Below are 72,089 nucleotides of genomic sequence, written 5' to 3'. Positions count from 1 at the left end.
TATTCATACTTTTCTAGAAGCCGATCGGAAGCAGGAAGCTGATTACGGATGTGACGCACTTGCTCTCCAGTAATATGCTGTCGCCCTGGCTCATTTTGATCATGGGGCCATTTGCCAGAAACGGCCTCTCTCCTTTGTTCGTCACGACGGCGTACGGGCCCCGCCATGTTGATCTGGAATGAAAAATTCTGGCCCGTAGGAGTGAAGTCTGACAGCTCCACCACGTTGGTTTGCGGGAAGGGCTTCGTGTCAACCCTCATCGTGTGTTGAGCCAAAACTAATCGGCCTTGCTCGATAGCCGATTGAATCTGACGACGGAGCTCCTTGCATTCACCTGTGGCATGAGTGAACGAATGATGCCATTTACAGTATAGCCTCCCCTGCAGCTCTTGTGCGGTTGGCAGCTTGTGATTCTCTGGGAGCTTCAGCTATTTTTCTTTGAGCAGCAGATCAAATATCTGTTCTGCTTTTGTTATGTCGAAGTCGAAGCCCTTCACAAGCCCTTGCTGTTTGATCCATTTGCACGGGACAGGGTTTGCCCCCCGAGTCCACTCTGCCATGGCCACTTCTTGCTCCTCTCCAGAGTCATCAGATTCATCCGCCTGGGCCATGTTTACATGGCGCTTGAACTTGTCCTGGTACAGCTCAGGATGGTAAAGCTCATATGCCATAAGCTTCTGCACCATGTGTGCTAGAGAGGTGAATTCCAACTGAAAAGCCAGATCCTTGATCGGCTTAGCGAGTCCCAGAACAGCCAGATCGACTGCCTCCTTCTCTGTGATGCATGATGAGTAGCATCGGTTCTTGACCTCTCTGAAGCGTTGTATGTATTCCAACACGGTCTCTCCTCACTTCTGCCTGACTTGGGCGAGGTCGGCAATCCCAGCTTCAGCAGCCTCTGAGTGATACTGGGTATGGAACTGGTCTTCCAGCTGCCTCCAAGTTCGAATCGAATCTGGAGCCAATGACGCGTACCATCCAAAAGCTGGGCCCGTTAGAGATTGGCTGAAGAACCGGACCCTCAGCGGATCCGATACTGAGATCATCCCAAGCTGCGTTAAGTATCAGCTCACATGCTCGATGGAGCTGGCTCCTTCTGACCCGTTGAACTTGGTGAACTCAGGGAGCCGATACTTGAGTGGCAATGGGATCAAGTCGTAGTCACTTGGATACGGCTTGGAATAGCCGATCGCTTTTCTTTTGGGCAGGATGCCGAACTGGTCTCTTAGTATTGTACTGACCTGCTCCACACTAAGAACTCCTGGGGCCGATGGCTCAGCACTCGGCCCGGTAGCGTACTTTGCCAGCCACGCTTGTTTCTCCGCATCTGCTCCAGAGGCTCCTGGGTTTACCAACTACACCGAGCGTGTTGGATTGATGTTGTCAGGGATGTATGCGCATGTGTAGCCGTGCGGGATCTCCTTGGGTGGCTCGGTGAGGAACTGGCCTTCTCCAGGATCACCGCCGATCTTGTGGATGACGTAGATCGGCGAATTCTGTTGTATTGCTGCCGCGAGCGAGTAGGACACTGGTGGCTTGGTTTGCAATGCAGCTTCCCCCCTGTGACTCGCCAGAGTTGGTCCTGATGGGGAGTACTGGTTCTTGATTACCTCCTGGACAACGCGATGTGCCACGCGCTCAAGCTCGTTCACCAGGCTTTCTAAGTGCCGATGGAGCGTGTGAGCCACCATGTAGTTCATCTCCTGGCGTAGGGCCCTGGTGCATTCCTCTGAAGGCATGGACAGATCAACGTTGTCGAGAGCGCCTTCTGGTGAGAACCCCTTCCACTTGATGCCATGGTTGCGGGTCCTCTCAAAAGAGCCGATGAGATCGGCTTCGAACTTAGCTTTGATCTCATCATACTTTAGCTTGTGTTCTGGAGTCAGTTCTTCATACGTGATGGGCTTGGGAGCGGGTTCTTGATCTTGAGCTCCTGTCATCTCTGCGGTGGGCGTTGTTGTTGATGAAGGTCCCACCGGGCGTGCCAGAATGTGTTGTCGGTCGAAACCCACCGGCGAGTAGCGACAGGCAACACGAAGAGCTGGGAGGTTACCGGGGCGCTGGCAGGCACTGCTCCCTCGTCGACGGCCCGCAATTCCAGCACACGCTGCGGCTTATGAAGACGCAGGGCGTGCCACCTGACCTATACCCAATCAGGAAGGTGCGGACGTGCTTGCAATGACTTGCCTGCATACACAAACACGTGGAAACATAAGTCCGAGCCGTGGTCAGCTCGCCGGGACGACTCTTGCATCGGCTTTAAAGTGCCGATCGAGTCCCGGTGTCAGATTGGATCTGTTTGCATCCGGATATCGATGAATAAAGCAAATAACTGTAAAGCTGCTTCAATTAAATCTAATTAATCTAATCCACGACGGTAATAGCTTCATTGTTAGATCGGAACATCCTACACGTGACTGGGCCTAATGATCGTAACAGATAACTAAACCAAAACCCAAAACAGAGGCCTAAGAACTAGCAAGAGCCGATTCCCGGAACAATCCCTATTAAGGCTAAGATAAAGCATCTAAGACGCCACCGGATCATCCAACCCGTTTGCAAGGCCTAACCTAACAGATATTACGCCAACTCTTAAGAATAAGAGCAAACCATAACAAATTAGATCTACTAGACATAAAAGAAGCAGGGTGTTGTCCCTGTGCAACTAATTCTATGCGACAAGAACTAGCATAAGATTGAAACATGACTGCACAGAGACAACATGATATTCGTAGATGATAAGCTAGATCTACTAAAAGCCATGCTACGAACATCAGGATAACTAGCATTACTCGCCATCAAAAACGCTTCAGTACGAGTAATACCAAGGTAAAAGCAAGAACAACGCTGCCCTGATCGCGAGAAGCGATCAGGGCAGCATGGCGCTTACTTGGATGAAACACTAAGATTAGGGGTGGCGATGCGCCGAGATTGTTGATTGCGAGACGTGATGACGTTCCCCCTTTTCATGAATAACATAAGGTACATATTTATAGTCCGGAGACTTGGGAAACAATCTAAAGTAATCTTGTCCCGATCGGACTCTATCTCTAATCTTGAACTGAATCTAAGATACATGGCCCATGTGGCCCAGATGCTCACGCAGGAGCCGATTTACAAGCCTTCTTCAATCTTCTGCTTTAAGCCCATCTTGCTTTCGGCCCATAAATTAATCCTGTTAAATTACGGCGATAACACTAGGTCATTAGTCCAGTAGTAGCTAGCAGCACATGCATTCCGTATTTTTCATTTATTTATGATCCATATGTAGTTTGTTGGCTTTAGTATTTTTTCATTTACTGAACATTGATAATCTAAATCAAGTAGTTATTCTAGTAGTTCAGTAATTTGATATTTCCAGCACAATTATTCTCTTTTGTTGTTTATTAGTTTAGGTTCAACACTATGTTAATCAATGTCAGCAGTAGTATAATTTTTGAATCATTACTAAATATTTGATGCTTGATTTAGTAATTCAGAGTTTTCAGTTATCCAATAATACCTATGCATATGTAGATTTAGTAATACACCAAGTAGTACCTATGTATACATATGTATATTTTGGATTCAGCAATACAGAGATCTGGTATTCAATATTTTTTGCATGCATCTAGTTGATTTTCACATTTTTTCTTATCACCAAGCTTCGATGATCTGAACTGAGTAGTTCAGTAAAGCAGTAACACAGTAATTCAGTAGTACATCCAGCAATTTTCTATGTACGTCTTGAATTCAGTATTCTGGAGATTTGATATTCATTACCTATGTATATCTTGAATTCAGTAACTTTTAGGTTTGTATAAATAGACTAGTATTTTTTTACCAGTTAGTAACCACATTAGTGATCACAAAAATATCTTGAACTCATTTTTTGACCAGGTGTATTAATGGATGACCCACTGGAAGATGCGGAGGGTGCACAATCGTCCACCAGATGTAGGTGCACTCTGCGGAAGGCCCCTTCGAGGAATGCCTCCCAAGAAACAAATAGAAGCACTAATTCTGATTTTGTTGATGCTCGTTCAAAGACTCGAAAGGCAGCTGCTATCAAAAGTACCAAGCCTGTTGCTAGGACCGCTACCAAGCCTGTACCCACTGCTGCTGCCGAGGTTCACCCCCCCTCTCCCCCACATTTTTGTCTCATGATATTGAATTTGTCTCTGCATTTTTTTTAGTTTTTTCTGTGTGTCCTTTCAGTTACTTAATTTCATGTATTTAGTTCATTGTCTAGGCAAAAACTATTTAGTTTTTTTGTTATCCGGAATCTGTCATAAATTAAATTCAGTACTACCATTTGGTTACATGCATTTTTCTAGTATTTATTAGCTAGCAGCACATGTATTTTTTGTTCGTGTACTCCAGTAATCCCATTAATTCCAGTATTTTTTAGCTAGCAGCACATGTATTTTTCCAGTATTTTTTTCATAGGTTCCCTTTTTTTTGTAATGACATGAACAGAAGGGAAACTATGCTACCATACATTGTGCTCCCGGTTCCATTTTTGATATATTGAATGGCATGGACAATGCTATGAAGGATAAGTTGAAGGATTTGGGTTTTGAGGATTTTCTTGGGTTCTCATTAAATGCAATCGAAGACAGATCGTTGGTCATGTTCATCATGGACCACCTCAAGGTTGACTCTCTTCGTATTGCCGTTGAAGGGAGGGAGTTGCCAATCACCCCACACGTGGTGAAATCCGTGCTTGGCATTCCAAATGGCCCCAACACTCTCCCGGTTGTATCTACCATAGAAAGGAACAATCACCAGATTGAGCTTAGGTGTATATGCGATGAAAAAGGAATGGAGGAATTGCACGATGAGAGGCAATTACAGAAACCTAACACCAGGGGTTACAGTGATCTGAAGCCAAACGAGGTCCCTAGGTGGGTTATAGAATATTTTGCAAAATATGGAGATGGTGACGATTGGAGCAGCACCTGCTTCTTCATGGCATTGTTTGATGGATTGTTGTTCCCGACAACTAGCTTGCCGATAACTGGTGACACCTATTTTTATTGTAAGAATATAAATGATGTTTGCAAGTTTGATCTTTGCTCGGCTGTTTGTCGATGATCTGGCAAACAAGGTACCCAAATGGAAGAAATCGTCATCATCCAATTCACCTTCAGTTCAGGGCTGCGTCGCACTTTTATTGGTATGACCGCTCCTTTTTTTTGCCCTTTTAGTATTATTTTTTCTGTTTAAGTAGTTCAATAATTATACTATTGCATAGCGGTATACCTTTTTGTTTTAGTAATGCTAATAATGTTCAGTAGTTTCATCAGTACTTTAGGTTTTCAGTATTGTCAGTAGTTCTGTAGTTACAATAGTTTTAGCATTTTTCAGCAGTTTCAGTAATTTTTTTGTTAAGCAAGCCGTTCAGCATTTTTCAGCAGTAATTTCCAGCATTTTCAGCAATTTTCAGCTGTAATTTTCAGTACTCATTGAAGTTTTTCAGTAATATGAAATGCAACATTTTTCCTTTTTTTCTTTAACATGTTGCTTTTTCTTTTATTAGATATATTACTTGGACAACCTTTTTTGTCCTTCGCACATGCTCATAGATGCAAAAGAAACTCCACGTGCTGCATTGTTCAACAAGACAATTGTCGACAAGCTTGCAAAGGCTGACAGGAAACAATCCCAAGATGACGGGACCGTCACATATGGCAATCTCCCAGTAAGTGATAATCTTTTTTTTCTCCACTTGAATGTCTTTATTCTTGAACCTTTTTTCTAATCAGTTTTTCTACTTTCACTACTTTTTTTAGTTTCGCAACAAAGTAGGAACGTGCTATGAAGATGTGCATGGCGATGATGCTCCCAATCCCGAGGAGGTTGTGGCCCCTCCACCAAAGCGCAGTCGTGCAAAGACAAAGGAAGCTGCTGCTCCCATCGCACCCAGCGCCCCTAGAGTAAGCAAGCGCACACGATTAGTTGTGCCGTCCACGCGCACTGCGCACCCAACTAGAAATGCGCATGTGGGCACGTGTGATGTCACAGCTACCACGATGCGTCTCTTGCCCCATTTCGTTGACTTCATCTCTCAGATTGGCAATGTCAAGCAGCAAAATAATGCCTTGAAAGCTCTGCACAATTGTGATAGAAGAATTGATGCGGGGATGGAGAAATTTGAGTAGGGCAGCAGACTTGTAGCCGAAGGGAAACTTGAAATCAACGAAGCACACAAGCATGATGTTGATGAAATCAAGAAGATCTTTGGAGGCGTTGGAGCGGTCAGTTTCCTAACTATTTAACTTTTTTTAGCAGTCCCCCCTGTCCTTTTTTGTTCAGAATTTTTTCTGAAAGTTGTTTCTAGTAACTATAGGGTTACATTTTTTTCTTATTATTAGGGAATGTTTGGTCGCGGCGCTGATGTAATGCAAAAGGGTGCTGCGTCTAGTTCTACGGCACAACCAGCAGCAGCAGCACCACCCCCTCCCCCTCAAGTGTGCACTCACACATAAGTTTTTCTTTTTTTAGTATTTTTTTGAGTGGTCTGATTCGTTAGTAATTTGAGACAGTTCAGTAATTGTAATTCTTTCAGTAAGTCTATCTCTTCAGTAATTATTCTTTTTCAGTAATTCCAATCTTTTTAGTAGTAATTTTATTGTTGACTTTTTTCAGCAGTCCCCCTTTTTTTGTTCAGAATTTTTTCTGAAAGTTGTTTCTAGTAACTATAGGCTTACATTTTTTTCCATATGATTAGGGAATATTTGGTCGCGAAGCTGATGTAATGCAAAAGGGTGCTGCGCCTAGTTCTATGGCACAACCAGCTGCACCACCGTGGCACCACCACCACCACCACCACCCCCTCCGGTGTGCACTCACACACAAGCTTTTCCTTTAAGTATTTTTTTCTGAGTGGTCTGATTCGTCAGTAATTTCGAGACAGTTTAGTAATTGTATATTTTTTCATGCTACATTTTTTAACTTTTTTCTTTCCGCATGGGTGGGGGGTAGGGGGACATGAGGATGCCCGTGGATGATAGCGGAAGTGGTCAGGTTGACGTGGAAAAGGAACATGGATCAAGCTCTGGGACACCGCCACCACCGCTGCCTACTGTAGGGACTTCACTTTGATGTTTAGGACCTTTGTAATTCAGTCATAGTTCCGGATCAGCATTACTTACCTTTCAAATATGTTTAGTATTTTTTTATATTTCCAAGACATCTCCAGTATTTTAGTAAATTATAATACCCCAAGCATTCAGCATTTTTTTCACTTTTTGACCGATCCAGTAATCCAGCCAATTATTACTGTTTTATAATTCCTCCCATCTAATAATTTTTTATCAGATTGATAAATTGGTGCCGGCCTTTGATGCAACACCCTCATTTGAGCAGCAAAACAATCAATCCACACATGGTTCCGATAGTGTAGTTGAGCACTTGTTTGATCGGGAGACATGGAATGACAAGGCAAGTTTGCTCCGTGAAATCAGTGAAACCCCGCTTCCAACAAATGATGAAGGCAGAATGATGAAACTTGGTGCGTGCAAGGGACATGGATCCAGCTCTAGGACATCAGTTCCTCCTCCACCACCACCACTACCACCCCCTGCTGTATGGACTTTTTCACTCCATGTTTAGCAGTTTTTTTAATTCATACCGTGTCCAGTATTCTATTTGATTCTTTGCAAGTTATGTCCAGTATTTTAGTAAATTATGTTCATTATTTATCCAGTAATTCAGTAATCCAGTACTTCAGTATCCCTTTTTTTGCGTTTATCTTTTTTTTTGCTTTATATGTGATCTAGTATTTTATTTGATCCAGTAACCCAGTACTTCAGTATCCCTTTTTTTGCATTTGTTATTTTTTTTGCTTTATATGTGATCCAGTTTTTTATTTGATCCAGTAATGCATTTTTTTCACTATTTTTATACTAGTGTATTTATATTGTTTTCATTTTTCAAACCACCATTTATTACTTTGTAATTTTCCTTTTTTTCCATCAAATTTTTTTGTTTCCAGATTGATGAGCCGGTCCATTAGGAACGTGATGCACCCAGTCTGACAGCACCTTCAGCTCACCCACCAATGTTTGACAAATTGCCACATTCGCTCGATAAATCATATCCGGCCTTTGATGCAACACCCTCATTTGACCATCGAAATACTCAATCCACAAATGGTTCTTGTGGCGTCGGTAAGCATTTGTTTGATCGAGAGTCTTGGAATGATATGTCAAGTATCCTCCGCGAAATCAATGAAACTCAGAGATCAACAAATGATCAAAGTGGAATTTGTGAATCACTGACAAGGCCATGACATAAGATAACCGAGGTCATTTTCTGACACCCCCCTCTCCCCCCCCCTCAGCTTTATTTTTTTCACACATAGGAGAGTGCTTTGATGAGGTCTTTTTTTTTCCTCTTTTTGTAGGGTGACATGTCAAAAGAAACAATCTATGATTCAACCCCAGTGCACACCTATAAGAGGCGATATCCGAAAAAAAAGATGGACATACCAGAGGAGTATCGGCCCCCTGCCGAGTTAGGATGTGAATTGGTCACATTCCAACTGACTAACAAGGTTACAACTAGAAGCAGCAAGTTCGTGTCCCCTTTCAAAGCACCAATTTTATATTGCCAGCCACCTAATGTCGAAAAAGCAATGAAACTTCGGGACATGATCTTGGCATCACCTCCGAGCAAAGAGTTGTGCACGTAAGACTCTCCACTAATAATCCTGGGATATTTCCTTTTTTTCTTGCCCTTTTCTTTTTTGACATTTTTTATTGTTTTGTATATGATGCAGGCGTAGGTTTCTGAAAGCAAAAGAAGAGTACCACATCCACATAATTGATACCTATCTCGAGGATAGATCAAACGTTTGCGATTCTTTCGCGGACAATATGCCATGTAAATACTCATTCATCCAGTTCTTCGGGATGTGCTTGATGCTAGACGAGAAAGAACTAAACCCCAATTCTGCTGGATATAGGATCATCCTACCACCCTCACTTACGGTATGTCTGCAGTAATAAAGTACTAGTCTCATATTTCAGCAAAGCCCCATCCCCCCTAGCAATTGTAATTTATCCCAGCAACCTGTAATGCACATGTATTTTTCCAGTAACCCAGTAATTCTGTTATCAAGTATACTTTTCCTAGATACTGTGTGAACTTGGTACACGGACAAATTGATATTCTGGACCCATCCCCGTGGACGGTCAACAACAAAAGGACATCCATGGAGGCATAGCTCATCGGATACGCAAGTGGCTTAATGATATTTTCAAAGCTTTACCGGTGGCAGGTCCATAGATTTCAGCCATTGGGGTTTGCCATACGTTCCGGTCCCGAAGGTTGTGGTTAGCAATGATTGTAGATTCTTTACCATGCTTTTCCTAGAACATTATGATGGTGAGAATCGAAAGTTGAATATCAACATAGATCCGGTGAGATAGTCGTTCTTTCACACAGTTTTTTTCTCCATGCCATCCCCCTTTTTTTGCTGTTTTCACTCAACTGATTTTATATGTGTTGTTCAAATGCAGCTACTTGGAGCACAATACAGGGCCCAACTCCTCTACTATATTGTGTTCCACAAGCACAACGACATAACCCCTCTATCTGATGTGATTGAAGAACTAGCGCCATGGCATTTGCATCATGTTGAGATGCCACAGTAGGACTTGTTGCCTCATTCACATGACACCCAAGTTCACAAGGGAGACAGTTCCAAGTGAAGAGAATGGATGCTTTGAGTTTTCTGTAGACTTTTTCATTTTTTTAGAGTTTGCATGAGATGACCAGACTAACTATGTGTATATGCTCCCCCACAGATAACCAGTTATTTTCAGTACTGCCCAGCGGAGGTTCAGTAATTAGTAGTTTCAGCATGTTTTTCCTTTTTTTTACTGAAGTCTGGATTCAGTAATCAGTACTCCAGTAATCTCATGATTTCAGAAACCACGAGATTCAACTTTTTTTTGTGTACATATCTGGATTCAGGAATCAGGAGATTCAGTAACCAGTTATTTTTCCAGTACCGTGCATCTTGTACATGCGGAGGTTCAGTTCAGTATTTTTTTTTCTTTTTTTTAGACGTGGCTAGATTCAGTAATCAGTTGTTTTTAGTTGTAATGCGGAGCAAATGCATTTCAGCTTTTTTTCGTGTACATATCTAGATTCAGGAATCAGGAGATTCAGTATTTTTTTCCTTTTTTTTGCTTACATGTCTGCATTAAGGAGATCCGAAATTTCAAAACACAATTCAGAAATCCAGTAATAAACATTCACGCAATCCAGTATAATAGGCTTTAACATCTTAAAACAAAGATGCCTACTTTTGCTCTCATCATCTTTACCATCTTCTATTGCGCTATATCCAAAAATAGGTCACCACTAACTACATGTATTGGATTCAGTAATTCGAAGAAGCAGTAATAAATACTTTTAGCAATCTAGTAATACATTTGTTTCATTTCAAAAAATCTACTCGGTCTCGTCATCTTCCACTTCAGAAGCAAGGTCATCTTGTGTGTCATCGCTCTCATAGCTACCCTTCCTCTTTCTTGTTCCACTCCCCACGGGCCAGCCCCTAGGCCTTTTGGGAGGTGGGGCTTCTCTCCCACACGTAGTAATATTGTGTCCGCTCTTGTTGCATCTCTTACAGCAATGCTTACGGATTTTTCCTTGCGGTCTTTTGAAGTGTGGGGCCGGGAGATCAACACCCTCCACCCCCTTTGTACGGCTCCCTTTTGTGCTAGAGATTGGGGGGGCCGATGCTGATACAACATGATCCTGCCCAGCCGGCACCCCTAATGCAGCAGCTGGTGGATCCTAATCATGTGGCAGCCCTAATGCAGCATTTGGGGGACCAAATCATGTGGTATCTGGTCAACAACTTGAAGTGCCTGGCGAAGCAATTCTTTGCACTTGGCTACCCCCTGCTAGTAATCCAGTAATATATATATGAGATCATCAGCCCATTAATATAAGAGAGTGTCAACAGTGTACTTAGTAATTCAGTAATACAACACCAAACATCAAAAAAAAATTCTAACCTCACTGGACATGACAGACTTCTGTTACAGTGCACACCAATCAGGTAATAGCTCCAGCATGCGGCTTGCTTTAGTGTCTCCACTCGGTCCAACATATACTTTATCGTGTCTATCAAAGGGGGTAGCTTCCCTGGCATTCCTTGTATACCTTTTGGGGATATACCGGGATGGGATATGCGCCACTTGCAGGTTTGTAAGCACACACAAAAGATGTGGGCAAAACATACCTGCAAGTTCAGTAATTCAGTAAAGCGGATAAACATTTTTTTGCAATGAACGAGAAAACACAAGGAACATACCCGTGTGCTCAATTCTCATGCACTCGCAATTAAATTCTGATTCCTCAGGAATTTCCTCATTCACTACAGCTTTCACCCAAAATTCATGACATAACTAAGGGAAATCAGTTGGGGGCCTTGTGTGCTTCACCAGGTAGTAACCAGCCTTGTCTGGGTCTAGACGCACACGGAAAGCAGTGCTTGATTTGAGTCTACTCATGAACACCTTGTACACAGCTCTGGTGTACACTCTGCTAAGCTGATTGTCATAGCCATAAAATGTCGAGGCAATAACCGGAGCCTGCAACAGCAAAAATCATTTTGTTAACGCACAAATTACTGGAAGTTCACATTTTTTTCTATCCCTTTTTTTCTAAATTTCTTTGGACTTAGGTTTTCACCTACGAATTGAACTCCTCTTCTGCCTCTTTCTCCTTATTATGCGCCAAAAGTTCCAAGAATGACTTCGCAAACTCATGTATTGCCATTGAATTGTCACAATAACCATGCTTGACGGTAGAATTGACACTCTCACTTCTTTGTGTCGAAGTCATCGTCCCGCAGAATATCTCTTTGAAATAAGCACCCACCCACATGTTCCTTTCGTCGTACAACTTCATTAGCACTTTGGACTCATGAACTTCATATTTGTCAAGCATTGCAGCCCAGGCTTGCTCAAATTCAATCGGTCTGAGTGGATGATTGATAACAGAAGTTAAGGTTTTAGACAGGCCGGGATGTTGGGTATTAAGATGATTCAGCTCATTCCGAAACTTGTTCATGACATGCCAGCGGCAATATCTGTGGTACGTCTTTTCAAATACCAAATTTATTGCCTTCTCAATTGAAGAATCTTGATCTGCGTCAAACAATCAACATTAGCATTTGTATCAGTAATTTGGTAATTCAAATTTCATAGCAGTAATTCTACAAACAAATTCAGTAAACGATACACTTCAGTAATTCGGTAATTCAAATTTCATAGCAGTCATTCTACAAACAAATTCAGTAAATGATACACTTCAGTAATATTTTTCGAGTATCCCAGTAATCTTTTTTTATCCTCTGAAGTAATCAAAGCAAATCCATGTACGCAATATTGGTGGATTTCAAAATAAAGCAACAATCCATTCAGTCATCCTTATTTATTTTTTTAGTAATCCGAGCAAAACTCAAGCAAGCAATAAGCCAACAATCATGTTAAATTCAGTAATGGTTACCTACGAGGCACAAGTCATAGCATACATACCTGTGAAGATAACAATAGGATCCTTGCCCCCCATACAAGCTCTAAATTGCTTGAACAACCACTCAAAGGTATCTGCTCTTTCGTCCCTCAACAATGCCTGACCAAAAATGACATTTTGCAACTGGTTGTTGAATCCAACAAACATTGCTAAAGGCATGCTATATTGATTGGTGCGGTACGTCGTGTCAAAGGTCACCACGCTAGAGTAATCTGCATAAACACGGCAACCCCCCCCCCAAAGTCAGTAATCCAGTACGTGTGTAGTTTTTTTTTTTGCCCAGCCCCCAAACTGAGTATCCCAGTAAAACTTGATCAGTAATTCAGTACCTACATAGTCACCCTGTTGACTGGTGTGGCTCCAAAAGACATTCTTGACGACGTTCTTATCATCAAGTTGGAACTCATAAAATAATTGTGGATTATTTGCTTTGCACTCTCTAAAGAAGGCCAGGAGCTTCGGTATATCATCCATCCGTTCTTCCCGAACATGCGCAGCTCTCCTGCGAGGATTGGGTTGTGTACAACATCATCATTTATTTAGTGTCAAAATATTTTTCTACAGTGTGTAACATGCCAAAGAAAAGGATAGCCACAGGAAAGTCACCTATTCTGAACGTCTCTCTCAGTCAAATGTAGATTCTTAGCCCCACTCGCAACACTACGTAGGACACGCATAACGTTGGGGTGAGGGACTTGACTAGCGTGCATTGTGTCAACCAGGTTCATCACAGACGGATCTTCAACCTTGTGCGCCCTCATACGCTTCGTCATGCTTGGTGTTGGATTCAGCTTGTGGTTATGTTCGAAAACAATGCGTGTAAAAAAGACACGCCCTCCATCTCGCGCCTCTCTTGCGCACACCATTGCCTTGCAGCCATCACGTTTTGAAGTCTTTGACGTCTTACAGTCGCCATCCTGAACCTTTGTGTTATGCTTCCCTTCCAACGAGCAACAGAAATCCTTTCTAGTTGTCCCCCTTTTCCTATTCTTCTTTATTGGAAAGCCAACAAGCCCAGCATACTTTTTGTAGAACAAAAATGCATCTTCAAAAGACTCAAAGCTCATCTCAAAATTTGGAACAACTTCAGGATCCAAATCTTCGCCCTGCCATGAGAATATGTCAACAAACTACCAAGAGAAACACATCCAGTAATTCAGTAATATGAGCATTTTTTTCAAAGACACCAAATAAATGCAGCAGGGAATTTACACATGTTTTTTTAAAACACTCACATGTGTGTAAGTTTGGTTGACGTCAGGTGTAATCATCTCTGAAGGCGCAGCACACGGCGGTGGCGTTATAATAGCTGGATACCTCATATCATGTCTTAGACAGGGAGGGCTACATCTCAATGGTTGGGCATTCATCACCACTGGTGTCCTCAACAAATTGCCATTTGTAGCACCCCCCCCAGGGACTGAATCCGGGGAAGGATGCGGAGCTGTTCCCGATGGAGGCACAGATACTTGAGATGCCATCACATGCCTACTAGCAAGGCTGATTGCTAGGCTCAAGCGATTCATTGCAATATCATCACTCTCCATATCCGTAGCACTACTACAAAGTAAAAGAAAAAACAATGACACATCACTACATTTCATCACTACATTACTACTGAACACAATACTACTTCGGAACATCCTACAAACGCAAAATTATCCATGACCCACTAGATCAAAATACTAGGCACATTTGAATACTGAACATCTGGTTTTCAAATACTAGGCACTGAATACTGAAAACAAAAGGATGTAATACTAGGCACTGAATACTGAAAAGACAAGGATGTAATACTAGGCACTGAATACTGAACATGCGTAGTGCTGAGCAGTAAATAATGTGTTAAATAGACCAAAAATACTGAATCCTGAAATGCTACCCAATGGATCAAAATATTAGGCGGATCAAATATTGAAGACACTAAATAAATTCAGCAGTAGGCCAAATACTGAACAATGTGCAAGGCACGAATAGAAGATTTCATGGTCTTCAGTAATTTTCCAGATCCCAATGTAAGGTTTTTAGAAACTTGCAATCCACCAAAAATCCTCCACGAATCGACCAAAATGTCAACAAATTACTAGCACAGAGAGATTATGGTTGAGAAGAGAGCTCAATTACCTATCTCACTCCACCAATCCCAGCAGATCTAGGAGTTGATTGAAAACCACTGGCATGAGCCAACTCATTTACCATGTTTCAATCCCAAACTAGTATGTGTAGGATGAGTACTGCTTTTGCAATGGTTACAGTAGAAGTCGATGTTGGAAGTCAGCCAATATCGCGAGATCTTTTATGGAAGGCACTGGGTGGCTCCGTAACCTTCCTCTTTCGACATTTCTTAGACCTGATAGAAATCTTGTGACCAGAGAAATATGAATCTTGAGAAGCATCAGAACATGTTTGATTGGGCGAGTGCACGTCTGATCGGTTAAGGACTGGAAGTGCCATTGCTCATACCAAGGATTGAATGTATCACCCACATACTGTTTTACGGGAACAGGAAACCTATGTAACTCCATGGAGGGTTAAGGGATGAAGACCCGCATGCGCTCCGCTCTGTAGGTGGATTGGGTTGGCTGAGTAGCATGGCATGTGGGCTTGCAGGTGATCGGGTAGTGCCCGACTTTGAAGCATTGCCGGTGCTCCGGGCTTGAGTGATGCAGTGACAAAACTTAATCCGCGGTTGTGAAAGGTAGCTGCGGGCATGGATATGCCTAAGACGTGTGGATGGGTTTATCTGGCCAGATTAAAATCGATTTGAATCGCCGTACTCCCGGAATGGACAACCTTGGTCCCTGTCCATTACTGTGTAGCACACATGATATGGATGATGCGATAATGATAATGATGCACTGCTAGAAAAACAGCCATTTGTACCGGGCCGGAACCCTCGGTTTGTACCGGTTCCGCGCCCGGTACCGCCTGGCCAGTACTAAGTGCGCCTCTTCACAAACTAATATATGACCTCATCTAGCAGGAATCTACAGATTGATTTTTGAATTGCTTTGATTCTTTTCGGCTCGATGAGGGCCTCCGCTATAGAAGTAATCTGTCAAGTGCAAACACCAATATTTTTAATTAATACCTAGATGGAATTAAATGCAAGTAATGGTTAGTAATGTTGTTCTACGTACATTGAATTCATATTGTGTCATCGAGTTGCGAGTGCAAAAACCTTGCATGTGCTCACATACATAGTAGCCACATAGGTTATTTCCTTGCTTCTGTCTCAAACACTATATATATATATATATAGGTTATGAAAGATTCATGTTGTTTAAAGAAACGATAGTAGATGTGCGATATGTATTTGTACCGGAAAGTTAGTGTTGATTTCTAGCTCGCATGGTATTGACGCGATTCCTATATGTTTTTTGATGAAGCGAGCCCATGCCCTTTGCATGATGTTTATGAGGTCTTGGTAATATTCTATTGGCTTCCTCAAGGAGTCGTACACCCAAACTCGGCATTTATCGATCTCGATAATAAGAAGGATCCAGTGAAAGCTGTTTCATACACATATATGTAGGAGAAATGTTGGTTATATATACACATATATATAGGCAAGTGATGAGAAAAGGTAAAGAACTCACTTGAAGTTGTACGGAAATAGAATGTATTGACAAGTGTGCTACCTATGCAAGGCCTTGAATAAGTTGTTCTCGGTCCGATTAGGCCATGTCTTGACACTCTCCTCATGTATATTATTTGGGTCTATGAAGTCAACGTGGTAGATTCCTTTTTTCTGGCATTCTTGCACCATCATCCTACACGATAAAAAATGAAGGGAGAGGATGAAAAAACTCATAATTAGTAGAGCTAGCGTACTATAAAAATGATTGGAAACACTTATATAGAAAATACACTAAGGAGAGACTTGTCTAAGGCGTCTTGATGGTATAGATCATAAAGATTTGAAAATTCAATCCATACGTCATCAATCCCCGATGGAAATGCCTATCTTGAACTCGAGCACTGAACATTATATTCCCCTCTGCAGAGTATTTCAAGTACCATCGATGCAACTCACGCATCCTAGTTGGTAGCCGCAGAATCAACTCTTCCCACATAAGAGGTTCCCCCAACTTGAATGGTTTTCTGGTTGACCCTGGGTGAACCTTTATTTCTGCCCCTTCGAGCTGAGCTTTTATGATCCTGCTTTCAAGAACAAATTGAGCAGTAGCTTTATCCTTTTTGGAAAACACTTTCAGAGGGGGTATTGTTTGCTTGGATTGTTGTCCGAGCTGGGGAACTTGGTTGTACCGACGGTTACTTTTCTTCTCATAGGACTTTGTGATTTGGCAGTCGTAGTCCAAGAGGGGTTCGCTGTACTTTGGTTGGACTTAAAATTTGAAGTACTTCTTTTCGTCCTCTGAAAAATTTTGCTTCGGCGGAGGCTTCTTTGGCACGAGTTGCTCTTTGACATGTTTGCTCACACTTTCATTCAATTCCTCCTGAGTCATCTGGTATGCTAACTTCGGTGCTGGAGGTTTTTCTTTCTTCTTCGGGAGGTTCCTCTTCCTAGGAGGCGGCAGCGATGGGACCCAAGCCTTTGTGCTCTACTTCTTCGCCTTCGGAGGCGGTGACGGTGGGACCCGAGGCACTGAACTGGGACTTGAGTCCCTTGCATCATCGGGAGCCGGACTGGGACTCTTTTCCGCTGCCGGTGTTGATCTTGGAGCCAGACTTGGACTCCTTTCTGGTGCTGGTGGTGATCTCAGAGCCGGAGTCGGACTCCTTTCTGGTGCCGGTGATGATCTCGGAGCCGTGCTGGGACCTCTTTGACCTGTCGGTGAAATTACGGGCTCGGAGCTGGGAGTTGCTGCATCGACGAAATGTGTTCCAGGTCTGTCCGATTGCGCAAATCGTATGTAGCGCTTGTTCCAACAGATCCATATGTGTGGATAGCCTGTCCTAACTCCTGTTCTCCATCGCCTCCAGGGATCTCGAGATCGAGGTCTTCCCATCCTTGCTCGACTCGATCGACCATGACCCTAGCATATCCTTCCGGAATTGGCATGCCATGAATTGTCCCACCTTGGATAGGTACTTCAGCAATGCCGTGCGCGACCAATTTGATCTTTTTCCTCTGCTGATACAAAAGGTCGCAGGGGGTCCTCACGCTGATGTCATCCACCGGGTAATGTTCTGGATCATCCGCAACCACTGCAGGTTGACCTCTGGCTGGGTGCTCCGTGGAAGCAATGCTGCTCCAGCGTTGGGAGCCGGGGCTGCTCTCCAAATTGGTAGCTGATCTGGCTTCTTGTTGTTGTGGCTGGCTAGCTGCCATTGCACCTTCAATCGAAGCCATCCTTTCCTCCAGGACACGCATCTTATCTTCCTGTTTAGCCTTCTTTCTGGATCGGCTTCGATAGGTCTCAATGTCAGCACTAAAGCCATGCTTCCATGGAACTACACCCATACCTCGCACACGTCCTGTGTGTTCCGATGTCCCGAGAGCGTACGTCAGCTCATCTTTCTCTCTGTCCGGCTTGAAACTGCCTTCGGACACGGTCTTTAGTGCCTCATCCAGCCTATTGGCCGCTTCTCTTATGGCGTCGCTGGTGACAAACGAGCCATCTTCCAGGTTCAGGGAGCCTCCATGAGCGTAGAAGAAATACTTTGCTTGTTGCGGCTAGTTGAAAGTCGCCGGAACGATTCCCCTTGCAATGAGGTCGTCTTCCATTTTCTGCCATTTCGGAATCGCCGACGAATAACCTCTTTGCCCAAGATGATGAAAGTGCTTCTTTTTGCTCGCATTCTCTTTGGCTTGTGCTGTTCTTTTCTCGCTGTCCTCGGACAACTTGTACTGCACGAATGCATCCCAGTAAGGACGTTGCTTCTTGAAGTTCTTCTCAAAGTCTGGCACAAGGCTCTTATTTATGAAGTCTTTGTTCAAGCTCTTCATGAACATCTAGAAAGCAATAGCCATCTTCTTCATGATCCAATCCTTAAAGATTTCTTCTTTGTCCTCTGGGAAACTGAAGTGTCGTTTGACATCTGACCATAGCGTTTCTTTTTCTATGTCAGGGACGATCTCAGCATCATTATCAGTGCTTTTGTTTCTCTTCCATAGCTTGAAGCTAATGGGGCTGTTCTCCCTGACATAACATCCACACTGATTGACCACTGTCATCTTAACCCTCTTGGGAGACTTTGGTTCACCATCGGGGTGCAACGAGGTGATTGTGGTACGGCCCTCCATCTTTTTCTTCGAGCCTTGTTTACATTTCGAGCTCTTCGATCCGAAAGGCTATATATATATATATATATATATATATATATATATATATATATATATATATATATATATATATATATATATATATATATATATATTACACATTTGGCATACATAGGAAATTCATATCATGTTTAGACATATGATCGAATTCCATATACCTCGGCTCCAACATCTTCCACATGCCTTTCTTCCTGAGTTTCGGCATCGTCATCACCGGTATCATTGAGATACTAACTGCCATCATCCTCGTGTTCATCCTCTTGCAAACACCCTCCGGCATGGGTGCCTTCTTGGATCATTTCATGGAGGGCGTACTCGTCTTCGAAATCATGCCGATAGGGATCCATCTCGATCCCTATCAAACATATACAATACGCGGAATTATATGCGTGTCGTGATCTATGCCCTTGAGGTTGTACATATAACAAATTTGACAAATAATTTACATCACATGAATTACATAATATATGAAAAATTCTCATATAAATAATAAATACATATAATAAATTTGAGAAATTACATACATGAAGGTACATATATATATATAATATATACATACACACACACACAAAATATTTTCTACAATTTTTACAACAAAATTACATACATGAAGGTACATATATATATGCAAAATATATACAACAAAATTAATGAACTATATATATAATAAATATTTTCTACAAATTTTTTACATATGTACAAATCTTCCTACAATTTTCCATAATTCTCTACATGTATCAAAGATTTTTCACTGTTTTGTACAAGTTTCTACAATTTCTAAGATTTTCCAACTATTTTCTATGATTTTCAACAAATTCCTACAATTGTGTACAATAAATACATCAAATTGTAATGCACATGTACTCACTTCAATTTTTCACAATCTTTCAACTATTTCCTTCAATTTTCTACATATATGCAGGTAAATATCAATAAATTTAGAAGTTATATACATGAAATTGCACATCACATAATTCACATCATATATATAATCATAACAACAACAAAATTTCTACAAGTCTCTAATATTTTCCACTATTTTGTACAAATTTCTACAATTTTCTAAGATTTTCCAACTATTTTCTATGATTTTCTACAAATTCCTACATTTTTTGCATAAATTTCTGCAACTCTCTAAGATTTTCCACAATTTTCTACCATTTTTCTAACCATTTTCTAACTATGAATCAACATTATTTAATGGTTCGTGCTCTTTTCGTCTTGATCTCTTGTGTAAAATGTATATCCATTAATCTCGTATCCTTGATACTGCATGATTGTCATTGATGGGTCCCTTGCCAGCCATTGAAGTTGCTCTGCAATCGTGTCATCACCCATCAATTTTCCTCTAAGCCAAACAGCAAAGTTATCTATGTGATGCCGTGTAATCCAGGCCTCAGACTTTCCTAGGTTTTCAGACCTTACGATATTTATGTGCTCATCCATATATGGAGCCACGAGGGATGAATTTTGAAGAACGGTGAAGTTTGCTTTGCGGATTTCACTTTCTAGGATGTGCATATTAGATTTCTTCCCTAGTATGCCCTTTCCCTTCAGTCTCCCCATGTGGCGTGACATGGGGACCCCAATTGGATTAAGATCATCAATAAAGTCAACACAAAACTCAATGACCTCCTCTGTTCCATAACCCTTGGTGATACATCCTTCTGGTCGAGAACGATTGTGAACATATTTCTTTAGAACTGTCATGTATCTCTCAAAAGGGAACATGTTGTGTAGGAATGCAGGTCCCATAATATTTATTTCTTTGATAATATGAACCAAGAGATGTGTCATAATATTAAAGAACGAAGGTGGAAACACCATCTCAAAGCTAACAAGGCATTGGACAACATCATTCTGTAGTTGCATAAGCTTCTGCTGATCAATTGCCTTCTGTGAAATTTCATTGAGGAAACCACATAACTTCACGACTGCCAATCTAACATTCTCTGGTAGAATACCCCTCAATGCAACTGGAAGCAATTGTGTCATCAGGACATGACAGTCATGAGACTTCAAATTTGTGAACTTTTTCTCTTTCATGTTTATTCTTCCTTGTATATTCGACGAATACCCGGACGGTGCCTTTATACTGTTCAAGCAATCAAACATGCTTTGCTTCTCCTCTTTACTGAGAGTGTAGCTAGCAGGACATAAGTAGTGTTGTCCACTCTCTCTCTTCTCAGGTCGAAGATCTTCTTGTTATTTCATTTCTTTCAGGTCACGTCTTGCTTCCAGTGTATCTTTTCCCAACCCATAAGTACCCAGAAAACCTAGTAGCTTCACACAAAGATTCTTTATCAGGTGCATTATGTCAATTGCATTGCGGACCTCCAAGACTTCCCAATAAGATAGCTCCCACAATATAGACTTCTTCTAACACATCGGTACACGTCTGTTTTCATCATTCGGAACTTGTTGGCTGCCGCGCCCCTTTCCAAACACTACATGAACATCCTTTATCATGGAGAAAACATGCTTTCCATCATGGAACATAGGCTTAGCATGAGTTTCCAGTTCCCCTTTGAAATGTTTCCCTTTCCTTCTCAAGGGGTGCTTGAGGGGAAGAAATCGACGATGGCCCATATACACGACCTTCCGACAATTTTTCAGATACAAGTTGTCAGTTTCATCTAGACAATGGGTACATGCCTAATATCCCTTATTCGATTTCCCGGACAGGTTGCTAAGTGCAGGCCCATTGTTGATGGTTACGAAAAGCAATACTCGGAGGTCGAAATTCTCCTGTTTGTACTCGTCCCACACACGTACATCTTCTCTCTTCCACAACAATAAAAGTTCATCAACCAACGGTCTTAGGTACACATCAATATCATTGCCAGGTTGTTTCAGGCCTTGGATAAGCACCGGCATCAATATAAACTTCCTCTTCATGCATAGCCAAGAAGGAAGGTTGAACATACAAAGGGTCACAGGCCATGTACTATGACTGCTCCCCCACCCGCCGAATGGATTCATTCCATCTGTACTTAAACCAAACCTTATGTTCCTTGGGTCACTGTCAAAATCTAGGAATTGTCTATCCACGTTTCTCCACTGAGACCCATCTGCAGGATGTCTCATCATCTGATCTTGCTTATGCTCTTCTTTGTGCCACCGCATCAACTTAGCGTTTGTTTTGTTTCTGAACAAGCGCTCCAAGCGTGGTATTATCGGGAAATACCATATCACCTTAGCGGGATCTTTTTTCTTTGCGGGCTCCCTGTCAACATCACCAGAATTATTTTGCCTGATCTTATATCGCTTTGCGTCACAGACAGGACATGCATCCAGTTCCTCGTATTCACCTCGATAGAGAATACAATCGTTAGGACATGCGTGAATCTTCTGTACGTCCAACCCAAGAGGACAAACAATCTTTTTTGCTTCGTACGTTGTAGGGGGCAGTTCATTCCCCTCTGGAAGCATGTTTTTTACAATTCCTAGTAGCTCCTCAAATTCCTTATTGGTGACACCATTGGCCGCCTTCCACTGCAGCATTTCTAGTGTGGTACCCAACTTTTTAAGCCCCTGCTTGCAATCTGGATACAACATTTTACAGTGATCCTCCAACATCTTCTCTAACTTCTTTGACTCCTTCAAAGTTTCAGAGTCTCTATGTGCATTGACTAAAACCTGACCTAGTTTGTCAGGTGGTTGATCTTCTGCTGCATTTTCTTCAGCCTCGTCCATTGGTTCATCTTCAAAGTCACCCGCTTCATATAAGTGAGCCAAGTCTGCAATGTTGTTGTTATCATCATCATCTCCTTCACCATCTTGCATCAGAACTCCAGGTTCACCATGCTTGGTCCAAAGAGTATAGTTATCCATGAAACCCTTTTCATAAATGTGGACGTGTAGAGTGTTTCTGTGAGAGTATTCCTTTTTATTTCGGCAAAGGCGGCATGGACAGCACATGAAACCTTTCGATGACTTGTGGGCCTCCGCCGCATCGAGAAAAGACTTTAGACCATTGATCCACGCCACGGTGCACCGGTCGCCGTATATCCATTGTCGGTCCATCTACAATAATATTTTCTCATTGGATGAGCAATTCATTTCAATGGAACTATAATTAAAGATGCACATCTTCCTTAATATGATGAAACGACAATATTATTACATCCAACACAATTTATTCAACAACACATAAGTCTTCAACCATCTAGCATGATTTAGTCAACACCACATATATAGATTGCATTCGAAAACGAACACAAACATCCCAACAACCAACATGCAACTTAAAAATTCACACAACAACACATAGGTTTTCAACCGTCCTTACATGGGAACGCAGAATGCTCTGACGGATTTTTTGCTGACGCAGAAGAAGATGGCAGAGCTGGAACCTTCGGGTTTGGTGATGACGAACCGTAACGCCGCAACAAATCCTCAAGATCAAAGGGAGGTTCCTCGCCCCTTGCCACACATTCTCTATATTCTTTTTTCAAATAACGGAGCGCTGCCCTCTCAAAAGCGCCAGGTTTCTTGGACCGAGGACCTACTGGAGATTTGCCCTTCTCTCCAAAAGGACAATGATCACCCCCACCGGCGCCACTCCCTCCAGCTGTAGAAGGCACATTTACTAGAAAACACTTTTATTTTTCACAACATTATAAATTTTTAGAATTACAATAAAAATATACTCATACTCACTGGACATATTCAAATTAAATCTATGATCTACAATGCAAAATCACATTAACTCTCATTCAGAAAAACCTGAATAAATTAATTGAAATAAATCACATTAACTTTCAAATTAATTGAAATAAATCTCTTTATCTCCTAATTATTTTGACACTCTTCAGTTAACCATGGTTCACACACTTTTCAATATCCAAAAACCATCTAGAAGAAAAAAACTTTATTTCGGAAAATGTATATGTCGTTAACCTCGACCCTGCGGTGATGACACTGCCTTTCGGAGGAACACAGTGTGGTACAAGGATGTGACCAATCGGCCAGTCGCAGCACCAACATTTACGGTTGATAGGAACGCTGCACTTGGCACAGGCAGCGTGCTCGTTGATATGCTCTCAGTGCAACAACGGCCATGCTGACTGTGCCAAATGCTGTGTTCGTATCAATCAGAAGTGCTGGTGCTGCAACCAGCCGATTGGCAACGTTCTTATAGCGCAACATGTATCCCCGAAAGGTAGTGCCATCACCGTTGATGGAGATTAACGACGTGTACTTGTTTCGAAATAATTTTTTTAACTTCTAGATGGTTTTAATGTGAGGCTGAATAAATACATGACTAGAGTGTCAAAATAATCCATTCATAATACATAAAATTCTACTATACTCATATGGTCATATATATAAGTAAATCACATGAACTATCTAAATCCATTCTAAAAATTTCCACTGACTGCATACTCATCTCATTCTAAAAATAAAAAATATACTACGGTCATTTCTAATATATAGAAAATGATTGAAAAAAATATCTATAAATTATTCACATTCAACCTAGCCAATAAACCTACTCTCACATTCAAGTCATCGGTTCTATATATCTCAAATCATTGCATAAATCAAAGAAATGCTCATCCTCACTATTTCTAAAAATCTCAAATTTCTCTAACTATGGAGCATAAAACGAAGCATAAAGACCATCAAAGAAGAGATGATGAAGTTGCAAACGTTTGACGCACTTGGATGAGTGCAAATCACACAAAAAAAGAATCAAATGGCGGCACCACTCTAATATAAGAGAAGAACCGAGCTCGAGCTAGCTCTCTGGTGAAATGGCGCTGGCTCGGCTTGGGGAGGAAGAAGGGCCCGATATATAGTGGGAGCATTAGTACCGGCTGGTGGCCCTAGCCGGTACTAAATCTCCCCATTTGGTACCAGCTGGTGGGTCCAGCCGGTACTAAATGGTTGTGCGCCGGTGTCGGTGGTTCACTTTAGTGCCGGCTAGTGCCTCTAGCCGGTACTAAAAGGCTCCCAGGGGCACTGTTGCTTCGGACCGGTTCTAAATGTGGGAGTTTGTACCGGCCGAATCAATGCTCAGTACTAAGGGCCTAGGACGAATGTGCAGTTTTCCAGCAGTGATGATGATGATGATGATGATACCTAGAATAACACTTTTGCTTGAACTTGTTTGCATATTTAGTTCAGGTGCATAAGTTATAGTTACAGGTTAACTACTAATTTACGGTTAATACTTGAATTAAGGACTTACTAATAGTAAGCAGTAGGCTGTAGGTCAGCTTCCACCAAATATTCATCCAGCATTCCCTTGAGAGTCGGACCATTCTATAATATGTCCTAGTCCGGTAAGTTTTGCTGGGTATTCCTATACTCAGGCTGTAACATCCCAGGCCCAAAACAGGACCGAAAACGCAGTGTTATCGCAAGAGCGACCTATTGCACATCACTTGTCACATTATATTACACCAAACTTAAAGAGAACATAAGTTTTAGAGATGCGAATAGATTTTGAATTGAACAGCGGACGATGAGAACCTACAGATACATGTCGTGCCCACCGACATGCGTCTAGCGTCAGTACAGCTCACCTGAAAAATGACAAAGCAACAAAGCCTGAGCAACTAATACTCAGCAAGACTTACCCGTCAACGTGGCACTTCACTACATGCCGACTTTTAGTATGCAAAGGCTTTTGTAGTGGGTAGGCTAAGCAACTAGTAAGCAGCTCTAAAGTGAGACCTTAGCTGTAAGTTTGATTCTTCGGATTAAAACAAACCTATCAAGCTAGTAATTCACTCTATCCTTCTACTTGACACATGTGTAAGACAAGCAATATAAATGTATGTAATAGTGTATAATTAGATTCATCCACTACTAGAAAACGGGCCATCGGCCCTGGCCAAAGGTACCGGCTGCAATAGCAGCGGGTACCTTTGGCCATCGACCGACCTAGTGGAGGACAATTGGCACCAGGTGGTGGTTCCAACCGGTTCCAATGCGTCACCATAGGAACCGGTCTGAACCACCACCCGGTACCAAATGAAGGCGGCGCTAAAGGCACCGGTTTATAGGAATAACTGGTTCCTATGGTAATGAAACGTGGTAGCTGCCAGGAGCTTGGGCCTAAGGCACCGGTTGGTGCCTTGACCCGGTGCTATTGAATTAATTTTAGCACCGGGTCATTGAAATCAACCGGTGCCTTTGGCCCGAGCCTATAAATACGCCAGCCCCTCCCCCTCTCAAGCTGCCGTGAACTCACTGTTCATGGCAGCTGAGTGGGGTGAGGGGAGGTGAATTTTTGCTTTTTTTGAAAAAAGGTTAGTTATTTTTCTTTATAACTTAGCAATTAATTTTTAGAAACAGTTATTACTTGATTTAGTTTATATATGTGATAATTATTTTTATTTGTAGCATCTTATTGTAGTTATATACGTTATCAATTTATTTGATATTTGAATACTATCAAATTATTGTATTTATATGTTTTTTCAATTTATTTGATAAGTGAATAGTATCTATTTATTATAGTTATATGCATTATCAATTATATAAATATATTGTTATAAATTGGTAGTATGAATGAACTATTTGTACAGTACATTGATGTATATAAATGTATTGTGGACCCAGATGAGTCGGCAATGGATGTACATGGCCGACCGGCGTTCAAAGGAGTTAATGGATGGCGTGCATGAATTCATAGAAGCGGCCGAGAAACACAAGTATGGCATTTTCGTTCATTGTCCATGCAAATTCTGTAAGAATGAGAACGATTACTCATCATCAAGAACCATCCATAGTCACTTGTTCAATAGTGGTTTCATACCGAACTACTATGTTTGGACCAAGCATGGCGAAAGAGGAATTGTGCTGGATAATAATGTAGAAGAAGAGGACAGGATTCTTGACTTTGCAGCCAATTATAATTCCTTTTTCAATGACACTGCAATGGGTGAGCCTGAAGAAGATACTGAAGGATACGTTGTAGAAGATGATCTTGGTTAGATGCTGCGCGAAGCTGAGGAAGGTTGTGAAACAGAAAAGGAATCGAGAGATCTGAAGCGTATGTTGGAGGACTACAGAACATTATTGTACCCTGATTGCAAACAAGACCAAAAGAAGTTGGGTACCACATTGGAATTATTGCAATAGAAGGCATCAAATGGTTTGTCTGATAAGGGATTCGAGGAGTTGCTGAAACTTATAAAAAACTTACTCCCTGAGGGTAACACCTTGCCGGAGATAACATACGAGGCAAAAAAAGTTGTTTGTCCTTTAGGATTAGAGGCACAGAAGATACATGCTTGTCCTAATGACTGCATCCTATATCGAGGTGAGTATGAAAATTTGGATTCATGCCCTGTATGCAATGCATGCCGGTATAAGATCCCTCGAGATGATCTAGGCGACGTTGAGGGGATGCGTGTCAAGAAGAGGGTGCCTGCCAAGGTGATGTGGTATTTTCCTCTAATACCACGTCTGAAACATTTGTTCATGAACAAAATGAATGCTAAATTGATGCGATGGCACAAAGAAGAACGTAAGCAAGACAATATGTTGAGACACCCCGCTGATGGGTCGCAGTGGAGAAAAGTGGACAGAACATTCCCAATATTTGCAAATGATGCAAGGAATATAAGGTTCAGCTTAAGTACGGATGACTTGAATCCTTTCGGTGAGCAGAGCAGTGGCCATAGTACCTGGCCTGTGACACTTTGTATATACAACCTTCCTCCCTGGTTGTGTATGAAGCAGAAATTCATTATGATGCCGGTGCTTATCCCCGGCCCGAAGCAACCCGGTAACGATATAGATGTGTATCTGAAACCACTAATTGAGGATCTTCTATTATTGTGGAAAGATGAGGGTGTTCGTATGTGGGATGCGCACGCAGAGGATCATTTTTACCTGCGTGCATTGCTTTTCGTAACCACCAATGATTGGCCAGCACTAAGTAACCTCTCCGGACAATCCAATAAGGGTTATAGGGCAAGCACCCATTGTTTAGAAGAAACCGACAGCATGTACCTCAAGCACTGTAGGAAGATCGTGTATATGGGTCATCATCGATTTCTTCCGATCAAGCACCCATTATGGAGGAGGCATGCTCACTACGATGGAAAGGCAGATCATCGTACCAAGCCTAGGCACCGTTGTGGGAAAATGGTGTTTGAAATGGTCAAAGATATAAAAGTAGTATTCGGAAAAGGACCCAACAGCAGATCAGTGCAGAGTGTTGACAGACGCGCACCTATGTGGAAGAAGAAGAGTATTTTTTGGGACCCAACAGCAGATCACTACGGAGGTTTGTCGACGTTATCATCTGCAAGGATCCGCCTGGGCATGTGCACCACGCGTGGTGCGCTGTTGCTCGAGTGCAATGCACAGCTCATGAGCTTGGCTTAAAGCTCCTTGAGCTGTGCCAGCTGTGCTTTCCGCGCCGCTGAGCTCGACGAAGAACAGGGAGCCGCAGGCGGCACCACCAGTAGGTTCGCCTGCGTGTCTGCCCCACCGTTCCCGTCATCACCCGGAGCGTCGTCGTCTTGCCCGTCCGCAAGCTGGACCATGAAGCACTCCCGGGCGGGGTCGTAATCCCCCTCGCTGGAGTCCTCGGAGCAGGTGAGGCAGTAAGCCGTCGCCAGCTGGAATGAGCGGAAAGCGCCGGGGTCGCGAACCCCGGAGTAGTCCTCGGCCTCCTCGGCCGTGAAGTTGTCCATGAAGAAGTTGATGTCATCGGTGATTGAGCTCGCCGTATCGGGGAAAGAGTCGTTAGGAGATGATGCGATGAGGCTGCTGAGAGGCAGTGGAGGCCTGCTCCTTGGTGTGATGAGTGATTGCCAACACATGGAGTGGACTAACTGTGTGTAGTCGCGACTCTGTGGAGATTGCGCCAGTTCTTGGTCTGTGGTGTGCAGGTACACGGATGGCGCGGTGGCAGCGAGATGGTTTGGACAAGAGCGAGGCACGTGCCGATGCACCATGCGGCGGCGTTGCAGTGACAGGGAGCTCGACGACCATGCGGAGGCGGGAGACCTTGCGGTGGCGTTGGAGGCCCGACCGGATGACCGTGCGGTGGAGAAGGGCAGCCCAAATGCTTGGGCCACTGTTGGGCCGCATTGCGATCCACTCCTGGTGCCAAGGCGGGACGGCGTGGAGTTTGTTGGTAGCTCGCGAAAAACCAACGGCGGGGATGCGTCGACATCAGCCAAGTCGGACAGAGACGGCGATGGTGTCAGGGATGACGAAGGCGCTAGGGATCTGGCGAGAGGTCGGACACGTGGCGACATCGGGCTTGGCGGGTGTGCCCGGAAACATCGTGTGGGAAGGTTTCGCGGTTCCTCCAAAACCGCACCCGAACTCGGTTTCGGCAGTTTTCCCAAAACTGCCCCCGTGAAGATTCCAGAAGGATGTGTGGCAACATCAGAGGGTTTGCGTCGGGTCGAAGCAATCTACTCCAAGTCGTCGCAGCCGTCGGATGGTCTTCAATGTATCATTTCCGGTTTTGCCCCTAAGGGCCTTGTAGTTTATTTCTAGCACTTAGGGGTAATCTAGTCTTTAGAGGAAGACTTGGAGGGAAAGGAATGGGAGTGGGTGGCATTGCCTCTAGCACAACAAAAAGGCTAGCGTCCCTCCTCTCTCATTGGCTCTCTAGCTGGCAGTCCAATAGAAGATAGAGGCAACAGCCAGGGTGCCCGCTCTTCTCTCCCTCTCCATGTTCTTCCTCCCTCCTCTCTTCTAGGTAGGATTTTACCCATGGATTTGTGAGACTCATGTACTTAATTCACGTGGGAAAGGAGGCCCATCCCTCCTTGTGCCCTCGTGGCTTTCGATTTCAATCACTTCGGTATGTCTCTCATCTTCCTTGTGATGGATTGTCAAGTCCGTGGTTGATTCTTTGTGTGCATGAGATCGTGGTGATTCTTAGAGCTCTTGTGGTGAATTCATGCCTTCTTGCCTAGTGCAAAACCCCTAGAATTCACGAGCTCCTTAAGATCGTTGTTCTTGAGCTTTACACGTTTTGAGAAAACCCCGTTCTTGCTCGGTTTTTCGTCGATTCCTCTTAAGCCATGGAGTGAATCGTCGATTCCTCTGGTAGGTAGGTTCACAAGGTCTTTGTGATCGTACCTGCAATTTTTGGTGAGCTTTCGACCTATTTTGGACCTTCAATCATCGAGATTTCCAAAGGTTGCGGGCTGTAAAACGCTCTGGACTCTGTTTCTGGACTGCATCGGTTGAACCGGCGCTTGGGTTCAAGGTCGTCGGATCAACCGATGCATACAAGGTTCGGTTGCTAGGGTTTTTGGCGGTTCTGTTGAATGCACCGGTGTTGCTTGTGTGTGTGCTGTTCTGGCCCGTTTAACCGGCGTATTGTCTTTTCTTAGCGCCGGTTGATCCGGTGCTCTGCAATCGGCTTTGACAGTTGTTGCACGTCGGTTAAACCGATGAAGTGCCCTCAGTGCACATCGGTTTAACCGGTGCTCATTGCACGGTTTTGGTGCGTTTTGTTGCCCCTCTGGACAACTGCACCGACGTTAGTCTTTGATTTTGTCAGTTATACCGGCGTCGCTCACCGGTTGAACCGATGCTATTCAAACCAGGGCATCGGATCAACCGGTGCTTGCTGTTTGCTGCTGCCGGCTCTCTATCACCGGTTAGACCGACGTATTCAAGCTGTATACGTCGGTTCAACCAGTGATAGTATACCGTGCTGTTATCGAGCTGATTTCGTGTGTTTGCTTCCGCGCTCAATTTCACCTGTTCCTAAGGTTTTTAGTGTTCGTGTAGCTCTTCTGTAGCTACTCTGCACTACGCCTAGGACTCTAGGGTTGGGGTGCGCTTTTGGATCTTGAGCCCAAGTTTTCGATTGCGATAATTTTCGAAGGCTCCCATTCACCCCCCCCCCCTCTAGTCGCATTTCTCGGTCCTACAATTGGTATCAGAGCCGGGACGGTTTCTCTATAGCCTTCTCCGGTTTGAAACCGTTGTGCGACCATGGGTTCACCGGGCAAACCCCCAATCTTCGATGGATCCGATTACGACTATTGGAAGGTGCGCATGTGTGCCTATCTTTTGAGTCTAGGTTCCGAGGTCTGGGAGATTTGCGTGGACCCTGATTATGTGAACCTTGCGGTCCGCACGACCGAGCTTCAGGTTAGGAGACATGAGGTCAATAGCAAGGCGTACAACGCTCTCATAGCCTGTCTCTCTCGTCCTGAGTTCGATCGTGTCAGCGACCTTCTCACAGCCCGGGAGATCTGGAGACGGTTGGCAAATTTCCATGAAGGAACCAACCATGTCAAGTCGAGGCTGTATGAGACTCACCGGCGGGACTACGAGAACTTTTCTCAGTTCCCGGGTGAGAGCATCGACACCATGTTCAGTCGTTTTCAGTCGATTGTGAACAAGGTGCGTGCGAACCAGCCACAGGGCACCCAGACCAACTCTGATCATGAGAAGGCTATGAAGCTTCTCTATGCTCTTGATCGCAAGGTCTGGGAGGTGAAGGTCCAGACTATCATAGAGTCTGCTAGCTATGAGACCCTCACCGTGGATGAGCTGTTCAGCAAGCTCAAGGCTTCGGAGGTGGAGAAGCTCTCTCGAGCTAAGATGGAAGGCAATCATGCTGATGCCTCCGCCTCCAAGTCGATGGCCCTGCTAGGCAACTCTGGAGCTAACTCTAACCCTTCTCTTGGAGGTTTTTGCTTGTCTTCTCTTGTGTCTATGACAGATGAGCAGCGGGAGGTGCTGGGAAACAAGGAGCTTGCACTGATCATCCACAAGTTCCAGCGCGCCTTCAACAACAGACAAGCACGAGCGAAGACCTGCTTCAACTGCGGCAAAACCGGCCACTTCGCAGCTGAGTGCCCCAAGAAGAAGAGTTCCAGGGATGAGGACGACCCCTCCAGGCACGAGGAGTACCGCGAGCACCGCCACAAGCACCAGAGTGGGCACTCCCACAAGAAGAATGGCGGACGCTCCAAGCGGCACCACGAGCGGAAGAAGAAGAACGTCGGCAAGTACAAGAACAAGCAGGCGTTTGTCGCCCAAAGCGAGGATTACTCATCCACCAGCCAGAGTTCTACGTCTTCATCTTCATCCAGCTCCAGTGACTCCGACTCACACCACCGTGGCGAGAAGAAGCGGAGCTCCAAGAAGAAGGCCACGGAGGGCTTCACCGGCCTTTGCCTCCATACTGGGAAGGCGGCTGGTTTCTGCTCCATGGCCATCGACTCCGACGCCGACGGAACTCCTTCCACCACTGCAGAGCCTGCACCTCAGCCAGAGCCAAGCTCTGAGGTACGTCCTGAGCACCCCACTCCTGAGGAGTTGGAGGATCTTTACACTGCTCTAGATAATCAGGATTTGATCATTAAGGATGCTAAGAGGCAGTTTAGAGCTTTGAGACAGGAGCTGAAGGAAGTTAAACTAGCTTTAGAGATTGCTCAGTCTGCCCCTATTGTGGAGGATTGTGTTGAGGAGGATGAGTGCAGTCAGTGCATCGGCTTGATGTCTGACCTTTCCGAGCTCAGGAGCAAGTATGATGAGAACTTGCTCAAGCTCGAGGAGGGCAAGAAGGCCTTGGACGAGCTCAAGTCCCGGCCTACCCTCTTGGGTGCTTGTAAGGAGTGCCCAGCGCTTAGAGAAGAGCTTAAGGAGAAGAATGCTGCCTTGAGGAAGTTGGAGAAATCCGCAATCCCTAGCTCTTGCTCTGCTGATTGTACTGTGTGCCCAAGTCTGATCTCTGAGCTTGAGGAGGCACGGAAGGACAAGACCCGGATGGAGGAGGAGAACTCCCACCTTCGGGAGATTCTTAGTCGGGTGTCCGCCCGCGAGCCTCAGTTGGGCATGATGGTTCAGCAGTTTAAGCGTCCTGATGGTGTTGGGGTTGGTTTTGCTTTTACTCCTGCTGACTTTGTCCAACCCTATGGTAAGATTGGTGAGATACTTGAGCCGAGTGTGAATGCACTTTCTTCTTCCACAGCTCCACCAGTTCCTAAGCCAGCACCAGTTAAGGATGAAATCCTCACTGAGCCACCCAAAGCTCCACCTAAGAATCCAGTGTGGGTTCCCAAGCCTAACCATCTCAAGAACCGACTGGATACACTCCCTCCTAGTGGTAAGCCAATTCCTAAGCCCAAGGTGAGGACTCAGCCCCCCAGAGTACCTCAGAGAGCCCCAGCACCTACACCACAGCCTACACACAAGAGAGAGCCTTACCAGTGTGAGTGGTGTGAAAGGGAGGGTCACTTGGCAGAATTTTGCTTCCAGAGGTTGAGGCTTGAGCGCAGGCAGTCTGAGAGGCGTGCTCCGAAGGTGTTCCACTAGCCTACAGGTGGACACGCTCCAGCTCGACGTGGGCAGAGGCGGGATGCCAGGTCACGTCGTGTAGGTGGAGGAGGGGGAGGCGGCGGTGATTACCGCGCTCCTGTTGGTGGTTTCGCCGGCCCTGTTCCACACCGTGCTTTCGGTGGTGGTCAGCGTGGCCGAAGCTTTGGTGGCGGAGGCGCACCACGTTTTCCTCAGCGTGGTGGTCGCCAGCCACAGTTTTCGTTTGAGGATACTTACCCTACTTTCGAGCAGATGGCACGACACTGGTTTGCTTCTTTCTGTGCTAACCCCAGTGTCGGGCCATTTGCCCGCTCTTTCTCTGTCTAATGAGCAGGACACTCGAGGCCTGGAGGACATATGGCTCATGGACTCTGGTTGTTCACGCCACATGACCGGAAGTCACAGATGGTTCTCCAGCCTCACCCCGATGAAGGACAAAGAGTACATCACCTTCGGGGATAACAGCAGAGGAAAGGTACGTGGAGTTGGCGCTATTCGGGTTTCTGACGACTTCACCCTGAGAGAGGTTGCTCTTGTTGATAAACTTGGTTTTAATCTGCTTTCTGTTTCGCAACTTCTTGATGATGGGTATGAGGTGAGTTTCAAGAGAGGCTGCTCGCGTGTTCTTGATTCCAGAGGTGATTTTGTTTGCGGCATTGTTCCTTTTGGTCGTGTGTTACGCATTGACTTTTTTGGATCTTCTTCTAGCACCTCTCACTGTCTGGTGACTGGTCAGTCCTCTGAGCTCTGGAAGTGGCACAGGAGACTTGGTCATTTGAGCTTTGATCTACTAGTTAGGCTCAGCTCACTTGATCTGATCCGAGGATTGCCCAAGCTCAAGTTGGATAAGGACCTTGTTGGTCACCCATGTCATCACGGGAAGATGGTTTCCCTTCCACACCCACCTATGAATCAGGTGATGACATCGCACCCTGGCGAGCTTCTTCACATGGACACCGTTGGTCCCGCTCGTGTGCGCTCTGTCGGTGGGAAGTGGTACATTCTTGTGATCGTTGACGATTTTTCTCGGTACTCTTGGGTTTACTTCTTGGAGACTAAGGATGAGGCTTTTCAGTACTTTCGAGACCTTGCCTTGAGGTTACAGAACGAGCTTCCACATGCCATGAGGGCTATCCGCAGTGATAATGGTACTGAATTTAAGAATGCTCGTTTTGATGACTTCTGTCGTAGCTTTGGTCTCGATCACCAGTACTCCTCTCCTTATGTTCCTCCACAGAATGGCGTGGTTGAACGTAAGAACCGGACCCTAGTGGAGATGGCCAGGACGATGCTCGATGAGCATAGGACTCCTAGGCGTTTTTGGGCTGAGGCGATCAACACCGCATGCTATGTTGCCAACCGCATCTTTCTTCGCTCTTTCTTGAAAAAGACTTCTTATGAGTTGCAGTTTGGTCGACAGCCCAGTGTGTCTCACCTGCGTGCTTTTGGTTGCAGATGCTTTGTTTTGAAGGAGGGTAATCTTGATAAGTTCGAGTCTAGGAGCTCTGATGGCATTCTTCTTGGCTATGCTCTTCAATCTAGAGGCCATCGTGTTCTTATTCTTGAGACTAACCGGATCGTCGAAACTTGTAATGTAACCTTAGACGAGTCCACTCCTTCTTTGTCTGCTTCTTTGGAATGTGCAGGTGATGATGAGTTTGGCCAGGACATCTTCGAGGATGAGGATGAGCCTGAAGCCTTTGAGGGTGATGGTGGTGTCCCTGCGCCGGCTGTAGGCCCATTTCCTGGAGATTCGAGTTCTGACGACGATGGCGGCCTGCTCCCCACAGCTTCGACTATGACCGATCCACGTCCAGCTCAAGGTTCTTCTTCCAGGACCCATGCTGAGGGCGGTGGCGAGGTGACTTCACCTCAGCGAGTACACCACCGAGCCCTGCGGGATCATCCTCCAGAGAGGATACTTGGGGACCTTCACCATGGAGTTCAGACGCGGTCGAAGGTTACCTCTATCGCTTTCTGTGCTCATTCTGCTTTCGTAGCCACCTTTGAGCCCAAAGATGTTGGACATGCTTTATCTAATTCTAACTGGGTCAATGCCATGCATGAGGAGCTAGAAAACTTTGAGCGAAACCAAGTCTGGGTCCTTGTAGAGCCTCCACCAGATTGCCACCCTATAGGTACCAAATGGGTTTTCAAGAACAAACAGGGTGATGATGGGATGGTTGTGAGGAACAAGGCTAGGTTAGTAGCTCAGGGTTACAGCCAGCAGGAGGGGATAGATTATGAGGAGACCTTTGCACCTGTAGCTCGTTTAGAGGCCATCAGGATCTTTTTAGCCTTTGTAGCTTCGAAGGGGTTCAAGCTGTATCAGATGGATGTTAAGAGTGCCTTTTTGAACGGGTTTATAGAGGAGGAGGTCTATGTGAAGTAGCCTCCTGGCTTTGAGAGTCCCAAGTTTCCAGACCGAGTCTTCAAGCTTCATAAGGCTTTGTATGGTCTAAAGCAAGCCCCTAGAGCCTGGTATGCGAGGTTGAGAGCCTTTTTGCTTAAACAGGGGTTTGTCATGGGATCGGTAGATAAGACACTGTTTCTCCTCAAGCATGGTACTGATTTTCTGTTGGTTCAGATTTACGTGGATGATATCATCTTTGGTGGCTCCTCTCACTCTCTTGTTTCTAGCTTTTCTGATGATATGAGCAGGGAGTTTGAGATGTCGATGATGGGTGAGCTTCAGTTCTTCCTCGGGTTGCACATCAAGCAAACCCGAGATGGCACCTTCGTCCACCAGGCCAAGTACACCAAGGACATGCTCAAGAAGTTCGACTTCGGGGACCTCAGTCCCATGCCGACTCCTATGAGCACTTCTACGGCGCTGGATGAGGACACTGAAGGTGTTGCTGTGGACCAGAAGGAGTACAGGAGCATGATCGGCTCGCTCCTGTACCTGACGGCCACCAGACCTGACATCCAGTTCGCGGTCTATCTCTGCGCGAGGTTCCAGGCTTCTCCGCGCACGTCTCACAGGAACGCTGTGAAGAGGATCTTCAGGTACCTTCGATACACTGCAGAGTTTGGCTTATGGTACTCTGCTTCCTCTTCTCATGCGTTGGTTGGCTTTTCTGATGCTGATCATGGTGGGTGTCGGATTGATCGCAAGTCGACTTCAGGCACTTGCCAGTTTCTTGGAACTTCTCTTGTGTCTTGGTCTGCCCGCAAGCAAACTAGTGTAGCCCTTTCCACCACAGAAGCCGAATACATTGCTGCTGCTAGTTGTTGCTCCCAGATCCTTTGGATGAGACACACTCTCAGCAATTATGGCCTAACCTATGGCAGAGTTCCCATTTTCATTGATAGCACCTCAGCCATAAGCCTAGCCAAGAACCCCGTCCTACACTCTCGCTCCAAGCATATAGACGTGAGGTTCCACTTCCTGAGAGATCACTATGAGAAGGGTGATGTTGAGCTGACCCATGTGTCCACTGATAATCAAGTAGCCGACATCTTGACCAAGCCCCTAGAACAAGCCACCTATGCTCGCTTGCGGGGAGAGCTTGGCGTGTGCTACCCATTTTGAGTTGGGTAGTTGTTTTTGTAGTTTAGGATTTGGTTTTACCTTCTTTTTGCTATTTCTTGCATTTTTGTGTACATACCACTTTGCATAACATTTGCTCATATGCATTACACTTGCACTGAGCTTCTCATGTATGATATCTGCATTTGCTTGTGCTTTGTGCTATGCTATGAGTTGTATATATGCTTTGACCATGAGTAGCTAGCTCCTTTGAATATGTTGTATATTGGCTCTGAGCTTAGCTATTTTATTCTTTGAAAATCATAAAACATGGTCACCTTTTGGATCTGCTACTAGCATGTGTAGGCTCGTATGCTTTTGCTATCTTGTTTCATGTTTAGTGGCTAGGTCCTTTGCTATCACATGCAACAAGATGCCCTCTTTTGCTTCGTGTTGGAATGTACTAATTGGACTCTAATTTCAAAAATCCAACTCTTGCTTTGCTCTGAGTGAAAAGATCCAGGTGGGATTGCTTGCACCACTGTTCTTGATCCGAGACTGCTCCTCTGGAGAACTTGGACAAGGCTGTGGATGACTGAGAGTGGTGTCTTAAGCTTTTGATGGTCTTTGACCTAGGCTTGGCACATTCGCTAAGTTAAGCACTTGCAAGTTTTCAACCCCTGGCACCAATTCCTTGTGTTTGAGAATTTTTCAATTGGTTTCAAGGATACTTGAGTGGCAGTTGCTGTGATATGCTTTGGGTAGCTCACCTGTATGTTCTTGCTAGCACTAGCATGCTTGCTTAACTTCTAGTATGCTAAGTCCTTTATGGTGATGCTTTTCTTTTACAAATGACAAATGCTTGCTCATGATCTGTATAGATATATTCTTATGAGCTTCTCCATGCATTGTCTTTGTATATGCACCCTCATATGCTGTGCTGTTTCGACCTTGCAAATGCTTTTGTTCTGTACCTGGAAGCTTTTAGGCACGCATGCACTGCACTTCATGGCATATTTCCAGGGGGAGCATCTAGGCAGGGTGAGTTTCCTTGACGTGTGCCTTGTCAACAAGGGGGAGAGATTGTTGTTTGGTGTCTCACCATAGGTTGTTGGTTGGTGTCTCACCTTAGGGGTTAGGGGGATAATTTCTTGATCCTTGTCCTAAGGGGGAGAGTTTGTTTGTTTGGTCTCAGCGAGAGATTCAGTCTTGGGTTAGGGGGAGAATTTCTTGATCCTTGTCCTAAGGGGGAGAGTTTGTTTGTTTGGTCTCAGGGAGAGATTCAGACTTTGAGTGTGCACACATCGGGGGAGAGTTGCATAGTGAGGGGGAGCTGCATTTCAGGGGGAGTTTTTGAGTTTTTTCATGCTCTTTGCTGGTCGTGTTGAGCCTTGCCTCTTTCTGGAGGGACCAGCTTTGCACATGCTTGGCTGTGTTGAGCCTTGCCTCTTTCTTGAGGGGTCAAGCATGTTTTGGAGTCAGTGCGTCGAGCCGTTGCCCTTGTCTTGGGGGCTGACTCTTTTGGCTTTGCTATATTCAAGTAATCTTTTCTGGCTTTCATTTGCTTTTGATCACTTGAGGTAGCTCTCTTTGTTTTCTATTTCTTTTTGGTTATCCTTTTTCTTTCACTAGTGCCCGTGTGGGGTGTGGTGTTGACAATGCACTCATCAAGGGGGAGATTGAGAGGCAGTGGAGGCCTGCTCCTTGGTGTGATGAGTGATTGCCAACACGTGGAGTGGACTAACTGTGTGAAGTCACGACTCTATGGAGATTGCGCCAGTTCTTGGTCTGTGGTGTGCAGGTACACGGATGGCGCGGTGGCAGCGAGATGGTTTGGACAAGAGCGAGGCACGTGCCGATGCACTATGCGGCGGCATTGCGGTGACAGGGAGCTCGACGACCATGTGGAGGCCGGAGACCTTGCGGTGGCGTTAGAGGCCCGACCGGATGACCGTGCGGTGGAGAAGGGCGGCCCAGATGCTTGGGCTACTGCTGGGCCGCATTGCGATCCACTCCTGGTGCCAAGGCGGGACGGCGTGGAGTTTGTTGGTAGCTCGCGAAAAACCAACGGTGGGGATGCGTCGACGTCGGCCAAGTCGGACAGAGATGGCGATGGCGTCAGAGATGACGAAGGCGCTAGGGTTCCGGCAGGAGGTTGGACACGTGGCGACATCGGGCTTGGCGGGTGTGCCCGGAAACATCGCGCGGGAAGGTTTCGCGGTTCCTCCAAAACCGCACCCGAACTCGGTTTCGGCAGTTTTCCCAAAACTGCCCCCGTGAAGATTCCAGAAGGATGCGTGGCGACATCAGAGGGTTTGCGTCGGGTCGAAGCAATCTACTCCAAGTCGTCGCAGCCGTCGGATGGTCTTCAATGTATCGTTTCCGGTTTTGCCCCTAAGGGCCTTGTAGTTTATTTCTAGCACTTAGGGGTAATCTAGTCTTTAGAGGAAGACTTGGAGGGAAAGGAATGGGAGTGGGTGGTGTTGCCTCTAGCACAACAAAAAGGCTAGCGTCCCTCCTCTCTCATTGGCTCTCTGGCTGGCGGTACAATAGAAGATAGAGGCAACAGCCAGGGTGCCCGCTCTTCTCTCCCTCTCCATGTTCTTCCTCCCTCCTCTCTTCTAGGTAGGATTTTAGCCATGGATTTGTGAGACTCATGTACTGAATTCATGTGGGAAAGGAGGCCCTTCCCTCCTTGTGCCCTCGTGGCTTTTGATTTCAATCACTTCGGTATGTCTCTCATCTTCCTTGTGATGGATTGTCAAGTCCGTGGTTGATTCTTTGTGTGCATGAGATCGTGGTGATTCTTAGAGCTCTTGTGGTGAATTCATGCCTTCTTGCCTAGTGCAAAACCCCTAGAATTCACGAGCTCCTTAGGATCGTTGTTCTTGAGCTTTACACGGTTTGAGAAAACCCCATTCTTGCTCGGTTTTTCATCGATTCCTCTTAAGCCATGGAGTGAATCGTCGATTCCTCTAGTAGGTAGGTTCACAAGGTCTTTGTGATCGTACCTGCAATTTTTGGTGAGCTTTCAATCTGTTTTGGACCTTCGATCGTCGAGATTTCCAAAGGTTGCGGGCTGTAAAACGCTCTGGACTCTGTTTCTGGACTGCATCGGTTGAACCGACGCTTGGGTTCAAGGTCGTCGGATCAACCGGCGCATACAAGGTTCGGTTGCTAGGGTTTTTGGCGGTTCTGTTGAATGCACCGGTGTTGCTTGTGTGTGTGCTGTTCTGGCCCGTTTAACCGGCGTATTGTCTTTTCTTAGCGCCGGTTGATCCGGTGCTCTGCAATCGGCTTTGACAGTTGTTGCACGTCGGTTAAACCGATGAAGTGCCCTCAGTGCACATCGGTTTAACCGGTGCTCATTGCACGGTTTTGGTGCATTTTGTTGCCCCTCTGGACAACTGCACCGACGTCAGTCTTTGATTTTGTCGGTTATACCGGCGTCGCTCACCGGTTGAACCGACGCTATTCAAACTAGGGCGTCGGATCAACCGGTGCTTGCTGTTTGCTGCTGCCGGCTCTGTATCACCGGTTAGACCGACGTATTCAAGCTGTATATGTCGGTTCAACCGGTGATAGTATACTGTGCTGTTATCGAGCTAATTTCGTGTGTTTGCTTCCGCGCTCGATTTCACTTGTTCCTAAGGTTTTTAGTGTTCGTGTAGCTCTTCTATAGCTACTCTGCACTACGCCTAGGACTCTAGGGTTGGGGTGCGCTTTTGGATCTTGAGCCGAAGTTTTTGATTGCGATAATTTTTTAAGGCTCCCATTCACCCCCCCCTCTGGTCGCATTTCTCAGTCCTACAGCTGCGGATCGACAAGAGGTGATGACCCGGCAGATCCTCATACTCGGCGAAGTTGGTACTGGACGAAGAAGCGTAGGACGCAGCGTTGCGCATCCTGATGGGGAAGGGTGACGCCGCGGTCGCGCTCCCCCTGGGAGGCACTAGAGCTGCAGTCGGTGATGGTGCTGGCGTAGCCGATGCCGAAGCACGTGATGACGAAGCGACGGTACCGTCGGTCGCGACGCTGAGCCACGACATGGCAACCTCAACCCATGTAGGGGAGGTGAGGTGTGCCACCCGGCGTCGCTCCACGCGTGCTTGTCGCGAATGCTGGCCCGAGCACCTGTTGCGCCGGGCTGGTGAAGCCGGAATATCCGGGTTGCGTCTGGGCGAGAGGAGCTCCATGAGGTAACCGTTGCCAGTTGCTCTGAACTCGAGACTCTCGAACCAGATCACGTATCCTGCTGGGAGCGGATCCGAAATGCCCATGAGGTACGGGTTGGATCTGCTCGCCATCCCTGGAGATCAAATGGGAACAAAAGAGACAATGTCACGCAGCGAGCCCCTACCTGGCGCGCCAACTGTCGGTGTCCTGACCCGAGGGTCCGGATCCCAACTAGTAAATGATGTGTGTTTCCTCGTCCCAGATGTTGATGCAAGAGGCAACATAGTAACGCACTGGTTTATCCTGGTTCAAGCCATGGGGCCGTACATCCAGCAAAGGGGTGTGCGAGGGCACTGTATTATCTTGCGCCGGAGGTGCCTGTAGTAGGGGGATACAGGCGTGGTGAGAGAGGGAGGGAAGCTCCCAGGTCTTTGCTAGAGGAGAAGTCGATTGAGGCGAGTGCCAATATCGAGTGCTGAGCGTTGTGCTCGTGTGAGAATGACTGCCAATGTCGTAGATGACCCTCCCCCTTAAAGGAAGCCCGCCTCCTCCTTTTATAGTCACAAGGAGGAGCGGTGTACATGAGTAGGGGATCGTGGAAGTCGTCATTTTCCCCCGAATCGCGGGGGTGCAGTGGTCGAACACTGTGGGAAGTACACCGTGGGGCATGGCGTCGGGCGTGGCAGTCGTCCTGGATATCGTCCTTGGTCTTGCTGAGATTGCGCCGGCGTCCTACCAGCCCCAGCAGGTGGCGTGGTCGTCGCTGTAGGGTGTACAGTCCTCCAGATGTGGCGTGGTGGCGTTCCGTGGGCCCTGCAGGTCAGGGTCTTGCATATGCATGTGCGCCAGCGGTGATGGGGCGCGTGGCGGTCCCGGACCCCCTGGACGGAGTGTTAGCGTGTGCACTAAGGAGGTCCGGGAGTCACGTGGAGGTCCCGGACCCCTCGAGGGGGACGTCCGGGCCTCCGGCTGCTAGTGCCGAGCGTCCCTCCTTGAGGGGCACGTGGCAACACCAGGCCCCTTCCTGAGCAGGAGGTGGGCCCGGGGCCATACGTGTGGTGAGGTGGTGTCCGGACAGCCGGAGTAGGCAGAATAGTAACGGGAACTATGCCGAGCGCGTCTCGTCCCGCGTCGCAGGTCCCACAGTGCTGCCACAGCGTCCGGGATGGCGGAGCAGTGACCGGAGTTGGCGGACGGGACTCCGGTCACAGCCACTGTGGGGAATGGCGGCCTGACGTCGTCTGTCCTGGGCGCTGTGGAGGAGTGGTTGGCACTTAATGCCCCCGTACGTCGGGCGGGTGAGCGGCAGGGCCGTTTGTCCTTTATGCCGAGGGGTGGTCTCGAGCGAGGCGGAGTTGAGTTGCCTGCTCGAGGGTAGGTTCGCTATCCTCGAGCGAGGCGGAGATGTTTTGCCCGCTTGAGGGTAGATTCGCTACCCTCGAGCGAGGCGGAGATGTGGGACGTAGTCGAGGGTCTCGATGGGAGCTCTCGAGCGAGGCGGAGATCGTCCCGCGGGTCCGAGAGGGGATGTGAATGGGCCGCATGCTGGGCTTCTTTGAGTCCTTTCCTTTCTTCCGAATTGGAAGGAGGCCGTGGGCCTTCGTGGGCTCAGCCGCCTAACATGTGTTTGCATTTTTTAGGGTGATCTTAGTACCCCGATTAGGGTGCCCCTAATCGTGGTACCCAACAGCTGGTAGCAGTCAACAAGTTCACCAAATGGATCGAGTACAAGCCCATTGTCAAGATCTCATCCGATAGAGCAGTGGATTTCATATCTGACATTATCCACCGATTTGGCTTTCCTCACACCATTATTACAGATCTCGGCTCCAACTTCACGTCACAATCTTTTTGGGATTTCTGTGACAACTCATGCATTGAGGTCAAATATGCCTCAGTAGCTCATCCTCGGGCAAACGGTCAAGTTGAGCGCATCAGTGGTTTAGTACTCGACGGCTTGAAGAAAAGACTCTATGACACCAATACCAAGAAAGGTGGCAAGTGGATTCAAGAAATACCTCACGTAGTCTGGGGGCTGCGAACCCAGCCTAGCAAAGCAACTGGACAATCTCCTTTCTTCCTCACTTACAGGTCAGAAGCTATACTACCCGCTGATATTATGTGGAAGTCTCCAAGAGTAGAAGCCTATCAAGAAGAGGAAGCAGATGAAGCTCGACAACTTGAGTTATACTCAGTCGAAGAGGCCAGAATCAATGCCTTAACTCAATCGGCTAGATATCTCAAAGATCCTTCAACGTGGGAGATCTAGTACTACGCAGGATTCAGGATGAGACAGGACTGCACAAGTTAAATTCCAGATGGGAGGGTCCATTCATCGTAACCAAGGTTACAAGACCAGGATCATACAGAATCACTGATGCAGATGGCAATGAGGTAACCGAATTCCTGGAACATCGAGCACTTGCGCAAGTTTTTTCCTTGATCCAAGCAATCTAGTGTTGTCAGTTGATTTCTTTAATGAAGCAAGGGTCCTTAACGGTATATCGACTACATTAAAGGCAATCTCTCCGTCTGACAGCATCACCAGTTCAGGATAGCTTATACAGTTCTCCATCAGGATAACTACACAAGCCGCATCCTTGCCCGTAATGTAAGGGCGCAACCTACTCGCCTAGATCGGGAAGGTGTTTGGAGACCTTTACTAGTTGTCCATCTTGGGTAACTCGACGGAGTTCATCTTAACAGGTCAACTATGAGGAACTCCAGCCTTGTTGTAAAGGCAAATCTACTCGCTCGTTCGAGTACGTTATGGATACTACTACATTTTGTCCATCTTGGGCAGCCCGACGGGGTTCGCCCTAACACGTCAATCTTAGTAGTTACTCTAGTCTACAAGTTAGACACCTTACTCGCCTCGCTTGAGTAGGTTTCAGATATCTTTCTGGCATTCACATCTTGGATAACCCGATGGGGTTCATACCTAACAGTTTTGCCTTAAGGATTACTCCAGTCCTTGGTCAAAGGACACCTTACTCGCCTTGCTCGAGTAAGCCTTGGATATCCCTATGACATTTACGTCTTGGGCAACCCGACGAGGTTCGTACCTAACAGTTTTATCTTACGAATTACTCCAGTTCTTGGTAAGGAAACACTATTCGCTTGCTCGAGTAGTTTATGGATACCTTTACAAGTTTATCAAATCGGGTAGTCTGACGGGTCTCACCCTAAATGATTAACTTTAAGGATTACTCCATTCATTCTACTCGATTAGTTCATATTTATCCTACGATATCAGATCATGCTTCTGAAGACACACCAACAGGATACGAATTATGAACAACGACAAGAATCCAATGAAGATTATAAGAGTTGTTACAAGCAGTCTACTCTGCCATGTTCTTCAAAATTTCCTCCGCAATCACTTCTGATTCCTTACAATACTCTCAGAATTTCTCATCAGAGCAACTGGGAGCTATTCCTTTAGCTATCGGAGCTAAATTAAACTAAGGCAAGTATGACTTGACAACTCCTATCATGTGAGTTAGATAATTCTTGGAAGTAGCCGTCATAACATCAAAAATTTTCTGGGGAGCTTCTTCCAAACGCTCCACCAAGGACTTGCTACTTGACGACTCTTCTTCAGTATCAACCATATCCACAAGAGCTTGAGCTGCTGCTATTAGTCGAGTATTGTCTTCTAGAGAACCTGATGGGAAGATATCTCAGAAATTGATATGACAAAGTAAAATCAAGACAAAAGATCGAGTGCTTACATATGAAATACATACCTCATGAAGTCCGTGTACCATGAAAGGTAACCTTGTGTAGCTTTCTACACACTTATCAAACCATGTAGGTTGCTCATAGGTTAGAGTCATGGCACAAGCAACCCACCATATATAACACTAGGAGATGCAAAACAAGCAAACATCCTAGCAAAAGTAATGGAGCTACATGATGCTTGAATTGAAAACTAGCTACCATTACCTTATGGGGGACTTGGGCAACAAATGTCCAAGTTGTGAGCTTAGCTTGTTTTGGCTTGAACCTTCACTTTAACTTGTAAGCTAAGCATCCAAATCCCCCGATGCACTTGTTTGGTGCCTAAGTCTTAGGAACCCAAACCTTTTGACAGCCATCCATGGTATGAATAATATCCTTGGGCACCCAAATAGGTTGGTTCCATCCATATGTTCTCCACCCCATGACATGAGCTACCACCTTGCTGTTTTTCTTCTTCTTAAGTATGTAGTGGTTGCTCTTTTGTTTGTTCTTGTGGGTGGGCTTGGTGTATATGTATGAAGCCTTCAAGTATGGAGATGTGTTTTTCTTGATCTCCTTAGCCTTCTTGTTCAAGTTCATTGGCTTGCTATTTTCTTTGCCATTTGCTTTGCCCTCTTTCTCCTTGCATTGGTAGGACTTGTGGCCTTCTTTGTGACACTTGAAGCAAGTCACGGTTTCCCCCTTTTCAAGCTTCTTCACGCCCGCGGAGGTGTTATCTTGAGAAGGTTGGACTTGCTCTTGAGTGTACTTTCCCTTGATCCGCCTCAAGTCCGCCGTTAGCCTTTCTACCTCTTGTTTAAGCTCATCATTTTCTTTAGCAATGAGATTGTCACATGTTTCTACAATCACTTTCTCATTGCAAGGGGTTAGATCACAAGAGGTAGATGCATCTACCTTGTCAATAGAGATAGCACAAGGAATATTGCAAGGAAATGATTTATCCGATGATGATTCACTTTTAGACTCAAGACTCTCATATTTCATTTTAAGTTCTTTATGCTCATTGTCTAACAAATTGAATTTGTTTAACAAGTTCTCATATCTTGAGACAAATGAAGCATGAAGTTTTTCTTTAGCTTTGAGAGTTTTGATTTCTTTATTTTGTTTAGTGAGATATTCTTGTTGATTATGGAGGAGTGTCATCATCTCACAAATTTGATTGGTTTCAACATCGGATTCATCATTGGAGGAGGAGTCATCACTTACATTGTTATTACCTAGTGCCATAAGACACATGGGAGGTGGTGACAATCTCCGAGGGCGATGAGTGGTGGAGCTCTTGGAATTTTTCTTGCGACTTGAGCTTTCACCACTTTTCTTGGGCTTGTAGATGGCGGAGAGAGCTTGGGGTCTTGACTTGTTCTTTTTCTTCGCCATCTTCTCCATCCCAACCGCACTCCCTCTAATGAGTGTTTTGTACCCAAGCTCATAGATGTACATGCTAGGCAATCTTGCGGTGGTGGTATAGCACGGCCCTTGGATATTCTTCATCGCTTGAACTTGATTCATCATCACTTTCATCCTCCTCTTCTTCTTCACTTGAGCTTGATGAGTCTTGTCACCTTGGTTGATGCTTGCATGAATGCTTGGCGGCGAGACTCTTTTTGCTTAAAGAAGAGGTAGGCTCTTGCTCTTTCTTCTTTGTCATCCCCATACTATATTTATGGGCAATGATTTAATTGATGACTTGGTTGGGTGTAAGCTTGACCAAGTCTTCCTTTTGCAAGAGTGTGTTGATGATGTCATAATCGGGCTTGCGAAGGCTTCGGAGGATCTTGCAGTTAATGTCCTCATCTTTAACTTGATTGAGACTTAAGGCATTGATTTCATTGACAAGAGTGTTTAATCGTGAGTACATGTCATGAGCATTTTCATTTGGAAGTTGCTTAAAGCTACTAAGCTCCTCGCCGAGAATATGATATTTTTGATTTGCAACATCCTTTGTGCCCTCATGATTCTCGACAATTTGCTTCCATAGCTTATGAGCATTTTCATTTGCAAAAATATGATTAAACACACTATCACATAGAGAAGACAATATAATTGATTTTGCAATGGCATCATATTGTCTCTCGGCCTTATTCTCATTTTTCTTGCCCTCTTCGGTGACACGCCAAACATCAAGCCCCCGGGCTTGAAGATGTGCTTGCATAAGCACTTTCCACTGTGGAAATCCCGTGCCATCGAAAAACGGAGCCCTATCGGTACTCATCCCTTCCCCGGACATGATAATCACTCGACGGTTAAGTCGACGGGTCTCCTACGAGCTTTCTCACAAATTTACCAATAGAATTGGCTAATCCTCATAAGAGGTGTGAGACCAAGCTCTGATACAAATTGTAAGGATCACCGGGGTGACCGACCCTAGAGGGGGAGGGGGTGAATAGGGTCGTTAATCGCTTTTTAACCTAGGGCTTAATCTAATTGCATAAGATAAACCTAACACGTCCTACATATGCTAGTTATGACTAAGGTTTATCTATGCTACCCTCTACTTAGCCCAAAAGACTTGCAACCTATAGCCAATCCTAATCAAACTAACTAGGAAAGTAAAGGTAAGCAAGAAAGAGTAAATGCGGAAACGTAATGCGGTAAGTAAAGCGGTAAGGGAGAGGATATGCAAACTCCCGTGAAGACACCAAGACACACGATTTAACGTGGTTCGGTTAGGACACCAAAGTCCCTCCCTACGTCCACGACCACTTGTCCAACACGAACAAGTGTGATGCCGAGTCTCTTCGCTTGATCACCGTCTTGCGTCGGTCACCAAGGCACCGGCAAGCAAAGGCTAAGTGCCACCAAGTCACCAAGACAAGGTCACCGCCACCGTCTATCTCGAAGCGTCACCACGCCACCGTCTTCACTATTGGAGCTTCTCACCAAGAGGGGTCTCCTTCCCCGCACAAAGTGTCGTTGCCTCTCCACACCAAGTAGGAGGGTCACACGACGAGTACAAGTGTTTGCTTGCCGCAGCAAGACTTCTCTCAAGGGAGCTCTCGCAAGAACTAATCCCTAATCAAGCACTAAGCACTCTAACAAGTGTGCTTAAGCCTATATGATGTACAATGAAGCTCTATGGTGGTTGGAGATGACCTTTGGCTCTTGTATACTTCCTTGGTCTCCAGCACTCTCAAATGAGCCGTGGGGTGGCATATATATAGCCCACACACCCCAAACTAGCCGTTGAGAAAAGCCTGACGAAAAACCCTTAACGCCGGTTAAACCGACGCTCAGTTCTTGTCATCACCGGTTTAACCGGTGAGTGTATTTTCCCAGCAACTAGCCGTTACAAACTTCCAACGGCTATTTGATCAATCGACTGACGCTCTCAAAACTAACGTCGGTTTAACCGGTGAGTGCAAAGTTCAGAACCCCCGAAAAAATGGAGTCTCTGGACAACTACACCGACGCTCACTTTTTCTTTATCGTCGGTTTAACCGGTGTCTCTGAGTCTGTCTTCACTTCAAGTCATTGCACCGACGAGTTGTCTCCAGGCATCGTCGGTTCATCCGGCGCAAAACCCTAATCTCAGCTTTCTGGGTCCATTGCACCGATGAGTACAATTTGCCTAACGTCGGTTTAACCGGTGCATAACATCGGTTCAACCGGTGATAGCAAATTGTCTCTGTCTTGTTCGTTTTGACTTGAATTTCTTCACGGTCTCTTCAATTCTTGTTCCTTGGACCGTAGGGGCGGCCCTTCGGGTCTAGCTGCGCCTATTTTCTCTTTGTCATCACTTGAACCTAAAAAGCTGGGAATGTTTATCTTAACAATCATATTAGTCCAAGTGTTGTGTGTGTCATCATTCGCCAAAACATTATATTGAAATATGGCATGAGAGGCCATTTTCGCTACAGAGAGGTAGAGGGCGCGAGCCGGGCCAAACTGGGCCACGGCTGGGCCGAAGTGTGCTGGAACGGGCCGGTGGAAAGGATCCAAGTGCACAGTGATATCTCGGATTTTTGTGAATTTGTGATTTCAAAACGGCTTTAAACATTTTTGTGACAAAGCAAACGTGCTCCAAAAATTATGAAAAAGTCACAAAATAGAGCTAACTTAGGGGAGTTTTCTGGTAAAATTTGAGCAAATTTTACTTAGCACATTTTTCTAGGAAATTCTTTTAGTGCACAAACTCATGAAATGCAATTCAAACGAAATTCAAAATTTAAATTTGATGCATGTTTGATGATTTATGCATACTCATGTATTTATAGTGACACAGGGGTGTCACACAGGCTTGTTTGATTAACTCTCTTTTAGGATACTTAGTCGAAGAAGGCCTCGCTGCTTCTACTGCGACGAAGTCGTTGGGTGCTGAAGCCGCATAACCCGTCAGCGTGAAGTGCTACTGGTATGATTGTTGCATGTCTCTGTTGGCCCAAGACTGTAACTTGTCTTTGTCATCTTCTTCCGCTGCGTTGTTTAAAATTCTATGTAATCTATTTTCTTTCTGCTGCTACATTCAAAATTCTGTCTGTATCCCCTGTAACTCCTGTTTTTCGTTAAAGTTGGGTTGTAATATAATGTGACAAGTGATGTGCAACAGGTCGGCTTTGGCAATAAAATTGTGTCCGCCATGTTTGGACTGGGATACCACAACTGGTATCAGAACCAAATATAGTATCCACATCACCTGTCGTCTTATATTACACCTTAGAACGTGCGTATAAAGCCCTACTAGATAATAGGTATATATATGTTAAGGTGGCTATATAATATACTAACCTAGTATAGAGTTTACTTTCTGTTAATTACATTCTGGTGCGTCGTTATAGAGAAGACACCTACGCCAGGTAAACAAGATAAGTACATGTCTGCCACGTGACTTGATCGTGGACACCCACCTTCATGACGGGAATCAAGGCGCTTAACTCAAGAAGCGGCCAGCTTGAGGACGGTTCATATGGCAACATGCCTACCTCCTAAAGCACGGATTAATCTTTCCTACAGCCACCAAACAAAAATGCCCCCCCCAGATAGGCAGCACATTCTGTGCTAGAAAATTGTACACAGAAAGATCACACTATTAAAATCGATGACTGCGATTATCCTCAAATGCTTTAGGCCCTGTTTGGGACCGTGTTAGCGTCGCTTATGAGCCGAATACGCAGAATAATCCTGCCGAACGGCCTGCGACAAACGTGCGTGCGCCAGCCGCCGGCAACGCAAAACGCCGAGAAATGAACTACATGTGCGAGAATCGCAGAAGCGGCCTCGAAACTGTGTTGGGCTTATACGCATCGTGGTTTTTAAGCCCGCGGTCCCAAACAGACCCTTAACTCACATCAAGCGTCAGAAACTCTCGGATCTCCCCGACTCAACGCATCCCCCCACCCCCGCCCGGCCGCCCCGCTCCCCCGCGTCCTCACGCACGCCTTCCGCTGCGACGGGCCAGGTTCGAATCGTGGGGGCGACGTTTCAAAAAAAAAATCGTGGGGGCAACTTCTTTCCCCGTAGCTTATTTTTTTCCTCCCCGCCGCGGCCGCTCGCCTGTGCGCCCGCGCGCGAGCCGCTGCTCGCCTGCGCCGGTCGTCGCGATTGCCCTCGCCCCCGACCTCGCGCGCGGCGCCAGGGCGAAGCGCCGCCCGAGCTCCCGCGCGCCCTCTCCTCCCGCTCGCTCCTTTCTCCCCAAACCCTCGAGCGCACCTCCGAGCTCGTCGGCCCCTCACGCCCCAACCGCGAGCGTGGGCGCCTCCAAGCTCGACAGCGCGGGCAGCTGCCTCTAAGCTCCCCGGCTTTTTCGCCTCCCACGTGCCCCGCGGCTCTTTGTGCGAGTTCCACGGCCCACCGCGCCGCTCACTGCCGACGAAGTTCCGTGCCGAGATTCCATCTTCCCCTTGTTCTCCGGCCTCCGAGCGGACCGGCCGGCGGGCCCCTCCGGCCTCCCCAGCGCTCCACGGCTCCCCGACGCGAGGCCCACGGCGCCTGCCGGCTCCGAGCAGTCGGCGCCTCCAAGCTCCTCCACCCCCACCCCCGACTCGGTGAGTAATCAAGCTAGCGTTCTGTTGGTTCAATTGTTCCTTTTACTGTTTGTCTTCCTCCTGGGGCAAGCACGGGATCCTGGTTTTTAGTCCTGCTGTTCCGTTCCAGCACCTGAAACACCCATTCAATTTGATTTGTTCTGATTCGATTTGCGAGGATGGGAACTTGTGGGAAACATCTGATTAGCTCTTTAGATTTGAAGTCAGCTTGGTAAACAATGTGCAGGGATTGGAACAACGGTTTGCAATGGGATCAAACATAACTTTGAAGATACAAAAAAATTGCAAAATTGCAAGCTAACATGACCAGAGATGAATATGTTCACCCGTGACACATCTATTGGTTCAGGCCCTCATTACAATTTTAGTTCATCTTTATATTCCAAGTACTAGATGATAGTACTGTTGCATATCATCATTGAAGTTTGGTGACCGTCCAGCTTTCTTTACTTGACTACAAAGAAAGAAAAGGAAAAGAAAAAAGAAAAAGAAAAGCCATAACTTGGTAAAAGGCATAAGGCTGATTAACTTTGCCTTTTGGGCTTGTCGTTATGAATTTATCATGCTTGCTGATGTATGCTCAACTTTGCCTGCTACTAATTTTCCACATGAGTTTTCAAGTATCATGCTTGCGGATGTTTTGGGCTTGTCTTTAGACATGATTATTTGCAGTCACTCTTGTAGATATATTTGATCACCAACTATCCTTGTTCCTCTGCAGTTCACAAGATTGTAGGGCTCAATTGAGGCTGACGCCCCAAGGACCATGGTACACGCCACAGGCAGGTAACATGGCATTCCAAATCAATGATGACGTATAAACATTTAGTTTTCTGCACCTTGCCCATATATTGTTTATGTTGGAAAAATAGAGATGGACCTTGCCCATAAATTTAGTTGTCCGCACCTTGCCCATATACATGTACAATTTACTTGGACATGTGTGTTATCACTCAAATAGAGATGGAGATTGGAGAGTCTACAGCGATGGAAGCTGCATGAGGAAATATATTTGCTGACAAGATGACAAGATGATCGGGATTTTGATTAAAGACATCGAGCGTCGTCGTTTCTATGGGTATTTATGGGGGTGCTTTTTATGCTACTCTTTTTCCCTTATGTTTCGGTTTGCATTGTGGCACTTGTAAAGGCTCGAGTTCCCTATATTTTTTAACCAATTAAGTGGAAGTATAGTTCTTGAATCAGTTCTTTGATTCTTTCTTACAGTGGTTATAACAGATGACATTTCATTGGTTATTTAAAGCTATTCAGTGCTTAACTACTTATGCTATAAAAAACACTTTCACAGCATTATCTCAATGTATCTGTATCCTTCAAGATTGGACTGTGTCTAAGCCCAAGCAGTACGATAACAAGTTGCAGGTGCTACTGTAAGTCATATTGCATCAGTTTTGTTTTTTTAGCCACTTGACGCTGTGTCTAGCTCTCTATACTCTCATTACTTCGTTTGCAGGTTTTGCATTATATTGTTGTAGCTGTTCTAGAGCCTCCTCTTTTCCTGCTATGTACATTTCTTTCTACAGTGACAATGCTTGATCTCTTGCCTTGTGTACAATTGAATTTTTAAGTTTTTGGTATCTGCCTAAGCAAAAGTTGAAATGAATATAATATGGTTTAGGCTTCTCTTTTCCTGTCGACTTGCAGTAGTGTAAGAGAGTATGATGGCAAGCTCTGGTTTTAGACGGCCTCGAGTTGTGGACTGATCACCTTTCCGGGGAAGGGGTAACATAGACGGCCTCGAGTTGGAAAACGTTAGGATCGCCTAATAAATGGGCTAGAAGCAATGTTGGGGTTCTAGATCAATCCTTTATTTTTCTTATTTCACCTACCCTACGCTCAAGGCCAGATCTTGATATTGCGACTTCAGGCATTACTCAATAGAGGTGTCGAGTGCCCCGCCCGGTTCATAGGGCTATTGGTCTACCAAGCTAGCCCCGCCCGGTTCACAAGGCTGTTGGCCTACCAAGCAAGCACTTGCCCACAGCTGCTGCCGCCTGCCAAGCGGACTCTGCGTGGGATTTTTTTTGATAGTATCTACCCAATGAGGAATTTTCAGTAATAGAGAATGGCGTGGTAAGACCGATGACCTCTGATTCGGATAACGGAGAAGGATCATGATAAGAAAGAAAAGGGCAATGCCGTGGTCGGTGATGGTTGGAAATTTGGAACCCGTGTTTTTTATACAAGTTTTTATTTTATCCGTGGCGTTAGCACGGACACTTTACTAGTGAATCGTAAAACATCCTCCATGTGATGGTAAACGTGGACATCTGCCACCGATGGTTAAGTGTGGACATCTGTCGTGTGATGAGAACTACGAACGCTTCCCTCAAGAAGTGACCTACTTGAGGAACGGGTCGTATGGGGACATACGAGTCGTAATCTGCCATGCGATGGAGGTCATGGCCACGTGCTACAGGACATGTGTTGGCATTTCTTAATGTCGCTACTAGGAGGGGTTAGTCCCCGGCAGCGGCGCCAGAAATGCTTGTTAGCATTTCTTAACGTCGCTACTAGGAGGGGTTAGTTCTCGGCAACGGCGCTAGAAATGCCGGTGGACATTCCGTAGCATAATCACTATGAACGGGTTAGGTTCATAGTAACGACGCCATGAAACGCCGTGCAGTATGTCTTAACGATTACAGAAGGATCCGTAAGCGCATGGATATACCATTGTAGCATTTCACCCGGAAGTATTCAGAGTATCGTTATTTATATTTTCTCAAGGGATGGCGTGGTGTGTAAAGATGTTTTACTAGATACATAACCATAACATTATGAGATAAGGTGCAGACTGCTGATTATACAAGGGTAAGTGATAATAAAGGATAATAATGGGTAATGTGACACACACAGATCAACCAACTCTCATGAATAAAGAAATAAACGAATACACCTAAGATTAGTGGGAGCATAGGCAACAAGATTCTAGTACACTATTCATATTAGCAGAGAAGTTATGTTAGCCACATGCTTAGAGAATGACCCGCACTGGAGAACATCCAGTCCCATTTCATCTTTGCATGAACTCCTACATGATACCAAAACGTCGGGGAGTATGCTATCCGAGAAGCAGCTTTGCGACGGACCGACAGGGCTGTCACCACCTGCGGTCTACCCCAGTCAAAACGTGAAGCACCGTCATATCAGAGGGATCCCGCATACCCGGGCACCATGCCCGCATATGAGGTCACTACCCTAGTGCTCCTGGTCCCCCACCCTTCGGATGGGCAGGTAAGACGCTAAGGCAAGCCCGAAAGCACAACGAATTGATATCCTTACCCAGATCATCTGGTCTAAGCAAGCAAACTAATACAATTTGATGAAGAACATATCATGGCAAAGCAAGCTAAGAACATAGCAAGATAACCATGAACGAACTCTGTATGAATAACATAACGATAGTCGGAATATCAAGCCATACCGGAGGCTGAGGATTGCTCACCGACCCCAAGACGACTGGATTCGCTAAGGAAATGAAGTACTAGCCTAGCTCTACTACCCTAAGGAGTACAAGTCACAAGAGAGTGTGGGAGAGAGGCTTCCAAGTGGTGTGTGTTGAGTGGGAGAGGAGAGGCCCCTTTTATAGCTTGGAGAGGTCGGTTCCCGCCATCTCCTTACATGGAAACGTGCCAAACCGACTTCAGGAGGATAAGATCAACCTTCCCGCCAAAATGCATTTGGACGGGAGGCAGGGAAGGTTCGGCCGGCCCCACCTTGGCGCCCCTGGCCACCGCCTTTCTCTGGGTGACTGCTTGGTGGGCCCTTGTGTCAGGTTGTCAGTGCCAGGGTCTGGTTGGTCGGTTTGCACTACCGGAAAACGGCAATTTGCCGTGTGCCTAAATGTTTGCCGTGTTTTTTTTATCGGGCACACGACAAAGAACGGATTTGCCGTGTGCCTCGAAAAAACGCACGGCAAACAAAGAACACTCGGCAAAGTGTTTTGTTTGCCGTGTGCGAAGCCCAGGCACACGGCAAACGACCATTTTCGCCGTGTGCCTCGACCAAGGCACACGGTGAAGTTGGAACACGTGCCGTGCGCGTGCTCCTACCGTCAGACGCCATTAGGGGGGCTGACAGGCGGCAGTGTTTGCCGTGTGCCTACACGAGGCACACGGCAAAGCCCTTACTTCGCCGTGTGCCAGGCCACAGGCACACGGCGAAGCTGCTGCCGCCATCAGGCCCAGAGACGGCGCCTGACGGACGTCAGGGTTTGCCGTGTGCCCAGGGAGATACACGGCAAAAAGAGGCTTTGCCGTGTGCCAAACTATGACGTTTGCCGTGTGCCTCCCATCAGCACACGACAAACAAAATGAAAAAGTTTTTATTTTCCTTCCAAAATTTTTCTACATTCTCCATATATTGTTTGGTACTTTATGTTTAAATATGATATTTTTTTAGAAATAGTAGTTATATTTAACTATTTTATATCATTTAGATGATTTTATTGGTATAAATCTAATTTTAATGCAAAGTGCATGAAACAATAGGAAAAAAATTGTAAAAATGATATTCATAATATTGACTGTAGTGTAAATCTTTAACTAGTAGTTCAAATGAAATTTCAAAGATTCTGGTAATGAAACATTACGACGATGGTGGTGGCAAATAGTGTTTTAATTCTATCAAATTATAACGATGTCAGAAAATTATGAGATTTGCCGCAGCTTCATGCTATCATACATGGAATGTATAGTAAAACTTTGAGTACGTTGCGCAGATGTCACGATTATGCTTACAAATTGAGACTTTCCCGAAGAAGTTTCAGAGAGAAGATCAGGATGAGGTTAGATTTGTAGATGTGATGATAGAAAATTTTGACTTTGACTTTTAAACTTTTTCTATAGACAATATGCAATAATGTTTGCTTCTTGTTAAATTTTGATATTTTTTCGTGTTCATTTAGTATTTTTAATGTATTAATTGCACGTAAACTATTTTAGTTGACCAAAGTTAAATGTGATCACTAATGACATGAAATAATAGGATGGAATTAGTCAAAACAAAATTTCATGTTATTGAGGCCATATAAAAAAATTTAGTGTTTAGGTTTAGTGATTTTTTTAAATGTACATTATGTAATTTTAGTGTTTATGTATATGAAATAATGAAAATAAGGGTCGCCGTGTGTCTTGGATCTAGCACACGGCGAAGTCTTATTGAGGCCATATAAAAAATTTTAGTGTTTAGGTTTAGTGATTTTTTAAATGTACATTATGTAATTTTAGTGTTTATGTATATGAAATAATGAAAATAAGGGTTGCCGTGTGTCTTGGATCTGGCACACGTCAAACCCAGGATTAATACTTAGGCAGCGCGCGGCCTCCCCCCCTCCACCTCTCACACGCACCCCACGCCACAGCCCTGCACCCACGCGCCCCCACGCCGCCAACGGCCCGCCCCCACGCCCCCCCTCGCCGCCGCCGTTGCCGCTTGCCTCTAGCGCCGGCGCCGCCTTCGCTCGCTCGGCCAGAGCCGCCGCGACCCCGCCACAACCGGCCGGAGCCCGCCTTGACCGGCACCCCCGAGCCCACCCCGACCGACCAGCCCCCGCGAGGCCGCCCTGACCGGCCCCCGCGAGGCCGCCCCGACCGGCCGGCGCTCCCGACCCCGAGCCGACGCCTCGGTGGACCACCGGAGTCGCCGCCCCCTCCTCCACGCGCCGATCCCGGCCGCCGCCGCCGCCGCACGCCTCCGAGGCCGCCCCGCTCCGCGTCCCCGAGCCGTGGGCTCACCACCGCCGCGGTCTTCGGCCGGCGCTGCCGCCGTGGCTGGGCCTGTCCTCTGCGCCGGGCGAGGAGGAGGACGCGGAGGAGGAGTGGTAGAGGGACAAGGAGAGGAGGAGGAGGAGGAGAGGGAGGAGGAGGAGGAGGAGGAGGAGGGCCGCGTGCGCCGGCATCCAAGAAGGAGAGGAGGGCACCGCGCCGGCGTCCGAGGAGGCCAGTGCACCGGGCCGGCGTCCGAGGAGGAGGGCACTGTGCCGGCAGAGGGTGTAGAAGGAGGAGCCCCCGCTGCCCACCGGCACGTGTCTCCCGCCACGTCCACTCCGGTCGTGCTCCGTGTCCACCTGGTGAGTGCCATTATTTTTTTCTAGTAGATTGTGATGATATGAAATTAGTTTTAAAATGATAGTGATATTAACTCATTAGACATGCCTTTGAAACAAATATAGTTATTTATAGACATGCCAATGCATGTGAAGATATCAATTTGTACTCAGTTTTCACGCTGGGTAACATATGATGACCTTGAGCTTATGTCATTAGACATGCCTTTGAAACTTGTTATGGTTGCCATCGAACCATGAGACACATCCATGCCCAAGCAACAACTAAGTTGTGATGATAAGATGATTGGGCTGGGTGTGTCTCATGGTTTCATCACTGCCATGAGCACCTTTTTGCCACTATCTGTGTTGTTTCTGTACCTCAAACTCAAGGTCATATGAAATGCAAAATATCTGAGGCAAAATAAAATTTTATTGATTTTGAGAATTACATTGTATCAGGGTATGTGCTGTTAAAATTGATCTCTAATACTATATTGTTTTTTTGCAAGAATCGGTCACTGTGACCTGGTTCCCGCTGCCTTCCTCTACCACTGGGCCGCCGCCGCCATCGCCATCGACTTGTTAGTTTGCAAGACACCAAGGTGAGGCATACTCGACCCTCAATCCGTATTATATTCATAGATCACGAAACTTAGTTAGACGTCTCACGTTCGAAAGAGATACGGTTGGAAATATGCATATCTTTGTATATGTATGATCGTATCTATTTTGAATTGTTCACGTTTTTTGGACAGCCCGAGTATGTGTAGATGGGTTTAGTTTGCATGGTCTGCTCCAATCCGAGACAGTTTCGGCATTGCCTCCCTGTTGTTCTCAGAATACACAATCTCCTTGTCAGGATGTGTATTCGGAGAACAGCGGGGAGGTGCTGCTGAAATTTGTCTCGGATAGGAGTAGAGCATGGAAACTAACCCCATCTACACATCTCGGGTGGGATTAGGACCTATCTTCACCTATTAGAGCATGATAGATATTGTGTAGATGCAGTTGATTTATATGTCTCGGTAATTTGTTAAAGCTAGGATGGATGACCGTGAGTGAATGTACACGGGCTGGTTCGGTAAACGTGACTGGACAGATGAATTCGTTCAGAAGGTTGAAGATTTTCTGAAAAAAGCTTTTGAGCAAGGGCAAAGTAAAGCTCCATGTCCTTGCCGTCAGTGTATAAACAAGATATTTCAATCACAGTTCAATATGGGTAAACATATTTGTACCAATGAGTTTGTGGCAAACTATACCCGGTGGATCTGTCATGGTGAAGCCCATCATGCGAGAGACGAGGTCGTGAGACAATGTATCGAGAATTATGATGCTGATGCTGGGTGCGAAGACATGTTGGATGATTTTCATCAAGCACAGTTTGATGAAGGACATAGCCAGGTTAGGGAGGATCCACCAGAGGCAACCGCAAAGGCCTATTACGACATGTTTTCTTCGGCACAAAAATCATTTCACGGCCATACTAATGTTTCTCAACTGGATGCCATCGGACATCTAATGGCCCTAAAGTCTCAGCCTTGCATCAATCGAGATGGCTTTGATGATTTGTTGACAATTTTTGGCAGCCTGCTTCCGGCTGGTCACAATTTGCCACGCAACTTATATGAGGCACAAAAACTACTTCGTGCACTTAAGATGATTTACGAGCAGAGACATGCTTGTCCGAATGGATGCATCTTGGTTAGGAAAGACCATGCATATGCAAAGTACTGCCCTAAATGTAAATCATCTAGGTACCTGCAGGTCGACTCAGGTGATGGTCAGAAGAGGCAACTCGAGATCCCTGTGAAAATCCTACGGTATCTTCCGTTCATACCGAGGATCCAACGGCTTTACATGACCGAGGAATCCGATAAACAGATGACATGGCACAAAGAAGGTAAACGATACCATCCTGAGAACATGGTACATCCAGCCGATGCTGAAGCATGGAAGTATTTTGACGGGCGTCATAGTGAGAAAGCTGGGGAGTCTCGTAATGTACGTGTTGCACTGGCAATAGATTGGTTCAATCACTATGGAATGGCGGCTCCCCCATACACTTGTTGGCCCGTGTTCGTTATCCCCTCAATCTACCCCCTAGAGTCATGTTTCAACGACAGAACATATTCTTGACGTATGGACATACCCGGGGGATAATATGTGTGTGTACATGGAGCCTCTGGTTGATGATTTACTCCGTGCTTGGGAGGAAGGTGTATGGACATACGACCGAGCTACAAAGACAAACTTCAATATGCGAGTGTGGTACATGTACTCCCTGCATGACTTGCCTGCATATGGGCTATTCTGCGGCTGGTGTGTCCACGGAAAGTTTCCATGCCCAGTATGCAAGGCATCTCTCAAGTTCTTATGGTTGGCGAAGGGTGGCAAGTATTCCTCGTTTGATTTGCACCGACAATTTCTCCCTATTGACCATCCATTCAGACAAGACATCAGAAAATTTAAAAAAGGTCTCGTGGTTGAAGACCCTCCACCCCAGATGTTGACTGGTGCTGCAATTCGTGCGCAGTTAGATGCGCTGAGGGTCAAGAAAGAAGGTGGCTTTGAGGGATATGGTGTGGAACATGCTTGGACTCAGAAGTCAAGTTTGTGGAGGCTACCCTATATGGATGATCTTTTGCTTCCACACAATATTGATATGATGCACACGGAAAAAAAATATCGGTGAGGCACTCTTTGGTACAGTAATGGACATTTCTGATAAGACAAAGGATAACGTTAAGGCTAGAGTGGATCAAGCCAGGTTATGCAATAGACCAAAACTCAACATTCCGCCTCCCAGAGACGGGAAGAAATGGAAAAAGCCTCCAGCCGAATTCGTCCTGATGAAGCCCCAAAGGAAGAAAGTACTAGAATGGTTTCAAACTATAATGTTTCCTGATGGGTATGCAGCGAATCTGAGGAGGGGGTGAACTTAACTACAATGCGAATCAATTGGCTCAAGAGTCATGACTACCATATATGGATTGAGCGGCTTCTTCCGGTGATAGTGCGAGGCTATTTCCCTAACAATGTGTGGCGAGTGCTGGCAGAGTTAAGCAATTTCTTCCGCATCCTTTGTGCTAAGGAGTTATCTCGGACTGTAGTTGCAGAAATGGAACAATTGGCACCTATATTGCTTTGTAAATTGGAGAAAATTTTTCCACCAGGCTTTTTCAAACCCATGCAGCATATGATTTTGCACCTTCCGTATGTGGCACGAATGGGGGGGCTGTGCAGGGCCACTGGTGCTATGCAATTGAGAGACAACAAAAGGTTCTTCGAACCAAATGTAAAAACAAATGCAAAATTGAAGCTTCTATTGCAGAGGCGTATTGTGCTGAGGAGATCTCAAACTTCACAACCAAATACTATGCAGAGGCCCTGCCTAACATGCATAATCCACCCCCTCATTACAAAGCCGACGAAAATGAAATGAATCTCAGCCTCTTTAGATGGCAACTTGGAAGTGCAAGTGGTGCGACTCCTAAGACCATGCAACATGAAGAGTGGCGCACTATCATGATGTATGTGTTGACCAATCTTTCCGAAATGGAGCCATATATTGAGTAAGTTCTCAACAAACTAGTTCTCGGTTATTTGTAGTGTATCATCAATATTCTGCATTCAACCCCCTCGATTTTGTTCTCGTTCGTACAGAGAACTTACTCATCAATTCTGGCAGGGAAGAAGGGCAGCGACCCCACAACAAGTTGATACCCTTCTTAAAAACGGTGCAGGACGTGGATTGCCTGATTTCATTTCTTGGTTCAAGCAAAAGGTCTGATCATTTTGTAGCTTGTACTTTTTGTTTGATATTACAAGTTCCGCGAATAATACAACGACCTATCCTACTTCAATTTGCAGGGTAAAAACGATGTGTATATGACTCCCGAGGTGAGGCAGGTTGCTGATGGTTGTGCCTATAGGGTCATGTCATACTTTGGCTATGACGTGAATGGATTTCGCTTTCACACCAAAAGGCACGAGCAGAGTCGGCCCAATCGAAGAACCACAAATTTCGGAGTTTGTATGCCAGCCCATGATGGGGTCGAGTATTATGGAAAAATTGAAGAAATATACAAAGTAACGTTTCGTGGTTGCAAACCTCTTAAACATATCATATTCAAATGCCATTGGTTTGATCCCAATGAAGTGCGAAGGACCTCTAGTCTTGGACTGGTCGAAATTCAGCAGTCATCCGTCTATCCTGGAGATGATGTATATATTGTGGCTCAACAAGCCACACAAGTTAATTATCTCTCATACCCGTGCAAAACCGATGCCCGTCTTAGGGGTTGGGACATTGTGTACCAGGTATTACCACACGGTAAACTACCTGTCCCAAACAATGAAGATTACAACATAGACCCCAATACATATGATGGCGAATTCTTTCAAGAAGATGGGTTACAAGGCCGTTTTGAGATAGACTTAACCGAATTGATCGAAATGGAAGTAGATGATGATGAAATGGTTGAGGACGAGGACGCTGGAGATGAGGTTTATAATGCCAAAGACTTAGAATTACTTGAGCAATTACAATTAGGGGTTGATACTGATATTGCTCCTGTGGAGCATGGGCCAGGCTATCTCAACATGCATGATAGTGATGACGAGACTTATGATCCAGCTAATCCCGACCACAATGATTATTTCTAATACATGTACGTACTGATTCAATTATTAGTTGTAATATCATGTCATCTTCTTATTATGTCAAGTTTATTGTGCTTCTCTTTGTAATTACGTTTTGTTTATATGTACTGATTGATTTATTATTTTTTTGCAGGTGATTGAACAAAGATGGTTGGTGGCGGCCTTCAGCGAACGTGCGCGTCTGCGTTTAGAAGATTGATGCCAACATCCCAGGAGTCCCAAGAAGCTGAGGGGTCTGTCGTTAGGGGTCGAGGGTTGGGTCGAGGAAAGAGTGGCCCCAAGGGTCAAGGGAGGGGTCGACCATGGCGGCGTGCTGAGGAGGAGGAGCAGCAGTACGAGCCGGAGGAGGAGGAGGAGGAGGAGGACACCGTAGCTTCCGCGGAGTCGTCTGGTGGTGAGGGGGAGGATGCGGAGGAGGAGGAGGAGGACGCAACATAGGAGGACTCTACTACACTGGCTGTCTGGTTGCGGGGTCTCTCTCGACTCCCGGACAGGCCGATTCCTCTTGCCCTACGGTCGTTGATTCGACCCTCTGGTCCACGGTAAGTAAATTTTGAAGTTATCACTATTTTTCATTTCACCACTTAAAAATCACAATAAACTTTAGATGTTACCACTACTAATATTTTATCTTAATCACTTTTGGCAGGAATTGGAAAATACTCAGTGGAGGTGCTCACAAGTGCAAGGTCAACAGCATCCTGGGCACTTTGTGCAAGGATCACTTCCCGGGCCTAGTCCACATTGGTGGAAGGTACGAGCCGGCCTGGACGTGGGAGCACTATGCCCACGCCGCCGATCAGCTCGATAGGGATGGCAGGTGCTTCGACAACAAGGCAGAGAGGGTCAAGGCCGAACTGTGGGTAAGTATTTCTCGCAATACACTCCTTAATACAGTGCATTCATTTGTCATGTTTTCTAAAAATTACTGGATATATCGTGGTTATATGCAGGATTTTTACAGGTGTGACGAGGGATACGAGGAATGCGCGTCGGTTACGTCTCACAACCGATGCATCAAGCTTGTAAAGGACTTGCACTACGAGGTGCAAGTCCAGTGCATCATAAACTACGGTGCTATGTTCCTTAAGCAGAAGATCAAAAAAGAAGTTGCAAGAAATATGAAGTGACCCGGGAGCAGTACTTACAGGTAAATTTACAATTATACTTAGATTAAGTGTGTTACTTATATTTCACTTTTCATATGTTATTCACTTGATCACATGTAGGTGCCTGCGTGGTGGTGCCGCAATGATTCGATGCGCTGGGAACACATCGTGGACACGTGGTTCAAACCCGAGTGGGAGGCCGCGCACAACGCTGGTCGAGAGCAGCGTTTGCTTATGCCAGGGCCAGCACATCATCAAGGAAGCCTTAGCAACGAGGAATACAGAGCTAGATGGGTATGCATATTTATTTCATTAATCTAACCCTCAGTTATGCATAATTTGTAAACAATATATTGTTTTGTAGTCCTCATCACATTCAGGCGCTGAGTGCTCCCAGTTCATGGGATGGGCTTTGGCTCACAAGGGCAAGGCGTCTGAGGTCACCTACGACCCGGACGTCCGCCCTCGGTGTACTCCAATCCCTCCGTCCACGCCCGCATCAATATGTACACAAAGGCGGGAAGGCAGGTTCATGGGCCTGACTGGGATCCGAGTGCTCATGACCTTGATGGAGAACTCATCATGAAGGTGGGAGGAGGGAAGAAGTATGGCTGGTACTTTATAGGCGAGGGCACCCTGGACACGGCCTCTAACCCCACTCTCGCCCAGGTTCGAGTCAGGACCACGGACAGTGGCCCGCTCATATGCCCAAGGCTATCCGCGGCAGAGCTCCAAGTACAGGAACTTGAGGTAAATCCTGGTTTATTCATCATTCATTCAATATGTATATAAATTTGATTTCCATTGTAACATTGCAAACAAAAAATATTATGTAGGCCCAGATGGCGGCGCAAGCGGCGGCACATGAGGCGGCGATAGCTGAGGAGAGGAGGATACACGAGGAGGGCGTAGGCTGAGGTTCAGCAGCAGATGGCCCAGATGTACTCCTTCATTCAAGGTCTTTCAGTTCAGATGGGTCAACAACTACCTCCGATGGCGTTCCCGCTGATTCCGGCTCCAGCCCTGGCAACTCCTCCTATGAGCAACTTCACAAACTTGTTACTTTCATTTCAAGTATTAGAGAACATACAGAATTAGACTCATTTTGACCTAGAGAACGTACAGTCTTAGACTCACATTGACTTAGAGTCACTTAGACAATTCTAAGAAATTTGAAATGTTTTAGATTATAACTTTTTCGAATTTGATTATTGTCTTATATGCAATCCATACACTGTTCTGCAGAATCAATCTGCGGTGTCGAATACGCCTGAGTTGTCGCCGTGCATGTCACCGACGTTCCCCGGACAGCAGCAGTTCACACCTCCATTGGGGCCTCCACCGTTCGCCCCTCCTCAGTTCTGCCCTTCTCCGTTCGACCAATCTCCTCCATCGTAGAACTTAAGTTTGTACTTGTCAAATCGTGCTATGGATTGTGAACTTTGGTCTGTATTTGTGAAATCGTGCTATGGATTGTGGACTTTCAGTTTGTGAACTTGTTACTATGGATTGTGAACGTGAATATGACTATATCGACTGCCTGTGAGCTTTATTATGCTTTATATATGATGTCTGTGACATTTGTTGTGATAAATAAATATTAAATGTGATATTTGTCTATGTGGGGTCATTTATATGTCACAATAAAAAAATTGGCCTGACACACGGCAAAGTGACCATTTGGCCTTGCCTGTGCACTTCTTTGCTATGTGCCAGAGTAACACAAGGCAAAGCGACCTGAACTTCGCCATGTGCCAGGATACGAGGCACACGGCGAAGTTCAAATCTTTGTCGTGTGCCAGTATCCATGGCCCACGGCGAAGTTCGAATCCGACGCCGTCTCCTCGCGTCGTTACCGTCCCCCGTGGCCGTCCCCGCCGTCATGTGCTTTATTTTGCCGTGTGTCGGCCCAAGCACACGGCAAAGGGCTTTGCCGTGTGCCCGATAAAAGGCACACAGCGAAGCTGGCTTTGCCATCATGGTTGGTCGCCGTCGAGGTTTCGCCGTGGGCCGCGCACGGCGAACATGTATGCCATGTGTTTTGGGGCCTTCGCCGTGTGCCTTGGGCACACGGCAAATGGCCGGAATCCGGTAGTGTTGGTCTGTCAGGTGGGCCTCTTTTGCTTATGTTACGGAGGATGCGATCTTATGCGACTTCGTCTGTGTATTCTTCGTGTTTTCTTCTTATTCCGGACTTGTGCTCCTGAAAATATAAATTCTCCAAAACAACAATGGAGCTAGGTTAGTAATACAAATATGTGAGTAAGAGGCATGGTTTTTCTTCTTTTGTGAGTAAAGTTGACGGTCAGATTTTGCACATGAGGACCGTCAACAACACCCCCAAGCTAGCCTTTTGCTCGTCCCGAGCAAAACTTGGCTTCTTGTTGTTGATTAGGAGTTGCTACAATGTTGAATTTCCAACTTATACTTAGGCGCAATTGAATGCTTTTTTCCTTGATTTTGAATAAGTTGGCCTTTGTTCTTACATCTTACTTTTCTCCTGTGGGGCTTATAGCTTCACCTTATCTTTGGCAATTGAGAGTCAGAATAGTATCATAGAGTGCTCATATTTCTTATCCCTTTGCTCAACCAACAATCCGGAGGTTTTGTAATTTTTTTCAAAACAAAATTATAAAGTTCCTCGGATGATCTCTCGGATCACTCAATGTGTATAATTCCTTACCAAGGCTTTTTATTGTGCCTTTCTTCCTCACCCTATCTCTAATGACTATTTTTGTGGAGCTGTAGGCATGGAGAATTTGAAGGCATACTTGCTTCTCATATTTTGCTAAGTCAAAGACTGGATTCAAAGGAGAAACAAGTCATAAACCTTGATCAAGATGTGCAAGTGTGTGGATATTTTTGGTGGATGGTATATGAACTCCTTTGTATGAACCATCTCTCTTTTCTTTCTTTTTGGATAAGGGGCTATCTTTTCTTCTCTTTTTTTTTTGACATGCCTAAGCATGTGGCATACCTTCTTTGGGTATGCAGCTTTTATTTTCTTTCTTTTTTTTGACATGCCGAAGCATGTGCCATACCTTTTTTGGATATGCATCTTCTTATCTCTTTTTGCATAGCCCCATATCCTTGATGTAACCTTTTTATGAGAGAGGTGTCATACATCAGCATAGAGTTTTTATTTTGTGGATGGATGGGTGGAGTGCTTGCTTCTAGTGTAGAAGCATAGCATGTGATGGAAACGTGTATGTGATCTTGATCGTGGGAGTATGAAATGAATCTCACTAAGGGTCACAACAATTTGACAAAGCTCAATGAGATAGCAAGTTGCATACGTGGAAGGTTTGCAATGAAATCAACATATGGCTTTGGATAGGAATTTCATATCATTGAGGAACTTTATTATATTTTTGTGTTTTTCAAAATTAAATACTCCGGATATCAAGCATCACATAAGAGAAGATCATAGCAACTCTACTTAACCATATCATAGCTCACAACAACTTAGATTCGGATCATGCTTTTTACTACCGACAAGTTTCAAGTTTAAGGTTTGAACTTTAGCCAACGAACTCAAAACTAGGTAGAACATAAAGTTGTAACTAAGCATATGAAAGAAATTAACAAAGAAACTATTCATCGTCTCAACAAGGAAAACTCACACCATACTTACTACACATATTAAAGAAAAAATATTTTTAGTATTTTCTAAGCTTTGCAAATTTTTATTTGTTTTTAGTTATGCAAATTTTTACAGATTTCATGCAAGATTTGGAAAGCAGTAAAGATACACGATATAAGTTACCTCTCGTGGGGATCCTTCCCCAAGCTAGCTTCAGGCTCACTACTGCTGGTGGGGGTTGAAACCCATCCAACGACAGTCGGCCCTCCACTCCTCTTGGTGCAGCAGCTACCTCTGCTCCAGGTCGTGGAGTCTCTCGCCAGTTGATGCTGCCATGCTTGGGATGTCTCGATGTGTTGGTGTAGCATATCTTGAATGTTGTCACTCTTGACCCACAGTTCGCCTAACTGCTGGGTGATGGCGCCGAACCCACGGGACGAAGCTGTCCATCTAGCGAGGCTCGGGGCTCCACTGGAGTTGGAGCTGGTGGACCGGTGGCTTGGTCCCTGCCTTGTCCACTCCTCAGTGCTAGCGCTATGCCATGACGAACCACCTGCCTCATGTTGATATGAGTACTGTGGCTGCTGAGGTGGTGGTGTCGGCTCTGCTTCCCTTCTGGCCCTGCTTCTTGTCACCCTGCCAGGCAAACCAGAAGTGCTATGCCTATGGACCTCTTCTCGTGGAACGAGAGGGATGGTTAGCGAATGGCAATTATACAAATGGAACTCCACATTGGGTTGCAGAATCTCATTTGTATATCCCATGAAGAAGAAAATCAAAAAGTCATTCGGGCCTTTCTTGAGTGTGTGACCTTAAATCAAATAAGCCTTGTCGATATACGTGCGGTGACCCTCAATGAAAAGGAATGGAATTCCCCTCTAGGGCACCGACACATGTAGCGATATGAGTAATCAAAGAAGTAGACTCAATAGGACCTGTCATCTTGAAATTCGAAAGCCATTGCCTAACCAAAGCTTGTGCGGGGGAGATTTTGATGTTGTTGACCATGGCGTATAGTATGAGCAACTCATCGTTGCGCACGGGTCGGACATCATCTCTTGGAAAGAGAGTGATGGCTAACCACTTGTGCATCAACTGAAGAGTTGGATTATGTATGTCGCTGCACCGAGGTGCAAACTTAACATGGACAACTTGACCCGAAATCTAGCCCCAAAACTCATGACGATTAAACCGCGGCAAGCTTGTTCAAGAGAAATTATCGAGCGCTTGTTGAAATCGAGGTGGCCAGCAAAAGTTTTCCAAGAAAGCAAATATTCTTTCTTGAAAAGTCGAAAATAAACCCCATTTTCCACCTCCCGAAGAGTGCAAAGAAATTGGATGTTGAGGAGTTGAGAACCATACTCCTCAACGGGAATGAAACTATCCCATCCAATTGCATGCCAAATATTAGCAAAGTCTTCGTCCATACCTGTTTTGATGGGAGTTCCGGATCGAAGGCTCGGGTGTGGATGAAGCTTCGGTTCTTGAGAATGGCGTAGCCTTGTCGTTCATGAGCGTTGCGCAAGTCGAGATAGGGAGCATCATCTTCATCAATTTCCATGGCCTCGGCTTGTGGTTCGGCTTGCACTTCTTCGTGTTGTTCTTCTTCTTCATAGTCCATCATGCTTGGGGTCAGCGTAGGTTCGGGAGTGTGCGAGCTCGAGCCACCCCGAGAACGGGATGAACACCCATCATCTTCTTGAACACGCCAGAAACCTTCCGCCCTATACCCTTCATGATTGGACGAAAACAAAACACGTACAACTCGAAACGGGTTATGTTAGTGAAACCGAAATTAGAATTCTTACCCGCGAGTTGTAGCCTTTGAGTGTAAACTTTCTTGCAGCAAAGAAATGAGAGAGAGAGGTTTCTTGAAATCAAACTAGAGCAAAAAACCAATGAAAACCCGAGAGCAAAGTTTGAGAGAGTTTGAGAGGGAGTGAGTGAATGGGAGTTGAGTGTGAGAGCTCAACACTCACCCCTCGGCCTCTATTTATAGAGAAAATGGCCAGGCACTGTTGGAGGAGACAAGCCTCAACGGCTAGTGACCGTTGGAGAAAGGTGCCCTCTAGCCGTTGGTGTGGGGCCGGCCTACCCATGGGTTCGGTCGAACCCTAGGTGGCCCACCCTGCTAACAGCCAGGGCCCACTTCCTTTCTAACGGTCATATGCATTTTAAACTTTGGTGCCGGCCAAACTTTGCCTCGAAAGATGTTCAAAATTATTTTTCAAAAGATTTTAAAGCTCAAAAATATTTATAGATTTTCGTAAAAACATAAAAGGTGCTAGAAAAATTCTAGCATGCAAGGGTGTTTTGAAAATTCAAACATGCAGTGGGAAAAATTCAAAAATCGAGAAAAGCAAATTTGGCGGAGAATTATATATGAGATACATACTGATTTACCTTCGGCAAAGGCTCGTCGTTTTGAGTCTGACGAGCGGGACCTTTCTCCTACTTTTCTTACCATTGTTCATCCTGTCTTGGAGAAGTTGACAAAGACATACTTGCAACCTTTCGCCACACCTTCTTTGACCGTCTTCTTTTAGATCGTGTGGTCGTCGGTTCTTCAGGCTGGGGTTCTGGTGCACCCCAGAGCGGGCTCCCGTCGTGAGCCTGCTGGATCACAAATATCTGCTCTTTCTTGTAAAGAAACTTGAAGAATATGTTGTCGACCCCAATGCGTAACTGGATTTCTCCAGCTCCAACATCGATCCTTGCCCTGACGTCGTTTAGGAAGGGTCGTCCAAGAATGAGATCTAAGCCCAGGTCCACTTCCATGTCGAGGACGACGAAGTCGGCGAGGATGAAGCAGTTCTTGATTCGTACGTATATGTTTTCGACTATCCCCTCGGGATGTCGAACTATGGAATCTGCAAGCTGTATGAACATATGGGTCTGGGAAAGAGATGAATACTGTAATTGTTCAAAGATTACCTTGGGCATGATGTTTATGCTCGACCCAAGGTCGCAGAGGGCCCGTTTGTAGAATTGATCGAAGACTGAATAGCTGATCATGGCACCCCTGGATCTCTATGTAGTTTCACTGTTAGTCCTCCCCATGCATTCATCCTTGGGTGCGTGGTTCTTCCTGCATGATTAGTACGTGGTGCACGCCAGAAGGAACATCCCCATCCGGTGGACACCATGTTTACAGTTTCATCGGAGGATTCGGGTTGCCCCGGAATCTTCCCACGCCCACTCAAGCACGATCACTAGTAGCTCTAGAGGCAGTAGACCGAGACCGTGGCGCGCTCGCCGCTGTGCCTAGGCCGGCCGGCCTGCCCCACGCAGCCCGGCTTGCCCCTGCGCCCGGCTATAAAAGCCGACCAAGGTGAGTCACTCCGGCCGGCCTGCCCCTTGCGCGCGGCTATAAAAGCCGACCAAGGTGAGTCACTCCCTGCACCCTCAGCTCGAGTATGTAGAAAACTCCCCCATGCTCGAGTTCTCTCTTCTCTCTTCTGAGTTTTCTTGCTTAATGAACCTTTTAGAAGTTAATTAAGCTAAGTAACTCAAGTGCTAGCCCCACAAAAACTGTAGTAGCACTGAGATTAGCTAAACACTAATCTAATAAAACTAGTAGTAACTCTCTCTTAAAATGAAAAATCACAAAAATATTTCCTGTTGAATAAAACAAGCTCTGAACGAAGAACGAAATGTGGTGGATTAACCCCACAAGAACGACTAACCACTGACCCCTCTGATTATTTTTTCCTGCATATTCTTTGCACTAATCTTTTGCAGGAGTCATGTCGCTTTGGGGGAATATCAAAGGCAAGGTGAAGAAGCTGGGCTCGTCATCCCAATACTGGAGTTCGCGAGCGTCATCGGCCTCTCGGGATGACATGTCGGTGGACTCTGTCCGCCGACCATCACGATCCCAGGAAGAAGAGGAGGATGCCCCTGCCTCTCCAGCAGTCCCAAGGTCTTGTCTCAAAATCAGAGTTCTGACTTCGGCCGATCAGATTGTTGTCCGGACAGATTATGAGCGGGATGCCCTCGAATTGTTGAAGAAGCAGTCGTACGGCCACGCCAAGCGGTTCGATACAGAATTCTTCATGATGACTGGACTCTGCCAGGACATGAACCACGCATTCACAGATGTGGGATGGTCGTGCTTCGTAGACATCACTGAACCAGGTTCGCACCTTCTTACCATGGAATTTTTAACAATGCTGCAAGTTGAAACCATTGGAAAAGAAACTAAAATCCACTTTCATTTTTTCAACGAGTTCTTTGAGATGCCAACCAGAGACATTAGTAATGCACTAGGCTTCAGTAAGAAATGCATCTTAGAAACTAATGCATTAGCAGATGAACTTGATTAGGACCGTAGTGCTTGGTGGAACGAAATCTCAGATGAACCAGTGAGTAGTAAAAATAGCATAGTTTCCATCCATAACCCAACTCTGAGAGTTCTAGCTAAGTACCTTGCTACGGTACTCTTTTCCCGATCAGACCTCAGGCTATGTAGCTCCTCGGAGCTCATGTGCCTGTTTGCTATGTTAAAGAAGATTCGCTACTCACCTGTCATGGGCATGGTCGCACCCTGGCAGAAAATGATCACATGCAAATCTCCCATCGACATAACCTCACTGGTTACCCGCATTGCGTGGTTTGTCGGTGTTTTGGAGAATGCACAAGTCACATATCTGCCCGCGGTGGATGAGTACCGAACCTTCATCGGTCAGGACCACTTTGTTCACGCGCACATGATGCGTGAAGGTCCCGAGAACTCAGTGTTCATGTGCTATCCGGGGTATGAGAAGGAGTTCGAGCTGCCATGACCGAAACTCTCACTCTACTCTATGAAACGTCTGACCCTCTATTGGCATTTCTTAGCGTCATCACTAGGAGTGGTTAGTTCCTAGCAACGGCACCTCAAAAATGCCGGTGTGGTATGTCTTAACGTTTATAGAAGGATCCGCAAGCGCACGGATATACCGTTGTAGCATTTCACCTGGAAGTATTCAGGGTATCGTTATTTATATTTTCCCAAGGGATGGCTAGGTTGTGTAAAGTGTATTTACTTAGTTACATAACCATGACACGTATGAGCAAGATGAAGACCATTGACTATACAGGGGTAAGTGATAAATAAAGGATAATCAGGGGTAATGTGACACACACAGAACAGCCAACTCTCATGAATAAAAAATAAACAAGCAATCCTAAGGTTAGTGGGAGCATAGGCAAAGATTCCTAGTATACTATTCATGTTAGCAGATAAGTTACGTTAGCCACATTTCTTAGAGCTGCAGGTGCCAGGAAATTAGGGACATCGGGGAGAATGACTCGCACTGGAGAACATCCAGTCCCGTTACATCTTTGCATGAACTCCTACACCGTACCCGAACGTCGGGGAGTACGCTAACCGAGAAGCAGCTTCCCAGCGGACCGACAGGGCTGTCACCACCTGCGGTCTACCCCAGTCACACCATGGAGCACCATCATATCCGAAGGATCCCGCATACCCGGGCACCATGTCCGCATATGAGGTCACTACCCTAGCACCCCCGGGTCCCCCCACCCTTCGGATGGACAGTTAAGATGCTAAGGCAAGCCTGAAAGCACAACAAACTGATATCCTTACCTAGATCATCTGGTCTAAGCATGCAACTAGAATAACTTGGTAAAGCACAGATCAAGGCTAAGCAAGCTACGAACATAGCAAGATAACCAAGAACGAACTCAATATGAATAGCAAAAAGAAAGTCGGAATACAAAGCCATACCAGAGGACGAGGATTGCTCACCGACCCCGAGGACGACTGGATTCGCTAAGGAGATGATGTACTAGCCTAGCTCCACTACCCTAAGGAGTACAAGTCACAAGAGAGTGTAGAGAGAGAGGCCTTCAAGTGGTGTGTGAGAGAGAGTGGTGGGAGGCCCTTTATATAGTGCTTGAGGTCGGTTCCCGCCATCTCCTTGTATGGAAACATCGTCAACCTCCTTCAGGAGGAGAGGATCAAGCTTCCCGCCAAATCTCAGCCTCGGAGGCTACCAAGTGGGGTCGGCTGACCCCCCCCCCCCATTGGCGCCAATTCCCATCGACATTTGCTGGTTCATTGCTTGGTGGGTCCTGATGTCAGATGGTCGGTGTCGGGGCTTGGTTGGTCGATTTGGTCTGGTTTGTGGGCCTTCTTTGCTCATGTTACGCAGGACACGATCATCTGTGACTTCCGTCTGCGTATTCATCGTGTTTTCATCTTATTCCGGATTTGTGTTC

The 72,089-nt window shown here is 45.8% G+C and overlaps 1 protein-coding gene and 1 long non-coding RNA gene across 2 annotated transcripts; both read left to right on the top strand.

Moving 5' to 3' along the window:
* The first annotated feature begins 30,730 nt into the window (after positions 1-30,730).
* LOC120681000 (cyclin-dependent kinase 12-like) lies at positions 30,731-51,754 on the top strand. The gene is made up of 6 exons (XM_039962561.1): positions 30,731-31,094; positions 31,596-32,274; positions 32,473-32,878; positions 49,917-50,440; positions 51,162-51,226; positions 51,402-51,754. The coding sequence occupies exons 1-6, from the start codon at positions 30,731-30,733 to the stop codon at positions 51,440-51,442; spliced, it is 2,079 nt and encodes a 692-aa protein (XP_039818495.1). The 3' UTR covers positions 51,443-51,754.
* Positions 51,755-61,834: 10,080 nt separating this feature from the next.
* Positions 61,835-63,023, top strand: LOC120680522. Its single transcript, XR_005677699.1, has 4 exons — positions 61,835-62,035; positions 62,126-62,322; positions 62,402-62,575; positions 62,646-63,023. It is a non-coding gene; the product is annotated as an uncharacterized LOC120680522 (long non-coding RNA).
* The last annotated feature ends 9,066 nt before the right edge of the window (positions 63,024-72,089 follow it).

The sequence above is a fragment of the Panicum virgatum genome, chromosome 7N, assembly GCF_016808335.1.
Source record: "Panicum virgatum strain AP13 chromosome 7N, P.virgatum_v5, whole genome shotgun sequence".
NCBI classification, from domain to species: domain Eukaryota; kingdom Viridiplantae; phylum Streptophyta; class Magnoliopsida; order Poales; family Poaceae; genus Panicum; species Panicum virgatum.
This window is presented reverse-complemented; position numbering and strand designations above follow the sequence as displayed.

Excerpts from the sequence above, each read along its gene's own strand:
- LOC120681000 (XM_039962561.1), top strand. The coding sequence starts at position 30,731 with ATGGGTTCACCGGGCAAACCCCCAATCTTCGATGGATCCGATTACGAC. Across the intron at positions 32,275-32,472 it reads CTTTCCGAGCTCAGGAGCAA|TCTGATCTCTGAGCTTGAGG; the intron begins GTATGATGAGAA and ends TGTGTGCCCAAG. Across the intron at positions 51,227-51,401 it reads ATGGTACACGCCACAGGCAG|AGATGGAGATTGGAGAGTCT; the intron begins GTAACATGGCAT and ends TCACTCAAATAG.